Source organism: Rhododendron vialii, chromosome 13a (assembly GCF_030253575.1).
Source record: "Rhododendron vialii isolate Sample 1 chromosome 13a, ASM3025357v1".
In the NCBI taxonomy this organism is placed as follows: domain Eukaryota; kingdom Viridiplantae; phylum Streptophyta; class Magnoliopsida; order Ericales; family Ericaceae; genus Rhododendron; species Rhododendron vialii.
The window spans coordinates 17213647-17285735 of record NC_080569.1 but is presented as its reverse complement, the minus strand read 5'-3'; the positions used below and the strand labels follow the sequence as shown (position 1 = coordinate 17285735).

Below are 72089 nucleotides of genomic sequence, written 5' to 3'. Positions count from 1 at the left end.
ATCAAATGGCGCAGTATTTTTAAAAATTTATGAGATGCATAGTGCTACTAGGTGCTCAGATCATGTCCCTTCTTCATCCTGGGCTCGGGGACACCAAAATTTGACTTTTATTCTCAAAATTCATCCAAATATGCTCAAAAACTATGCACGGGGCCAAAACCAGGAGGTTTGGGCCGAAATGGGTCAAAACGAGACCACACAAAGCAAAACGGGGTGAACCGGAGCCCGAGCCAAGGCCAGCCCGGCCTTATCCCAGAGCTGGGCCTGGCTCTGGTGCTCCTATGGGCAGCATTAAAAACTAAGGGGGCACGGCCCCTTGCTCATTTGTATCATTTCCAAGTTGCTCTCCACACTGAAAACACCTCTTTTTCAACCCTTTCAACTTCAATCCTTAGAATGAACCCCGATCACGGCCTGTATTACAACTTTGTTGCCGAAGCAAAGGAAAGTCCCGATGATTTAGCTCTTCTTCATCAATTCAATCAAAGGGGATTCAACCATGGAAAAGTTCTAAAATATACTCATTTGCATCTCTCCAAGGATGTCTACACCAAAACTGTATGTAATCCATCTTTAAACCATGTAAACTTCATGTAGGGAGGTATTTCCGAACAGGTACAAATAATGCCTAAACACGTGGTGTGTGAGAGCATGGTTTGAAAGAAGACAGAACAGTCGCCATGCAAAAAGATGTTCGGCGATAAGGACCAGTGATATGAGAAGTCATTGGTCCAGGAAGGTTGTACAGGGTCTTGGTCCAGTAAACATGAGAAGTTAGTGGACCAAAAGACTAATAAAAGAACAGTGACATGTAAAGTCACTGGTCCAAGTAGCTTATTTGGCAATGAGAAAGCCAAACAGGAGGAGAGCTCCTGAGAAGACATTGATCCAAGTAAATTGATAAGAGACCAATTGCATGTGAAGTGACTGGTCTAAGCGGTCTGTTCGGCAATGAGGTAGCCGAATAAACAAAGAACTCTAATCAAGTGTTGGAACAGAAGGAACGTTCTGGAAGGGTCCAGAAACAGTAGTATTCCGTTAAGCAATGAGATCCCGAGAATGTGGAATTTGGGGAAGATACCCAATGGGAATGGGATGTTCGGCCAGTTATGGAAAAGAGTTCTAAAAAAGGACTAAGGTAATGAACTGATAATGGAACAAGAATCCTAGATATCCTGGGTTTCCTATACGAGATAGGAATCCTAAAGCAACAGGGATGCTTGGGCAGCAAGCATCTAAGAATCTATAAATACGAGGTAAACCTAGAGGTAAAAGGTACGGAATACACTGCATTCATATTGTTTTCCTACTGATAAGTAGAGTTTTTTTGCTAGTACGTGATGTTAACTTAGGCATCGGAGGGCCTTTGCCACGAGAGGCAAATGTGCGCTCACCCCTTGTCTGTTTTGCAGATTAGGGTTCCGAGGCGAATTAGGGTTCTGGAGAAAAGGTACAAGTAGCCATTGCAATCTAGTGCTGTTCTAAGCACCAATTGTTTTCATCCCCCTACACTTCACAATTCCCATCATTTAAGTAATTGCTTGTGCTTGTGCAAGATCAAACTCAAACCAATTTCCATTAAGTACATGCATAAACATTCTTTTTCCTTCCTCTTGGGGTATGGCCCTTGTAGGCTGTATATTTGGTTAATCTTTTTGTCTATTTCAAGCTGATTTACCAAAAAAAAAAAATGCATAAACAAAGTGTGCACACCAAATGTTTGACAAAAGGCCCGAATGAGAAATTTAGACTAGAATGATCCCAATGCTTATATATGGCATAATTTTATGACTTGCTCATAATTCTAGGATGCATTTTAGACATATTCATGCTCAATTGAACAAGAAACAACAAAAAATTCATGCTTAGGAAAGCTTATGAACACATGCACACAAGGTGTTTGATGAAACGCCACAACGACAACTGCGAACTAGGATGTGATCAATCCTTCCATACAATGAAAATATATGACTCTATCATGCTTCTAAGACGTTCTCCTAACAAAGTGATGCCATATACGACAAAATTTTTGCAATTTCTCCATGCCAAGACACACATTGGAAATGTATGCCAAACAAGTACAATTTTTTTTTAAAAAAAAAAAAAACTACTCATGTAACCATGGGCTTGAATGAATCTGAATGACTCGGCTATGATACTAAAGTGCTCAATTCGACATACGAACATGAAAACAAGCAAGCTTCTCACTTAGAAAAACTTATGAATGCGTGAACACAAAATATTTTGACAGTGAAAACTTCAAGCTAGAATGCACAAAACAATGCATGACAAATCCTCTTTTTTTTTCCTTTTTGACCAAACTAATTATGCACAACATTCATAAATGAGCACTAGAACAAGAAAAGAATGAACTAGGCAGAATGTAAATCATTCTTACCTCGCCCACTTAATTGTTGCTTCCTCGGTTGTTAGCTTTCTATGGTGCAGTCTCATACAGGAAAATTCAAAGGGCATGGTGCCGGTGAAAACGAATGTGCACGTGGCCGGCTTTGGTCACTTCATGCAAATCCTTCCAAGCTTCTGTTGCAAAACATCGGTTATTATGGGCCTAGCTGAGCGATGGTGGGACACAACCAACACATTCCATCCTCCATTAGGAGAAATGAAAATGACACCACAAGATTTCTCCATGATCACCGGCTTGAAGATTGGTGGCCGACCCCTCTTGTTTTCCCATTAATTGCACGACACCGAGATAGAATTGCGGGACTCTTCGGTCCTAAATTCATGCAATACGACCAGAACAGACCTGTGATTTCTTGTTCATATCTGCGGGTTGCTTACAAAGGAAACAAGGACCTATCGGGTGAAAATGTGAATTACATGACTCGAGCCTTCATCCTTTACTTTCTCGGGTCAAGCCTCCTTGCGAATTCCGATGGTACCGTCAATCTGGGTTTGCTAGAAAGCTTGGCAGACATTAAAGAAATCCATAATTTTAACTGAGGCGAGAGTGCTTTGGGTGCGCTCTATGGCAACATGGGGGAACTTTCTAGGACGATGGTGACAAGCATCGTAGGATTCTACTGGGCTTGGGAGGTAAGTACTTGGACATAACTTGCTTTCTTTCCTTCTCTTGTTCATTCTGTCTTTATCCTTTGCTCATCTTGGTCTTTAAAAATTTGCAGATGTGGTGCTTCAGCTACTTTCCATCATTCGCTCCAAAAGGCGAGCTCTGCTTTGGACCTTTTTCCAAAGGGTCAGCACTACAAACACGGTCAAATCAAGAGACAGGTAGCTTTTGACAGTGTGTTGGAGGTTAGGGAGGCATTGAGTGCCCTCACTGCCCATGAGGTATCAACTTCTCACTCTTTTCAACTTTGAACTTTCATTGGCATGTCTTTCCTTTCAAATGACTTGCTTTAACGACAGGTGAGATGGCAACCATGGCAAGGATCTGTATTTCCGCCGGAATGCAACGGTGCGCGGATATTGACTAGGCGGAGGGTCCCACTGCCTATGAATGGTATTTGGAAGAGAGGGTGACCAAACAATCATTAGGGTGGCATGAACCAGGGGTACCGCTTGCCCTTCCTTTGCTGATGAGATATGCTGACCAGTTTGACTCCAATGAGCTAATGGATGAAGGTATGCGTGGGTATGATGCGCGGGATTTCGTTTAGCAAGGAAATTATGAAACTTTCATCTGTGACACTGATGCCACCGTTCCCCTTTGGAGTGCTCCCTTCAGAAGAAGAGTTTATTCAACCCTATTCGGGAATAGCACCACCTGTGTATGGCCAGGAAATGACCTATGATGTGCCTGATGGTATCAAGCTGATTGACTCTCACGGCGCCCCTTGGTTTTCACCACTTGCCCTTGCTTGCGAATGCAGAAGTTACACTCCCCCCGAGGACTGATTCGGTATGCTTTGTTTCGCTTTCTCTTGTCACTTTACTTCCTTTCTTAGTTTTGCACTAATGCGACCATGCAGGTGCCCCGAGCTGAGGCCCAAAAGTATGTCAATGGTGTGAATGCAGTGAGAGCATTTGTGAGGAGATTCGCCACTTCAATGGTCAGCTGCTGTAAGTGTCATGCAGCTAATGATGTGGTGAGCTTTTCAAGCCCCGACTTTCCCTTATGCTCTTGCTTTGCGTTTGGTCATTTGACGTGCACATTTGTTCCAGCAGGTTAGTTTAGGACAAACCCGCCATGTGGCGAGGGGTGCAAGACCTGAAGGAGGCGCTCAGCCTCAAGTTGATGCTCGTCCATCTAGGCGGCAACTTTATCCTTACCTAGGAGGTTCCAACATTTTCTCCTGCAAGTGAGATGGAACAAGAAGTTGGGTCGTCGCAAGGATGACACTCTTACTCTAGGTATGATGCCTGGGGACCTAGTAGTAGCGCTAGACCTAATGCTGCGGAGCGCGACACTGTGCCTCTAAGACACCCGTCTTGCCTCGCTTGAGCTCTTCAATGAGAGAGAGGTAGTGACTTGTACTTTGTGCTATGCATTTCTCTCCTTTAAGACTTCCTCACCTATTATGTATGGGCAGACAACTAGTTGTACTTGTAAAACTCTGTTGCTTGCTTGCTTTATCAGTTTAGGAATGCTGTGGAATTATGAAAATGTTAGCAAAAGATCTCGAAGCTTTCATTGATTTTAGCCTAGTAGAAGTCGCACAACTTGACTCAAAATAAAGAACATTATAATGGGGACTCAAAAAATGAATAAAGACTCAAAAAGGTTAACATTCCACCAAATCTGAAACTAAGATTGCCTTCCAAAAGCCTTCTATGAATGCCAATTCTCCACGATTTGGTGGTGTTAACCCATACTACGACTCAATTGGGGAATGAGAGACTCAAAAGACATGAAAAGAATAAAGAAAATACGCTTGTTTTTCTTGTTTGCTCATTTCATTGCGCCTTAGGATAGTAGATGTTCCTTATTTCCTTCATGCCCCTAGCTTATCATTGTCTCAGAGTAAATTGGCAGCTATGCCCCTAGCGTTGAACTTCGAGTGATAAGAACTTCTTTTTGCAAATCTAGATTATCTCTCAACCATGCTCTTTAATTGCTCAAATTGTTATCATGCTCTAAAAACACAAGGAAATACTTGCTAACTCTCACTTAAACTAGAAAGCTTTCCGGATAAATCCTTCATCGATTCCAATGACCTAGAAACTTTACTCCTTAACTAGCCCTCAGGCAAAGGCTTCGCAAGGGATATGCCCCTAGTGTCTCCAATCAATCAAATGCCCCTTGTGTATGGATTGCTTCAAAGATGCCCCTAGTGTGGACGAACTAAATGAGTTACTGAATTTAGAATGGCCGGATCCCATGGTGGGATTGCCTACGTATCTCAAGAAGAGAATCAGGCCGTAACATAGTTCGGCTTGGGTTCTCTTGGGTATTTTACTCACATTTTTTGTTTTTGTTTTGTTTTTTTTCTTTTTGTCCTCTGAATTTTAGCTAGACTGCCATTGCAGGTTTTCAATCAAGTGAGCACTTTTCTTTCTTTCAACCCTAAGTTTTGCCGAGGCTGCCCTTTCGGGTTTTCTACCTAGCGGGCTTCTCTCAGGGGTAATACTTGTCAAACTGTCCAAGTCAGTTAACTCAACAAACTCATTTCCGTCCAAATCCATTGGATGTGTAGCTCATGCACTTAAGATCTTCCTTATAACATAAAAGCTTGCCCAATGGGGCCGAAATTTCTCTCTGGGATCAGATACTAACCCTTTAATTTCTTTCCAAAACCATGCCTCCTTCTTTCAGGTTTTGAGGTCGTACCTTCTTGTTGAATGCCCTAGCAATTCTCCTTTGATAAACTTGAGTATGGTATAAGGCTTAGAGCTGCTTCTCGTCCATTAATGCCAACTCCTCGTACCTTTCTTTATAGAGCACTCTCTGCTCCAACATGATCCGCATCAAGAGAACTTTTGGGTTATGTTCTACAGGATCCTCTTGATATTCTTATTTGCTACTTCCACTGCTCTATTAAATTGAGGCCTATATGTGATGGGTAATCCAATACTTTTCAACAACTCGAGCATTTCCTTCTTAAAGTGCGAGCCATGGTTTGAGACAACCTCATGTGAGACACCGCATCCGCAGGATAATGTTAGTGAAATTGCTCCTGATCGAGGCATCGCGGTTGACACTGTCGTAGGACCTGTGGTACAGGTTATTCTCACAGAGAACGAACTGCACCGCAAACCTTTGAATGGTCCTTTTCGTTTGCTCCTTCCGGATATCCGCCCTCATCGATAAAGTTCTTAATATTTGTGTACCAAGGTAATCCATCATACTTCTCCTTTGATTTTCAATAACCAGTCAGGCCTAATCCTATGGAGCTTCTGCTTTACAAACTTAGTTTCAAGGTAGAAAGGCGTATGGTGTTGGGCTATCTCAAGATCTATTCTACGCATGTTTTCTTCATTAGAGCAAGCAAATATGTCTTTGTATTCTTTTAGCAATTCTACCAATTCTTTGCATTCTTCGAGTGATAGGGGAAAGCTAATCTGATCTAACTTAGGGTCCTTCTCATCACCTAATTTTACAATGATCATCTCATCTACTATGGGCTTAGCTTGCCTTTCTTTCTCTAATTCAATCATTTCCCTAAGGGCTTCAGGAAGTTCTTCTTCATATTCAACAAGATTATCAAGATCCATACAACTTATCTGAGGCACAATGATATAAGCAAACTCAGCATTTATTTTTATTAATATTTGAAAGAAAGTGGGACTATACTGGGATCAATTCAAAATAAAAAACGGGATGCGGGCCTAACTAATGACCCGATCCAAACAGACTCTGCTAACTCTGACTCAACACTGGACTGACACAACTCACTGCTGGACCGACTCAACTCACTGCTGCTATTGCAACTACTACTACTACTACTACTGGACTCAGAGTCAGAGTTAGATGACTTGGACGACTCGACTTCTACTAGAGCTTTCTCGAAATTCCAGCTAATAAGTATTCCAACAGCATTCCTGATTGAACTTGAAAAACTTTATCTCAAAATCTTGGCTTGTCAGCATCATCTACTGAGCTCTCAAAACTGGTGAACAGAAATCTCATGGCAGTTTTATCTGTCAAGTCTACCCAATCTTCTGGTCAGGTCAGGAGGGGTAGTAGGTATCATCTGGGGTTTAGAACTGTTGTAGGCAATTGATAGCTTTGATGGCAACGAGGGTGCAAACAACAAGTTGTTCAAGCATGTGGCTTACTGGTACTGGGTGGGTATATGGAGCAATATAGATAAAGGTGAAATCAAGGCCAAGGGATTTTATGGTATGGTAAAGCAAGGGATACTCAGACTCTACTTTGGACTGGGCACTCAGCAGCTCTCTAAATTCCTTCTCAGCTTGGATAAAGCAAGATCTAGCTAAGCAATAATTAAACAGCAACTAAACTAAATAATAAAGAAAATAAAAACGAACGACATACCTTGACTCCACGAGACCAAGCGGACCACCCTCAGCAACTGAGCGGAAATAGGAACTAGAGTGCCCGTAGAGGAGTAACCTTGATGCAAGATGCCTTCGGCAGCCTAGTGGCGTAGAGAAACTGTGCTGGAATACTAGCCAAGAGACCTTGGCTTGCTCTCAAGCAAAATGATTTTTGAACGACTTGAAACTTATGGAGGTAAGGGGTTTTATAAGGGTGAATTCGCGAAGGAAAAACGCTAGGTTTTCGATGTGGGACTGTGAAAAATATTGAAAACACGAAGTTTGAGGCGGCAAAACACAAAACGATGCCGAACTGACTCACAAAGGCCGGCCTGGCCTTGGGGGAGAGTCGGCCCAGCCTTGGCCCATGTTTATGGGCTCGTACAGGCCTTCCTCAGTCCAGGCTTTGTTTAGGTTCGTTCCGATGTGTTTCCGGCTAATTTTTGGGTCAAAAACATCTATGATTTGGTCTAAAAATAGGACTTTTATGGGCTAAGAATGAATGGTTTTATGGATTGAAAACATTTTCAAAAGAATATTTTAAAATGGAACGCAACACGATTGAAAAGAAAGTTTGGGACTTGATAAAAATATTTTGAAAGAAACAACGAAAGGCTATCTTCGAACATCAATGCGTCAAGATCACTTCTCTAGGACAATCATAATCGAAAGTAACATTCTCATTATTGGGCGGTCGCTTGGCGGGAGGCCTAAGCGTTATGGACTACCAAAATGGGGTGTCTACTCTAATGTTCGGCGCCGACTGGATCAAATTTTAACGCTCAAAAGTTCAAGTACTTCAAAAACAAACTTAAAAAATCTCAAGCTTCGGGGGAAGGAGTAGACGACGAGGTTGGCTGTGGCTTTTCCGCAGGCAGAGGCTCGGAAGTGGCACCAACAGTAGTTTCTTTATTTCTTCTTTTCTTCTTTTCTGCGCTGCTTCGGTTGCAGCAAGGGGTGGCACGTCAATGGAAGCTCTTTTTTCGTCTTCGGCACCGACCCCTACATCATCAAGACCCTTGATGAAGCGAGCTTGAAGCTCTCTATGTGCTGCTGAGCCTTAATCTCTACCTTGGCCTCCTGAATCTGATTCACATTGTCTTCCTCAACCTGTCGCTACCCGTCTTTGCATGGCCCCTTTAGCTTCGCCTCCATTTCTCCCTCCACCTCTTTCCTTTCGTCAGCTTTCCTCTTGGCTCTGGCCTGCTCGATCTGTAGCACCCTGCAATTTTGTGATCAACTCGTCTTGAGTTGTCACCCTAATTTCCAGCTTTTGGCATTGCATCCGATTCTTGCAAGCTCTTCTTATACTCGTCGGCCCAATTTTGGTGGTGCTCAACCGACTGCCGCAACAGCTTCATCGTTTTGTCGTGATCGCTCAGGTAACGTTGAATGCTCATGATCGACTGGGTGGCCTGGGCATAATGCAAGTAGAAAAGTTTATGAACAGAAAAACAAGTAAGCATAAAATAAACGAGCAACAGCTGTGGTAGATAAGCTTACCCTTCCCGACTGGTAATAGTAGTCGTTCAGCACTGTCTTCAGCGTTTAGGGACGTTGTATGTCATTCGGTAGGGCCAGCCCTGAGTGCAGGGTAAAGGCGATTGAAGGATCTGCTTGTAGGCTGTCAGAAGCCAGGATTTGCTTCTTGTCCCGCGTGATGAAGTTCAGGATCCAGTGAGTTCTCGAGACGGAGGTCTGTTTCTCTTTGGACAGGTCACCCGTCTCTCTTGACACTTTCGCAGTCGTCTTGGCCCTTTTGCCAGCCTGTGCATCTTATGGGGAGGACGGGGCTGTTAGCGTTCTCTTTGATGAAGCTAGATGGGGGGGGGGGGAAGGAAGTTTGGGGCTCGGCACCAATCCCGATGTCCCGGACTGCTGCTTCTTTAGCGGCTCTGCTTGTTCTTTCTCCTTCTTCTCCTACAGCATGGCTTTCGCACTTCGACGAGGCATGTTGTCGTCGAGTGTGAAGGGCTCTTCTTTGGTCGATTCACGTACTAACCCTCGGAACGGCTTGTCCGAACTTGGACGCAAATCTTTAGGAAGGTCATCAAGCGAAGCCTGTGGGGCCTGAGCCTATTTCTTTGCTGCTCCTTCTCCTTCTGCTGGGTAGGATGTCTTCCTTCGGATAAAGCCCTTGTATGTCGTTGTATACTCAAGGAGCGTGGGTGCGTCCCTCTTTGCTTCGGGGATAGTCAAGAGAGCTTTGGCAAGTCCTGCACCTTTCGCCTTTTTCAACCAGTCCTTATTGAGCTTGGTGGTGTCTGTCGCCCAATGAAAGAGAATGTCAGAAAACAAGACAAACACATGCTAGTAGCGTCAAAAAATAAACATAGCAAGTAATGAAAGAAAGAACATGTCTACTCTTACTCAATTCTCCCCTATGCTTCGGCACCTCAAATCTCCCATACTCGAATGGGCCATACATAAAATTGCCCCGAATCTCAACATAATCTGCGGCCCACTTTTTCGAATCGTACATCCCCTTGGCCAAGAGCTTCATTTTTCCCTTCCGAACGCATATGAAGTACTGAGAAAACTTGAGAGTCCGGGACATCATGTAATTTTCAAATAGGTGAAAGGCCTCTAATTTGAACATCTTTACCTCAGCAAGTTTGATTACCGAATGGATAAGCCTGTAGATGTTTACGCTCAATTGGCACGGGGTTAGTTTGAACGCATGAAGAATCTCCCTCAGAATCTTGTGCATTGGGAACCGAAGCCCACCCTCGGTGATTGCCATCAGGGGTACAGTGATGTGATCGTCACTGAATTGGATTCGGTTGCCCTCAATTGGGGAGATAGAGACGTCGTCGGGGATTTGGTAGGACTCTCGGAATAGGGCAATGTCCTTCTGGTCCACAAAGCACTCCCAGTAAGGGCAGGGTTCTCTTCCCGAGCGGTCCGGGATCTTGTCAGGATCCATTGGTGTTATTTTATTCTTCTTCTTCTTTTGAGGCTGAGCGAATGACCAGGATCTAGCCCCTGTCTCTTCATAGCCTCGGCTCGATGACGCGGCGAGCATTTCCTCATCGGTTACTTCCCTTTCGGTTACTTCATCATTGGCCTCATCTTCGGCCTCACCGACGTCTTCACCGTCTTCGCCCTCGTTCAGGTCTTCGACCTCCTTCTCCGAAGACTCGTCGTTAATATCTATAATGTTCAGATCGGGATCGATTGAGCGAAGGGGCACAGCCTAGGCAGGGAAGTCAATCCCCTCAATGCCTTCGAATATGTCAAATTGAGGAATACTCCTTCCACCGGTTCGGTAATGCCAAGCGAAGTACCGAATGGTGTCAAAAACCTCTGGATTCGATCTTCCGAAGGACGACAAAGCTCATTGCTCAGAAATAACCCTCATTGAAGAAGAAGAGGATGACTCCATACCTAAAACAAAGGTGCAAGGGATAAGACCGTTAGTGAGTTGCATGGTCAAAAATCCTAAGGTGCCTACGTTCGATGTTTTTATCGTTACTGATATTGTACTGATGAAGCGGTTTTTGGTCACCTCCGGAAAAGGGGTACCTCAGCCGTCCATCTAGTCCTTCAGCGGATGAAACGGCTTCCTGCATGCTCGATTAACGACCTGCAATACAAAACAGAAAAGCTATAGGCACCGGCGTGGCTGTCGCCATCACCCCTCCGATGCCTAAGTCAGTCGATTTGCTTTAGAAGAGAGTATGGACTGAGTATGAGTTCTGTATTTTTTGCATCACGTACCTTTGTGAGGTGGAGATGTGATCTTTATATAGGCATTTTGGGAGGAATCCCTTGAGACCGGGACTCTTAAGTCTCATCCGCTCGTGGTGGGTATAGATAGGTGTTGGAGTGTCCTCCTTACCTTAGGAATCTCCTGATTCTTATCAGGTTTGAGGAGTCCCTTCACCTTTGGACTTTTGTACCTGCTTATCAGGTTAAGAGTCCTTACGGTGCTGGGACCTCTTGGGCTTATCCGCACACGACGGAAATAGGTTGGAGTGTCCTCCTTACCTAGGACTTCTTAGGTCCTTACCAGGTTTGAGGAGTCCCTTCACCTTTGGACTCTTGTACCTGCTAATCAGGTTAAGAGTCCTTATGGTGCTGGGACCTCTTGGGCTTATCCGCACATGACGGAAATAGGTTGGTGATGGAGTGTCCTCCTCACCTTAGGACTCCCCTGATCCTTATCAGGTTTGAGGAGTCCCTTCACCTTTGGACTCTGCGATTATTATCCAGATCGAGAGTTCTTATGGTGGATGAATCTCTATGTTTATCCTCTGAGGCTCGTGGCCTAATCTCTTCGGATGAGATAAAGTCCTGCCTGTTCTATGAGTCCCATAGACTGTACGAACTTCTGCCGTGGAGTGTTTTATAAGTCTCTGGCTGTAGGATTGTCATATTTACCGAGCTCACCTGGTGAGCTAAGCTCTGTATTCTTCTATGAGCTGTGCTCGTGAGCTTGCCTTCGTCCTTGGACTGGTTAATAGAGGCTAGTTCTTATAGGCTAGATTCCATGTTCTTGGGACTCTAGCTCGAGCCCTTAAGGCTATGCTCACGAGCTCTTTGGTTTGGGCTGACCTTGGGATGACCTTTGCCGTTAGGCTGGTCCACTGAGCTCAGTTCTTCAAGCTAAGCTCCATGTCACTAGGTCCCCTACATGGCCCTTCATATTGTGCTAGGCTTCTTGGTTTGGGCTGACCTTAGGAGGTTATTTCCTACTTATCAGCTACTCCCCTGTTTCAGAGTAAGAACATAAGTGAAGATTTGGAAACACTATTTGCTTTGGAATCGACGACCATGCCGGCCTATCCTATGTATCATGTGTGATTTTCATCAGGTTGCGATGTACATAGCCATTGCTTGTTTCAGGGGAATTTTGTGGACCCTTAGTCCTATGATCACGTTGTCGTGTTTGACCTCATTGAACAGCTTTGCTGGCCGGCCTTGCTGAATAGCAAACCGATGAGAATGTTCAGGGGAATGAACAGAGCGCACCCTTTTACTTTGATCTACACGCATCTATAGTAGTTGTTTTAACCTTGGGGGTATCTGCCTTTAGCATTGCTAAGCAGCAATGCTTGTGGCAGAGCAAAGAAAAATATTTTTTTTTGATGTTTGAGGGAGATAAGCTTTAGTAAAGCCTGCTCTTGCTCTAGAGCTTTACATTAGCTCTGTCCTTTGCTAGTTCCCTTAGGAATACCTTGGAATAGCTCAGATGTGAGGGTACTAATTTATTTTAGGTACTCCCCCAATCCTTTGAGCGTGGAGTTGTTGAAAAACAACCTGGTACTTGTGAGTTTGTGTCCTCTTAGGACTAATCTTGTGTTGATATTTTGCCTTAGAGTTTGGCACCTCAATAGCTTTTCGGCCGAGTGGGCTTGTAGGCCACTTCCCTCGGACTTGCTTTTCAAAGCTTTTCGAGCTTTGGCCGAGTGGGCCTGTTGGCCACGTCCCTTGGACTTTTAACCTCTTGGGACTCTTTAATGCTTTTTAATAAGCAATGGTGCGAGCGGCTTTGTGGGCAGCGTGCCCTTGGAATTTCCGGATTCCAAAATGCAAGGGCCCAGATCGAGGGAGCGCGAGCGGGGAAGCAAGCGCTCGCAAAATACAGAGTCGCCACTCGGGTTTGAAGGTCCGCCACCCAAGGAACCGTATTTCGAAGCACTTGCCGCGCTGATTGATTTGAAAAAGTTTAAGGAACCAGTCCGTCATAACCATATCTGGGTTCGGGAGCCAGGTTACGAGAGGAAGGGTTTTATGGCACCCCTCTCGCCCAATCCGGAGATCGGTCTCTACTTAGACATTTGCGAAAGATGTTTGTTTGCGATTTTGTTTTATTAATCAATTTTTAGCCAATTAGGGCGGGGAACAATTAATCGGGGATTAATACTATAACACGTTTGTAAGATGTAGTAGATATATCATGGATGGATGAGATAACAAAATTAAAAAAAATGGAATAAAGTTCAAAATATTGATCAAACATCAAGACCGTGCTGTGCATGATTTTGGCGCGAGCAAACAGCCAACTTGCATGCATGAATCAATCTGCATGCAAGACAACCATCGCGCGACAAACCCATACACTCGCGCAAGTATTGGTGCCTCACCCACAGTTTGAATTTTATTCCCTTCTGGGCTCTGGAAGGACCAGTGCACACCCAGGTGCAAACCAAGCAGTTTATATGTACTTAAAAGTAAATAATATTACAACAGACATTAATGATTTAGAAATACAACCCCTAAACAGTGGGGGTGACTAAACAGAGGCCAAAGCCAAACTGCCCATGCAAGGGCAATCTCTGGAAATCAGCCAACTATCGCACGACAGAGTGAGACACTCGCGCGATTGTTCTGACTGGACTTCCAGGAACTGCTCTGCATGCTTGGGGCTCTAAGACACATTCAAGAGTATCCCAAGGGCATTCTACACCAAGTGTAATTGAAAGCTAAGCTAAACTATGATTATTATTATTTTTTTTGTATGCAAAGTAGTGAGCTAAAACTTAAAGAAGGCTTGAAAGTAACTATGAACATGACGAGAAACTTAAAGACCAGCATCCCTTCCCCACGTGGTCCAATCTCGTGCAGACAGAATTGTCGTGCGAGTGCACGGGACCATCGCGCGAGGGAGTTGTTGGCCACGGCTCTTGAAACCCTGCTAGCTTTTGGGCCAGAACTGGTATTGATTACCAGCCTTGACCCTGCCAGCCCCCCTCAAGGGTCTAAACAATAAACAGAAAGGTATTATACCTTTGCTTGAGTGTCTTGAGAATGGCTTGAATGAGGTGGTGTGATTTGGAAATGAGTGTGTAGGAGTGATTTGGAATGGAAGGAGTGCTTAGGCCTATATCTCCTTCTCTTACTTTGGCAATTTTTTGGTAACCCTTTGAGATGAACCATGGGGGGGGGGTGTGTGCTTATAAAAGGAAAAAGATGGTTGGTGGCCTCACAAGGCAATGCAACCAGCCAACAAGGCTGGCTGCAATTACTTGGTGGAGAAGTGGGGTGCCAAACGTGATGGGAGAGTGGTGGAGAGGTGCTGCAAAGGGAGCCCCCAAGAACGCTGTTCAGTCGACGAAATGGGGTTACATAGGCCTGTAGCCCCCTGATCACCACGCAATTCAGCCGGACAGAGGTGAAAATGATAGGTGTTGACCATCGCGCGAGGGACTGGATGCATCGCGCGAGTGTCAAACTAACCCCGCGAGGGTCAAAAGTCAAAACTTTGACTTTGACCACCACCTGGCAAATGAAGCATCGCGCGAGTGACCCAATTCATCGCGCGACTGTCAAACCTAAGGTCCAGGTTTGGATTCAAGGGTTTCAGGGCTAAGGATGGGTTCCACACACGCCAAACTCAAGCCATTACATGTTCTCAAGACTGTTTTCGACCAGATTCATCATCGGGGAAACAAGAAATCGGAAAACGAAGTAAAACGATTGGGAAATCAAATTGGGGTGTCTACAGGCTTATGGGCCACTTTTTGAATATTATAGTCTGGAGCTCTTTGAGCTCTGACTCTTCAAGGCTCATTTGATAAGCCCTCGAACAGCGAGCGCCTCAGGATTGCTGAGTGTCAATGCTTGGCTTAGTGTGATTATTCTACGCCTTAGCATGAAGTTTGCTCATGCCTTAGCATGGGACTTGGAATCGTACCTCATGCTTTTAGCATGAGGTTTGCTCACGCCTTATGCCTTTAGCATAAGGTTTGCTCACGCCTTAGCATGAGACTTGGAATAGCACCCTATGCCTTTAGCACAAGGTTTGCTCACGCCTTATGCCTTTAGCATAAGGTTTGCTCACGCCTTAGCATGAGACTTGGAATAGCACCCTATGCTTTTAGCACGAGGTTTGCTCACGCCTTATGCCTTTAGCATAAGGTTTGCTCACGCCTTAGCATGAGACTTGGAATAGCACCCTATGCCTTTAGCACGAGGTTTGCTCACACCTTATGCCTTTAGCATAAGGTTTGCTCACGCCTTAGCATGAGACTTGGAATAGCACCTTATGCCTTTAGCATGAGGTTTGCTCACGCCTTAGCATGAGACTTGGAACAACACCTCATGCCTTTAGTATGAGGTTTGCTCATGCTTTATGCCTTTAGCATAAGGTTTGCTCACGCCTTAGCATGAGACTTGGAATAGCACCTTATGCCTTTAGCATGAGGTTTGCTCACGCCTTAGCATGAGACTTGGAACAACACCTCATGCCTTTAGCATGAGGTTTGCTCATGCCTTAGCATGAGGTTTATTTCGAAGCTCATCTCATGCCTTTAGCTTGAGACCTGGAACAACATCTCATGCCTTTAGCACGAGGTTTCCAATAGTCTTCATTTTTCAGGGTGTCCTTAGCTGGCCCATGATCTTTTAGATTTATCGGGTCAATGGCTGAGTCCAGGTCTTCATGTACTGAGCAGCTGTGCGCTTTAGCTGACTCAGCACCTTTTCGAGATTTTATTTCAACTCGGGTTTGTTAGTCCACTAGGCATCCTTGGCTGGCCTTAGAGGTATCGAGTTAATAATTGAACTCGGGTTTATTAGTCCAGAGCTCTTTTGGTCTGGGCTAAGGAGGCTTGTAGGCTACACTTTCAGGTTTTTAGCCTGAGCTCCGTAAGCTCAGGCCCTTCAGCGCCTACGTTGGGGCTGGATCAAGCGGACGTGTCAACACTTTTGAAATTATATGTCGGTCTGAGCTCTGTGAGCTTTGACTCTTTGATAATCAATATGTTGCATAGCTTTAGCTACGTTCTTGAGCTTGGAAATATTTCCTGAGCTCCTTTTATTGCATAGTTGTGCTACGTCGTTTGAGCTTGGAAATTTTTCCTGAGCTTCTTTTATTGTATAGTCTCAGCTACATCTTTTGAGCTTGAAACTTTTTCTTGAGCTCCTTTCATTGCATAGTTGTGCTACGCAAAGCTGATACATCTTAGCTCTTGTCAGAGCTGTTAGGTTCAAGCGATGTGAGGTTTTCTAAGTTGGCTGGCTTTTAAGAGTTTAGGTTTTTCATATCTGTCCCCTCGCAGGGTCAACTTTTCTGGGAAGGAGATCCTCTGTTCAGAGGTTTCTCAATCTGACCAAGGTACTATGATACTTGGCCATTATCATCCCCTCTTGCTTTAGGACTTTTAATTCTGTTAGAATTAGGTCCTTGCTTAGCATCTGGGTTATCATGTTTATCCCATAGGACTCTTTAAGCATATCCCGTGGGATCTTTTCTTTGAATTGACTTGTTAAGTCCTTACATACGTATATCGAGCTGGCTCTCTTGTGATCGAGCTTATTTTAATGTGCTGAGCTGCACCATGGTGCTTGCTATGCTTGTCCCTTGAGATGAGTTGGTCTGGTTTATACTCAGCTTCAGGTATTCTCCTATTTCTTTAGAACTGGTTAGGTCAGGAAAAGGGAAACACTTGAGAGGGTGATTACTTTCCGTGCTTTTATCTGACACATCGAATGCGAGCAACATGGGTCATTTTTTGGGCATGTAGCCTCATTGTAACTATTGGTTGTAACCTTGGGCAACCCTGTCCCTTAGGACTGTCTTTACTTGAACTTTTTGTGTTGAGTTGAACATGATGATCTGCTTAGCCTAACTAAGCTGTGCTCAAGGAGACCATGTCCCTTAGGACTTTTAGTTGAGCTCTTCTGTCATGTGTTATTGTGTTGGCTGAGCTTATCTCTTAAGATCAGCTAGTCTTAAATCTTTATCCCTTGGGATTGTTGATGGGTTAGGTTCTGTTGTCCAATTGGGGTACTCGTATTGAGGTACTCTCCTGAGTTATCCCTTAGGATATTTTATATTTGTCACCTCCCGTAGGAGGTGTTTCAGCCACCTTAGACGATCAAGATCCTTTGTTGGAGTAACTTGGTGGTCCACATAGCTGGGTTGATGATGGTGCCATGTCAATCCTCGAAGATGATTAGACGATGTTGCCTTTCATGCTCAGCTCTCTGAATGAGTCTGAGCTCTTATCTGTGTATTTCCTTAGAAATTTTCTTGTTTCCGTAGAAGTGAGTTACTCATTCACTGCTATTGTCATGACAAATTTGCACTTGCTTTATTTTGAATAAGATATGATTTATCAACTATGTTCTTCTGAGCAGACCTTGGTTGCTCAATGCTGAACTTTTTGCTTTGGCTAATTTTGGGGCCTTGAGCTGTGACCGAGCAGGCTTGCTGGTCATTTTTGGGCCTTGAGCTGTGACCAAGTAGGCTTGCTAGTCATGTTTAAATTTCTAACACTTATGTTGCTTTTGACTTTTGGTTGAGGTACGCGGGCCGTGCCCAATTTTTTTCAGGATTTAATTCCCTTGGGACTAGGCTTTATCCATTGGTTGTTCAAGCTCCGTAAGCTTTTCATGGCTGGGTAAGCTTTGTCAGTTGAGCTCAGGCTTGCTTCCAAAGCTCTTTAAGTTTTTTTGTGCTAGCCATGCTTCCTACTCCCCCAAGTGTTAAGGTGTTGGAAAAATAGCTTAACACTTGTAGATTGTGTAATTGTTTCATGTGGGCCATTGGCCCTATGACTGGTTGCCCCTTTTACCATCGCCTCTTAAGGACTGTCGTCGTTCAGTGCGCGTTTGGATTTGCTGTGGCGTTAGAGCGAGGAGCTGTAGAGAGCCGTGGCCCGTTTTTGCTTTGTCGAGCATGGGGAGTGCTATGTATTTGATCTTTGAAGACTATGCTATGTCTGTGAACTTGAAAATTTTCCTAAGCTTATTTTATTGCATAGCTATGCTACGTTTGTGAGCTTGGAAATTTTCCTAAGCTTCTTTTAGTGCATAGTTGTGCTACGTCTGTGAGCTTGCTTTCTTTTAATGCATAGTTGTTCTACGTCTGTGAGTTTGAAAATTTTCCTAAGCTTCTTTTAGTGCATAGCTGTGCTACGTCTGCGAGCTTGGAAATTTTCCTAAGCTTATTTTATTGCATAGCTGTGCTACGTCTGTGAGCTTGGAAATTTTCCTAAGCTTCTTTTATTGCATAGCTGTGGTACATCTGTGAGCTGGGGAAATTTCGTGTGCACGCTTCCCCTTAGTGTAACAAAGGAAGCTTGGCACACGATCATTTGGTATTGCCTGAAGAGGTATTAGAGATTTGTACGTCTCTTAATGATCCACTGGGTTCGTGGAACCATTGAACATCGCCATCTGCAGCATCTCGAACTCCCTTGGGAGCGGAGGCCTTATTATTTTGGCTGTGAAGGGAGAGTCAGTGACTCGAATTAACTTTTCCACGGTAGTGGTAGCTTTCCCTTTAACTTGTTTAATCAGCCCCTCGATTTGGGTTTACCTCCATAGAAGGGCTTCTTGGGAGAGATTTTTGATTTCTCTTAATGCAACTCGATCGCCTCTTTTCGGGATCGGTATTAGCGTTCCTTTTTTGTTCTTTAAGTGGACTGACGAATCAGCTTTGTCTTCAGCTCCGACCTGATCCTCTTTGAGGCATATTAAGTCCTTGTAGGATTGTATCTCGTAGATTCCGGAATACCTCTTTGTGGAATATTGAGTCCTGCCTTAGCTAGGAATCCTTATGCATCCCTGATAACGTATATCAGGGATGTTTCGTGCTTATCTTGTTTGATAGCATCCTTTATCCCTTAGGATTTGGGTCTTTCCTTATCCCGTTGGAATATCTTTACTGGAATAAGTATATTCTTTGGATATTAAGAATATTATCCTTCCCTTTATAGCTATGGATCAGAGCTGATCCTTGGACTTTATGACAGCTTCGTCTAATGAGTAAAGCTGGCATACTCTGACTTTTGCTTCAGATGAGATGACACAGAGAGGTCCAGGTAAGGTTGGTTTCTACTCCCCAGGTCTGTGATTCTTGTAGTGCTGACCTCCTTAGGTCTACCATACTTATCATGGACTTTCGTCCAAATTGGTGAGTTATTTGTTTAACTCCCCATTCATTCGTGTCGCGTCCATTAACCCTTGGGTTAAAACTTCCACTCGATCTTGCAAGGGTTCGATTACTCCTTGCATAAATATGAGCTTATTTCAGGCGGCGAATGACGCTAAATTGAGTCACTGTGGTGAGGTATCCTTCATCTGAACTTCTGAAGGAGATGGATTGTGACTCTTTGAAAGTGACTGAGTATCACTTTCTAAAGCCGTTAATCGAGTATTCAGTGTGGAAACCGTTCACCGTGAAGGGTTGAGAATGATTTTCGTTTCCCACAGACGACGCCAGTTGATGAAGCGGTTTTTGGTCACCTCCGGAAGAGGGGTACCTCAACCGTCCATCTAGTCCTTCAGCGGATGAAACAGCTTCCTGCATGCTCGATTAACGACCTGCAATACAAAACAGAAAAGCTATGGGCACCAGCATGGCTGTCGCCATCACCCCTCCGATGCCTAAGTCAGTCGATCTGCTTTAGAAGAGAGTATGGACTGAGTATGAGTTCTGTATTTTTTGCATTGCGTACCTTTGTGAGGTGGAGATGTGATCTTTATATAGGCATTTTGGGAGGAATCCCTTGAGACCGGGACTCTTAATTCTCATCCGCTCGTGGCGGGTATAGATAGGTGTTGGAGTGTCCTCCTTACCTTAGGAATCCCCTGATTCTTATCGGGTTTGAGGAGTCCCTTCACCTTTGGACTCTTGTACCTGCTTATCAGGTTAAGAGTCCTTACGGTGCTGGGACCTCTTAGGCTTATCCGCACATGACAGAAATAGGTTGGAGTGTCCTACTTACCTAGGACTTCTTAGGTCCTTACCAGGTTTGAGGAGTCCCTTCACCTTTGGACTCTTGTACCTGCTTATCAGGTTAAGAGTCCTTACGGTGCTGTGACCTCTTGGGCTTATCCGCACATGACGAAAATAGGTTGGTGATGGAGTGTCCTTCTCACCTTAGGACTCCCCTGATCCTTATCAGGTTTGAGTAGTCCCTTCACCTTTGGACTCTACGATTATTATCCAGATCGAGAGTCCTTATGGTGGATGAATCTCTATGTTTATCCTCTAAGGCTCGTGGCCTAATCTCTTCGGATGAGATAAAGTCCTGCCTGTTCTATGAGTCCCATAGACTGTACGAACTTCTGCCGTGGAGTGTTTTATAAGTCTCTGAATGTAGGTTTGTCATATTTACCGAGCTCATCTGGTGAGTTGAGCTCTGTATTCTTCTATGAGATGTACTCGTGAGCTTGCCTTCGTCCTTGGACTGGTTAATAGAGGCTAGTTCTTATAGGCTAGATTCCATGTTCTTGGGACTCTAGCTCGAGCCCTTAAGGCTGTGCTCACGAGTTCTTTGGTTTGGGCTGACCTTGGGATGACCTTTGCCCTTAGGCTAGTCCACTGACAAACCTCTTATTGTGCTTGGCCCTTCATATTGTGCTTGGCTTCCTGGTCTGGGCTGACCTTAGGAGGTTATTTCCTACTTATCATGTACTATCAAAAAACCAACAATTAAACTTCTACCTACCCACCGCAACCCCAAGTACCACCATCAAACTGCAATATACAACCAAACCAACCGGCCAAACGCAAATCCCCAACAAACTAAACAACCAAGTAACCAGCCATATACACGAACACCAATCTGCAAAAAACACAAATGCTACGAGCATAATTCTTGGCGTAATAACCGTTTTCCTGGTCGCTCTTCAAATGACAGCCGACATAGATTAGTCATCCAAAGACCAGTGCATGGGTGTGATAAGAAAAAAAGAAAAACAAGGACCACCCAAGAACCTCCTTACGAACTTATTCTTGACGACAAAGCTGCTGGCCGGATCACCCTAAACAACAACTGACACAGATCGGTCCGCCATTGCCAAAATCCCAAGCTGTCGACACACAAACAACACAAAAGTTAACCTGGAGACTCAAACAGCCACTACAAGATCTCTCACGGAAAATCGATGTGGGAAACTGTGACTTGGATCTAGAGTCCCAATGACCACAAAGCCAAAGAGATCTCCAATGCCCACATTGTCGGAGAGAAACCGCAGACCTGGGCGAACCTCTTGACGGAAGAACACAAAGAACGGAGTGGCTATTTAGGTCTCGTCGTCGATTGGAGAAACAGGAGCCACTGTCATCGATCGAAAACACTTCTGCCGCTTCATAGAGGAAGCTAGCTGATCGAGGCCACGAGCCCATTCACGTCACAGATTGTAAATGCATTAGAGTCCAAATACTAGCGAGGATTATATTATAACATTATTGGTTTATTTCATAATACTATGAAGAATAGTTTAAAGAGCCCTTTTTGTTTGAACGTATTGTTGTCTATCTACTGATAAGCAAAATAAAATAGGCCTGGCTTAATAATCCTGGAGGATTGTTCTCTTGTCTCTATTCAAGTTTTGTTCACATTTTGCATCATTTTGTGAATGCATTCTTCTAAACTTATTTATTCGATCAGAACTTCTTTCGGTATTTTTTATTTTTCATGACTTTTTGCTTAGTTTTTGTCATAATTTTTTGGATTAATAATTTGTCTCAACAAGATGAATCGGAAAAAAGTATAACAATATTGATCGATGTTAGAAAAAATTCATATAAGACGACACTTTATAAACGAAAAAAAGACCAATATATGTTTGATCCTTTTTCGTCTTTAGTAAACTCTCTTTTTTGTTTTTGGAAATAATTTTTTTACTTTTCAAACAACCCTTGTCGAAACGAATAATTAATCCAAATAATATAACGTAAAATTCAAAAAAGACAAATAAAACACACAAAACAAAGAAAAAATAAGTTTACAAGAATCCACCCACGCGCGCATTCTTGTAAACTTATTTCGATATTCTTTACTTTTCATAACTCTTTGCTTAGCTTTTCGTCATAATTTTTAGGGTTAATCATTCGTTTTGACCAGATGAATTGGAAAAGTATGAAAATATAGACCGATGTTAAAAAAAGTTCATATAAGACGGCACATTAGACAAAAAGACAGTTATTTGATATTTTTTTAGTCTTTTTGTGAACTTTGTTTTTAGTTTTGGTCACAATTTTTCTCTCTTTAGACTCCTCTTGTCGAGACGGATGATTAATTCAAAAAATATAACACAAATCTAACAAAAAAAAAAAAAGACGAACAAAATACACAAAACAAAGAAAAAATACGTTTACAAAAACCCATTCCATTTTCAATTGTCTATGTCTCTCAATGTAGCCGACCCCAAATATTAGGACATAAGGCTTGGTTTGGTTATGTCTTTCAATATATATTGTTAAAAGTATGCAATATCAATCTTGTTTGATAGATCTCAATTAATTTTATAAGGCAATAATTTTAAAAACATAAAATATGATATGCGTTGAGAGATATAGGCCATTGAAAGTGGCATGCCAAACTGTAGTTGACACTTTAAAAGAGACAGATGGGATAGTTAGTCTTGACAAGAGGAATCAGAAAAATAAATAATATGAACCAAATGTATTTTTCGAGTCTTTATTCAAATTTTGTTCACATTTTGCATCATTTGTTTGTAGTATTTAGTCTTGACAAGATGAATCAAAACAATAAAAAAAATATGAACCAAAAGAAAAATATTTGAATAAAGATAAAAATAATTCAGAAAACTCTTTTTGTTTTGGATTATTTTCGTCTTCGTGAACTTCTCTAAGATTTCAATTATAATTTTTTACTTTTTATATCCCTGCAGTCTAAACAAATCAATAATCCAAAACCAACAGTGTTACTTGCACATACTTTTGTGCACATATCATGCACATACATTTTTGTGGGGCCCATATCGAGGTCCCACAAAATGATCCGAACAGCTCATCTTTTTTAAAATATTTTTTGGAGGGTTTCTGTAAAAAATCAGCTCCAACAGATATCGGTAAGAGCTTTTTCAGAAATCGTAGAGCAAAACAGAATGATTCGCCCTACAATTTCTGAGAAAAGCACTTACCGATATCCGTTGGAGTTGATTTTTTACGGGAATCCTCCAAAAAATATTTTTTAAAAAATGAGCAATTTGGATCATTTTGTGGGACCCCGATATGAGCCCCACAAAAATGTATGTGCATAATATGTGCACAAAAATCTATGCGGAAATCATTACTGTAAACTTATTTGGCTGCTATTAATTTATTTACTTTATTCTTGTGAATGTTTTCAAATAAAAATAAAAGCAGCAAGCAGCATATCAACATAATTATATCAAAATACATAAATAATTAATAAATAAAACACACCCAGGAATTAACCCAGTGGTTCGGGGGATAATAAGACTTTAAAAGTACTCCTCAACGTTTGAGGTTCGATTTTCTACAAATCTGGAGTTCGATTATTCGAGAGATGCACGTAATGTAGCTCCTGCACAAAACCATACGAAAATACTCGCGAGAAATGTGAGTCTGGTCAATAGGGGTGTCAAACGGGTCGGGCCAACACGGCACGACACAGTTAAATGTGGCACGGCACGGGCACGGGCACGACACGGCACGGTTTTAGTGGGCACGCGAACTGGCACAGGCCACAGAAGTGGGCAGGCACGGCACGGACACGGCACGAAAGTTGGCCTGGCACGGCACGACACGACACGGTAGTTGAATGGGCACGGCACGGCACGGCACGACACGGTTCTAATCGGGCACGGGCCCGACACGGTAGTTGAATGGGCACGACACGACATGGTTTTGGCTGGGCACGACACAACACGGTTCTAGCCGGGCACAACACAAGGCACGGGAAAAAAGTTATTAATTTGACTTGTGACTCATGAATATAATGTGATTAAATGACAATAATTTTAATTACAAAACAAGGCATTTTAGTTTCATAATTTATAAAAAATAAGCTTTTAAATTGGAACAACTAAAAATAAATAAGGAAAAAACTAATTTTCGAGAAAAAAAACCTCCATGTAACTTGGGTTTGAAGCACGGCCCGTTTGACACCTCTAAATGGGCACGACACGATTAAAAACGGCAATCAAGTAAAACGGACACGTCACGAAGCACGACACGATAAAAAAATGGGCCAACATGGCACGACACGATTTAAGTAAATGGGCTCAGCCAGCACGATTGAAAATGGCACTACAAGATTAAAAAACGGGCCAGCACGGCACGACACGATTTAAGTAAATGGGCCCAGCCCAGCACGACATGATTGAAAAACGGCACGACAAGACACGATTAAAAAATGGATCGGCACAGCACGACATGATTTAAGTAAATGGGCCCGACCCGGCACGACAAGATTGAAAAACAGCACAGCACGACACGACACGATTTAAGTAAATGGGCACGGCACGACACGACACGATTGAAAATAGCACGGCACGGCACGACACGATTTAAGTAAACGGGCACGGCACGGCACGACACGAAGCACGGTTGGCACGGAAGTTGAATGGCACGGCACGTTACGACACGCACATTTGACACCTCTACTGGTCAATCACTTTAGCGTGTGAGCAAAATCATCATTTTAGCGTTAATTTGTCAAGCACCCCCCTCCGTTACGAGCTTGTATAACTTTAATGCCCAACAATTGGAAAACAAGCTAAGCGGCCCCCCTTGACTTTAAGACTTTATCGCTAAAACCCCCTTTATTTGACTTTGCATCTGGACTTGGAGCAATAAACTACCACAAAACTTACACTAAAATATTGAACATGCCCTTCTCCATTAAGAAACACTCCCAAAGTATTCATGGCCTTTGCTATTTCTTCTTTTTGTTGTTTCAGTAAAACAATTATTTTCTCATCATAGTTTTTCAAAAGTAGTGCGTTCGATTCACTAAATCACACAATTAGAAGATTGAGCTCTCTTTTTTTTTTATTGTATATTACGAAAAAAACAATGTTTGAAGATGAACATATATGCGAGTGGGAATTAATATTTTGTTCACTCGTCTAGAAAATGTGTGAATATTATTCACCTCGTGTGGATCCTACATCAATGATTAAAGTCATTTATTTTATTGTGCTTCACCAAATGACACGCATCTTCGTTCAAAATTGTAGTTCAATAATTGAATGATTTTGAAATACTTTTCAATTGAGGTTTTTTTTTTGCCAAAACAATTAAAACCATGCCCTAAAATTAACCACTTTCGTGATCAGATAAAGATCTCTTTCAACCCAACAGAAGTGAGCGAAGTTCATCCATGTTTAAAATAGATGAATAGATGCTTTGCTTTCAGACTTGTAAATTCATAAATCAATAAGAACACAACCAAAGGCAATATCAGTTTATCAAACAATTGAGAGAGAGAGAGAGAGAGAGAGAGAGAGAGAGAGAGAGAGAGAGAGAGAGAGAGAGAGAGAGAGAGATCAGTTTATAAAATAATAAAGATATAACCCCCACCTGTGCTCTTTGTTAGTCTGTTGTAATTTGATGATTGTTGTTATTTCTATTGATGATTGAAAGGGAACTCAGTGAAGGCGGCATGACTAATTACCTAGAATTACATAATGCACCATGACTATAATGGTGATGATCTTTTCGAAGAAGTGGATGAGAGCATACATGTCTTGCTCAACCTTCGCCATTATCAATGCCAACTCTACCTCGAGCCCCTATCAAAACCACACTGGAAATCGTCCTCTTTCACATTTTAGTTCTTTTATGCTTCTTTCCTATTTTAGAAATCAACGCAATCCAAATAAAAAATAATAAGGAATGCAGTCATCATGGCCATCTTTATCACCACTTGAGTAGCCATCACTTGAAGATATAAATAATGTTGTGCACCAATCGTTCAATATAGGGATTTCAATTCTAAAACTCGGCCCTCACATTAGAGAAAATAAAGGTGGCATGGTTATGGTTTATGGTGGACAAGAGTTTTGGGAGAAGGGCTTTGAATTAAGCCCTAGCAAAACATATATTTCAATGTGAACCACTGAACTTACATAAGAGTTTCAACCTGCCATTTTGGAAAAACTCCATGAAAGGCGATCAAGATCAATTTCCGAACGCCATCATGAGGAGCGACGTTTGGTCCATTCTAAGGATCATCACGGAGCGATCAGCAGGGAACGTCATATAAGGCACGATAATACAATAGTCTTATATGATCAGTACACAGGTTTGCCGACCGTGTATCAACCCATCGACAAAGATGCCGTTCCCCGCAACGAACACCCACCGGGCTCTAGAGGAGAAGCCCCGGGACCCTCGGAAGAAAGACATCATTGACACCGGGGGGAAAAGCGAACGTCCACGGCATCGTCACCAAGAGCGTAGGAGGATTTTCGAACCAGGTGTTTCCATAGTACCTCCTGTCGTTCGGCTGAATCCCACTCCTGAAGATAATTCGAAGCTCGGAAAGGAGAAGGCTTCCCCGTTCATTGACTCAATTCAACAGGAAAGGCCACCCAGCGATTCACCATGCCGAAACTAAAGCGTTATGAAGCAAAGGAGGACGCAGTCGCGTTCGTTTGCTGCTTTCGGCAAACCATGAGCTTGCACAATTTCTCCGACGTGCTCATGTGTAAGATTTTTCCCCTTATGCTGAGTGAGCCAATCATGCTCTGGTACAATCAGTTGAAGCCCAAGTCAATCACGTGCTTCAACGAATTAGAATTGGAATTCACGAAACGATTTGTAACAAGTAACGTCAAGCCAAAGACATTGTCCATGCTTGTAAACATGAAGAGGGCGGCGGGAGAAACCTTGCGGCTTTACACGGAACGATATTGGGAGGTGTACAACCTGATCCCCGACTGTGACCAAGGTTTTGTGGCCGAGTCATTCATGAATGGGTTGGACCCTTCTTCGGCTATGTTTCGTGATCTCTCACGAAACCCACCGAAGACCATGGGAGAGCTAATAACGATTATCGAAAAAGACTGCGTGCACGAGGAGGCAGTTGCCAAGCAAAAAGTTTCGAAAATATCCGAATCTTCTAAAATGTCTCCAGCTGCCAAGAAATAGGTGGCCAACATAAGGGAAAACCAAACTTCTAGGAGCATGCAAAGCAATAAGAATGAGCAGCAGTCGCTGCGGCAAGACAAGCGGGAGCCACGACCTGATGAGTATGTTGCCGAACATACCGCATTCATGGTTCCGATTTACAAACTCTTAAACGTTATCGGCAAATTACCATTTTTTGTTTGGCCCACGGGGTTCTTAGGAACCGCAAGGAGTGGCCCTGGGATGTGTACCTTTCATAAGGAGCGGGGACACTACACTACTTAGTGTCGGCCGTTCAAAAAATATCTGGAGGAACTTACCACTGCCGGGCATCTCAATCCGTGGATCGATACCAGGAAAAACCCGTTGCCTCCTCCCCCACCGCTCATCGGAAACCTTGTGAGCGTCATTCAAGACCTCGTATCCGAAGAGAGAATTCCCGAGCTACAATCCGAGATCGATAGAGCTGTCACCGCTCTCTCGATTTGTAATATTGGTGGTTCGGCTAAACACAAATGGGAGGATCCGAACTGTAATGGGCCCATAACCTTTACATCCGAAGATTTGAAAGGAGTCCAACTTCCTCACACGGACGCTCTCGTTGTTACCCTAGCAATAGACAAATCTACCGTCCAGCGAGTGTTGATTGATCAAGGAAGTTTGGCAGACGTAATGTTTTTCTCGACCTTCAAAAGCCTCGGTCTCCTTCCCACGCAGCTCCGAGTGGCATCAACTCCCCTAGTGAGCTTCACTGGTGCTCCGGTTTGGCCACTTGGCTTGGTAACCTTAGCCGTGCGAGCAGGTTCCCGAGTCGTTGACGTCGAATTCGTGGTGGTAAGCTCGCCGAGCCCCTATAACGTCATCCTCGGACGGGCTTGGCTTCATGGGATGCAGGCTGTCGCTTCCACTTTTCACCAAGTTATGAAATTCGTAGGGTGGAATGGACAACGGGAAACCCTCCGAGGAAATCAAGTGCAATCAAAAAAATGCTACATCAGTACTGTTACCAACAACAAAGCTTGCTTGGAGGTGCAGTGTGTTGAGACGGCTGACGTCCCAGTACTTGACGATGTGGGATTGCCCGCCGAGCAGAGGTCAATGGAGGAACTTGTCAAAATGCCAATCACTGAAGATGGAGGGCGATACTTCCTAATCGGCAGCTCTTTGAGCGAGACCAAGCGGTGGGAACTGTTTGACTTTCTTATGAGAAATATCAAAGTATTTGCTTGGACTCTGCCGGAAATGCCAGGCGTGGACCCCTCGTTTGCATCTCATTCGCTGAACGTTGACCCGAACAGGAAGTCGGTGGTGCAAAAGGTTCGACGTTCGGCGGTGACACATGTAGAAGCAGTAATGACGGAGGTAGATCAACTGTTGGTAGCTGGAGCAATTCAAGAGGTTTATATCCGACTTGGCTCGCCAATCCTGTCGTAGTGCTAAAGAAAAATGGGAAACTAAGGGTTTGCGTCGATTACACGAACCTCAAAGATGCGTGCCCGATGGATCGTTTCCCGCTTCCTCGGATAGAACAACTAGTGGATGCTACAGCAGGATGTGAGCGGCTCAGCTTCATGGATGCGTATCGGGGCTGCCATCAGATTGCTCTGGCGGAGGAAGACCAAGAAAAGACTGTTTCATATCTCCTCGGGGAACCTATTGTTATAAGGTTGTTCCATTTGGCTTAAAGAATGATAGGGCTACTTTTCAGCGCACCATAACCAGGATGTTCCCCGGGATTCTCGGGCGCATATTGGAGGCCTAGATCGACTATTTCGTATGTAAAAGTAAATTCGCTTGGGACCACCTTCGGGATTTGGGCGAAGGTTTTGCCGTTCTAAAACGACTAAAACTACGCCTCGACGCGGAAAAATATGCGTTCGGAGTCAGTTCCGGCAAGTTCCTTGGTTACATGGTGAGCCGCCGAGGAATTGAAGCCGACCCAATCCAGCTTACGGCCGTGCAAAATCTCCGAGCTCCAACCACAGTCAAGGAAGTACAACGTCTTACTGGAATGGTGGCCGCCTTGAATCGTTTCATTCGACGCTCGGAAGATCTTTGCCGTCCATTCTTCCAAGCCATCAAGACAAGTCGACGACGGTTTGTGTGGACTGAAGAGTGTGTAGAGGCTCTGCAGTCCTTGAAAGAGTACCTTTCCCACGCCCCGCTCCTTGTCAAACTGTTGCCCGAGGAAGACCTGTATCTGTATCTTGCAGTTTCAGACCATGCCACAAGTTCCGTTCTCGTTCGGAAAGAAGGGATGGTCCATCAACTGATCTTTTATTCCAGCAAGACAATGACGGATTCTCAGACGAGGTACTTGCCTAGGGAGAAGTTAGCATTAGCTCTTGTTTCAGCAAAAACGAGCCTTTTGCCTTACTTCCAATGCCATAGGATTGTGGTCCTCACTGAATTTCCTCTCAAAGCTGTTCTTCGAAAGACGGACTCTTCCAACCGCATATTGAAGTTTTCCCAAGATTTGGCGAATTTCGATATCCAGTTTGAGCCTTGGACAGCAATTAAGGGATAGGCTTTGGTCGATTTCTTTGCCGAGCTCATACCTGGATTGCATGACGAAGCTAACAACTTAGTTGTTGCTGTGGAAGAAGCTCGGGTTGCCGAAGAAGAAGTTATGGAAGACCAACGCGCACCTATCGGCTAGCCCTTACGTGCTCGGTATACTATGGGTGTCAAAAAACCCAAAAGGGAATGGAAGCTCTTCTCGGGTGACGCGTGGCGCATGACGGTCGATGGAGACTCAAATATCAATGAAGCAGGGGTAGGCTTCGTGCTCGTCTCCCCGAACAGAACGGTGCACGAAAATGTCATTTCCATTGGGTATCCGGCGACGAACAACGAAGCAGAATATGAAGCCCTCATTGCCGGTTTACGACTCGCCCTTCTGCTTGACGCGGATTTGGTCCACATTTTTTGTGACTCTCAGCTAATTGTTGGCCACCTAAACGACGATTATCATGCTAAAAACCAACGCATGAATGCCTATGTTAGCCATGTGCTGGCCCTGTTCAAACGATTTGGCCGAGTTGAAGTGGAGTGGATCTCCCGGGAGCACAATGCGCATGCCGACGCCCTCGCTGGATTAGCTTCGGTCTACAAGACTTCAGGCCATTGCACCATCGTGTTTGGTGAAGTAGAATCTCCTAGTTTCGAGCCTACTTTCCGACAGGTGGCGGCTATCATGTTCGGTTCAAGCCAGATGGACCCCGTAATCGCGTATTTAAAGGATCGAGTCCTTCCGACCGATAGAAGAGAGGCCCACAAGATCCGTTGCTGCGCAGCAAATTACTTCTTGGATCCGAGCAATAACCTATACCGAAGAGCCTTCACTGGGCCCGATCTACGCGTCGTTCACGAAGATCAAGTGCAAAGCGTTTTGGACGAGCTTCATTCTGGAAGCTGTGGTGCACACTCGGGAGGACGCACTATGGCCCAACGGGTGCTGACGCAAGGTTACTGGTGGCCAAAGATGGTCAAACAGTCGGAAGATTACGTGAAACGCTGTGTTCGGTGTCAGCAGCAAGCTTCTCTCATCCACCAGCCTGCCTTTCCTCTAAAAATGATCACTAGTACGTGGCCGTTCGCGGTCTGGGCATTTGATATGGTCAGCAAAATGTCGAAGGCACCTGGAGGATTTGAGTACTTGCTCACGGCTACCGACTTGTTCACCAAATGGGTGGAGGCTTCCCCATTGGTCAAGACCACGACAGGAGATGTTGAGTGTTTTTTTTGGAAGCACATCATTTCTTGGTTCGGCGTGCCATATGCCATCCTTTCCGATAACGGCTCTCAATTTGTTGCTGCTGCCATCAAGGTCTTCTATCAAAAATGCCACATCACTATTCATAATTCATCTGTGGCGTATCCTCAGGGGAATGGACAAGCCGAAGCTTCAAATAAGACTATCACTCGGGGGCTCAAGCGTCGTTTAGATCACAAGCTTGGCAAGTGGGTGGAAGAACTCCCGCACGTTTTATGGGCCTACCGTACTACTCCTCGGCGATCCACTGGCCGCACCCCATTCTCCATGGCTTATGGTATGGAGGCCGTACTCCCCTTATCCACACTGATTCCTACGGTCCGCACGGAAAACTTTAATCTCGTGGATAATAATGCCCTCGTCGGTGCCGAGCTAGATTTTGCCGAAGAATTACGGGACAATGCTAACCTTCGGCATGCAGTGTATCAGCAGGAAGTCGCTCAGGGATATAACAAGAATGTCCGGGCTCGGCCTTTCAACGTTGGGGATTTGGTTCTCCGAATGGTTACCGAGGCGGCAAAACTCACCAAGCTCAAAAGATCCCTATGAAGGTCCCTACCGGGTAACAGCAAAAATTGGCCATGGCGTTTATAAACTTGCAGAGACGGATGGAACGCCAATCACCAACCCGTGGAATGCCCAAAAACTTAGGAAATTCCACGGATAGCTTCCCTGCCGTTCCTTTTTTTTCACTTTTGCATTTTTCTCGTTTTTTATCGCTTTTAACAGGATGTAGCTTTTTGGGCATGTTGTGAATAACATTGATTTTACTTTCCTCTTGTTCTTTTCAGCATCACTTTAGTTGGGCATTCCACCTAGCCCGGGTTCTCGTCTCTGAGGCCCGGCGTTTATATCCCATATGCCTTCGTTTGTGCTAATACTCCGTTTGTTCGGGCGAAATTCTCGTAGCCCACGATGATATGCTAGTTCGGGCAAAATTCTCGTAGCCCACGATGATATGCTAGTTCGTAGCCCACGATGATATGCTAGTTTGGGCGAAATTCTCGTAGCCCACGATGATATGCTAGTTTGGGCGAAATTCTCGTAGCCCACGATGATATGTTTGTTCGGACGAAATTCTCGTAGCCATTGATAATTAGTTTGCTCGGGTGCACCTCTCGTAGCCCGTCTTTTCCTTCGGTTCGGCCACTCGCACTTTCGGTATCCACGAATGATGATTTTCTTGTGTACCCATTTGTTTGCCTTACTGGATTATCATTTTTACACTATGACCATCCACTAAGACTGGGGGCTTATACTTGGGTACACATACACATGTATTCAAACCGAACAAAAAGGCTTGGCAAATTTTTCAGTTTTGGGTTATCTGAGTTCCTTCACAATAAAGACATATATAGAAAGGAGTTAAAATGAGTAAAGAGACTTGCAAATTTTTTATAAAGGTCATAAAAGTCATCAGTTACCGAGGCATGGCGGTAGTAAACCGTTCGGCGCCATCCTCAAACCTATTTTAATTACATCCATTGATTCGGCAAAACCCCAATTGTTTGGTGCCGACCATTTCAAAAAAAAAAATGAAAGCCGTCCAAAACCAAAACAAATTAAATTCAACTTGTTGCAGGAGCATCTGAAGGGGTTGGTACGGTAGTAGAGTCGGCAGCATCAACTGTTGTCTCTTCTGCTTCAGCTTCGGCAGGGGCGAGGGGAGGCACTTCCACCAAAGTCCTCCTTTCGTCGTCAGGCTCAACCCCTGCGTCGTCGAAACCCCTGTTGTACCAAAGCATGAAGCTTTCTTTGTGCTGACCCTCCTTTATCTCAGCCTGAACTTCAAGAATTTGATCCGCTACGTCTTCCTCGGCTTGGGCGTACCCCTTGTCATACCCCTTATTATACTGCTCCTGCAGCTCCTTCTCCATCTCATTCTTCATCTCCTCCTGTCCCAGAGCTCTTCCCTCTGTTAGGCCCTCGTCTTTTCCTTCGGCCCTGGTACGCTCAGCCGAGTCCTGGAGCCCTTTGATCAGATCATTCAGATTTGAAATCTGAACTTCCTGGCCTTGGCGCACAAGCTCGGATTGCTCCAAGCTCTTATTGTAGTCCTCGGCAACGCTTTTGTTATGCTCAACCGATTGCTTCAGTAGTTTGGACTTCTTGTCATGCTCGGTGAGAAAACACTGGGCACTCATGATGGACTGAGTGGCCTGCAGTCAAACCAAAATGAAATTTATCCTAGGAAACTAAGGCGAGCGTACAAGAAATCATTGCAAGTATGAGAAATCTATTTACTCTTCCAACATGAAAGTAATACTCGTTTAAGGCTGCTTTCAGAGACGGGGGGCTTTGTATGTCCCTCTGTAAGGCAAGCTCGGAGTGGAGAGTGAAAGCCAGGGAGGGGTCCTCCTTCAGGCTGTCTGATTTTAGGACTTGTTTCTTATTCGGGGTGATGAAGTTAGGTACCCACGGGGTGTCGAGGTCCGAGGATAGCTCCATCCTTTCTTTCTCTCCCTCCCCCTGCATCCCTTTCGGCAGCTCCACCTCATGGCTCTTCCCCTTCGGAGTTGTTTTAGTCTTTTTGCTCGCAAGCGGATCTTTCGGGGAAGAAGGGGCGGTCAAAGGGCGTTTTTTAGAAAGTGGGGGAAGTGGGGTCTTCTTGCTTGGTATGGAGCCCGAAGCACTGGGAGCTCCAGCCTTTTTAAGCTCGGCCTTTTCCCTCTCCTTTTCCTCCAATTTCTTTTGGAGAACGGCTTTAATACTCCTGGGAGGCATTTCTTCAGGCTCTTTAAAAGGTTCTTCTTCGGTGGGTAAGCGGATTGTTCCTCGGAGAGGCTTATCTGAGCTCGGAAGAAGTTCCTCTGGAATATCCTCTGAGCCAACTTCGGAAGCTTGCACCCGTTCGTCGGTCACTTTTTGTCAGATGCGACCCCCGTACGTAGCTTCGTACTTAAGAATTGTTTGGGCGTCCCTTTCCTCCCTCGGAATAGTAAGGAGGGAATTAGCTAGACCGCAATCTCTTGCCGCCCTTAAGAGAATTTTGTTGAGCTTGGTAGTATCTGCCAAAGAAAAACACAGCAAAAACAATAGTTATATGAGTATAATAAGAACAGAATGAGACGAGACAAAAAGAACGTACGAGTTAATATAGCACCAAAATGATGAAAATAACAGTTCTTACTCGGAGACCCCCTTCGTGTAGCGATTTCGAACTGTCCGTACTCTAGTTCAGGGAATTGGAAATTTCCCCGAACCTCAACGTAATCGGAGGCCCATTTCTCCGAGTCGTACATACCCTCGGGAATGATCTTTTCCATCTTCCTTCGGGAGCACAGGTAGTATCAGGAATATCTAACATTTCGCGACACCATATAATTTTCAAAGAAGTGGTAGGCTTCGAGTCTGAACATCTTCACCTTGGCTAGTTTGATTGCCGAGTGAATAATACGGTAAGAATTGACACTCAACTGGCACGGAGTGAGATTGAAGCGGTGAAGGATCTCTTTAAGGACTCTATGCATTGGGAACCGTAGACCCCCTTCCGTGATCGCCATCAAGGGTACAGTGATGTGTTCGTCACTATACCTTATTCGGGGGCCTTGGACTGGTGTAATGACTACGTCGTCAGGTATGTCGTAAACCGCTCAGAAAAGGTTCATGCTCCTCTCGTCTTGAAAGCATTCCCAATAAGGGCAGGGATCCCTTACCGTTCGGTCGGGAATTACATCGGGATCCAGCTGAACAATTTTTCTCTTTACCCTTGGAGCTTGAGACGAAGACTCTCCGACGACGCCGGTTTCCTCGTTCGTTCGGCTTGACGAAGCAATAGGCGTTTCTCTTTCGGATTCAGCCTCGTCTGTTTCCTCAGTGTCTTCTTCCTCTTCCACTTAGTCGTGTGGAAGTTCTTTGTTAGACGATTCCTCGTCTATATCTATGATATTGGGGTCTGGCCCCATTGTTCGGAGGGGAATTACCCTGGCAGGATAATAAATCCCTTCGACTCCTTCGGGAACCCCTCCGCTCGACCCGGTTCGATAACTTCGGGCCAAGTCTCTCGACTAATTGAGAATCAACCCTACCGAAGTCCAACGCTCCAGTATCCACCGACTGATAAGACTCACCCGACGAGGTTGATTTCGAGGACTCCATACCTAAAAACAAACAAGTGCATGGGATAAGACCGTTAGCGATTTGCATGGCCAGGAATCTAAGTGCCTATGTTCGGTGTTTTATGTTATTCCGAGTGATCACTAGTTTACTCAGTTACTTCCCGAACGACCACCCGTCGGCAGAGATTCCGAAGAAAGGATTCCTTACCACTTGGGGAAGTGATCGAAAACCCTACGTGTCTCCAATGATGAAACCAGTGGTTAAAAGCTTAACATATATTTCTCAAAGCTTTTTCGTAATATAATTATCAAGCTTCTTAATGAGTATTCCTTTGGAAAACTCATGCTTAGAGGTACCCTCGTGTTCGGAAGAACACGAGTTGAAGATGAACGTGCGTTCGGAAGAACACATAAACATGTAGGAGATCAGGCAACTGTTTTAGTCGAAGGGAAAAAGAAAAGAGAAAACCAACTTTAAGGGGCTAGAGGCATTCAAAAATAAACAAAATGCATCGAAAAGTGTCAAAAATCGAGAAATACCTGAAAATCGAGAAAAATTTGTGATCAAATCCTTCAAATCTGTAGATTTCTGGCGATTTTCGGTCTTGAAAGTCGCTTGAACAGGGAAAACGATTGAAGATGGGGAGAAAATGTGATTTTCTCTCTCCATCCCCCGCCCTTTTATACTAAGTGCGGAATTCGAAGCGGTATCGAACCCCACCCGTTGGATTGAAGCGGGAGATTGATGTGTCGTTCGATAGCTGACACGTGTCACGCCAAGAAACGTGCTGTACTGCCACCCAATAAGATCATGACGCGTGGCATTTTTCCAAACGGCAGTTACAGATGCATTAAATACAGATCAAAGGAACATACATTGAAGTTCAGGTGAGTTTCTCCGTTCGGTTTGCTTTAGCTATTCAACGAGCCGCGGTTTCTTCGGAGAGAAGCTTATGTTCGGCCGTTTCATTCTACTCCTCCTTCATTTTCGAACAAATGGGGAAGAAGTAGAGGGGCTATTGTAGTAGGCCGAAATATCCGAGGGGTAAAAGAGTCCTGATGGGTCGTGCTTGCCTGAGCTCACCACGTAGTTGTCTCAGTTCATCTGTGGATTTACACATCAATTGGCATGATACGGTGACCGTTTTCCGAAGGATAAGAAGGTCCTCGTAAGCTTCGCAGAACGTGGAATTATCCGAGCGTATTAAGATTTGATCTTCTTCGGTAAGCTGTTCAGCGCTCGTTGGGACCACTTTGTTCGGATAAAGCTCCTATTGTTCGGTGGACAATGTGTTCGTTCGAATTGGTTTCATTCATTCGGGAATAAGTTTGTCCGGACACCGCTTTAGTTGAACCTTCTAAAAGCTTCCAATGATATGTGGGTTGTTATCTCTAATAACTGAGATGACATCTCTGTATGATATGACTTCTCTGACACTGACAAACGCGGCTCTGCAACCTTCAGAGAAGTGACGTCTAGTAAATGCACTGACATGTGACGTCATCCGAACGTGGCACATCACGTGGGTTGCAAAAAACAGCCTGTGCAGCACTCAATATCTTTGGCTATAAATATAGGACCACTTCCTACAGTAAAGGGGTCCAGAACATAAAATCTATGTTTTGCTCTCTTCTCTCTCACCAGCAAAAACAATTCTTCTTCTTCCTCCTCCACCATACTAACTTGACCATCGGAGCTTCTTCCCGGAGATACAGCCCCCTCTGGCTTTGCAAGTACGAAAGATTGCTTCAACATTCCCACAGACTATAGAAAAAGGCTCAAGAAGGAAAGACACGGTGAAATTAGCCCCCCACAGGCAACATCATCTAATATTTGTTAGTTGAACTTCTTTGATAAGTTTTGGCAGATACTAAGGATATTTTTGGATGCCACTCATTCCATCAATGGAGTTAGATTTGTTTAGGTTTTTTAATACTTAGGGATGGCAATATCGACCGAACTGATGGATACCCGAACCGTAACCGGTGTTTTTTCCCGAATCATAACTGAATTTTTTTCCGTGGATATGGGTATGGTTGAATCCTTGGATAGCCAAATGGGTATCGGTTCGGGTTATGGTTTAATTGTTACCCAAATCGAACCCTTAAAATTACAAAAAAATACCCTAAATGTGTGTGTATATACGTATATATTCCACTAATATGAGAAGAAAATGACCAGATTTTGATTGAACACTCTGTAGTTTGAGTCTTTGAGAGAGAGAGAGAGAGAGAGAGAGAGAGAGAGAGAGAGGAGGAGGAGGAGGAGGAGGAGGAGGAGGAGGAAAGAGAGAGAGGGCTTGTTCAGAGCTGCATTTAAGACACCAATACTGCCAAGAAGCTCCTAATTTAGAGAGATTATTGGGGCATTTAAGAGAGAACGATAGTGCATTAGTCTAGTTTTCCACATCGAAACTATTGAAAGAAGCAAACCTTCTTTGCTTTACATTAGAGAAAAAAACAAGTATCTCTACGTGTCAACGATTTAGTTAAGAGCCTCAAGGCATGAGTTTTAATCAAAGTTGTCAATACCCTACTGGCCAACGTATTGTTTTCACTATTTGAATGGTATGGTACCGATATCGGTTTGTATCTCGATACCATTCTGAATTTACCAAAATTAATATTTTAAATATAATCAAAATATATACAACTGTCTATTGAATAGCCTTGAAACGAGTTTCAAGAGCTGAAACAATCAAACAATTGTAAAATACTACTAATCATCCTCATTACCCTAACCAACAATAAATCAATTGATTCAAAACAGTTAAAAAAAACCCATATGTCCGAAACGGTAAAAAGAAAGCTTTGCAACCCATCGGGGGGAGGCGGGTGGGGTGGGTTTCTTGAAGCAGACTTTTGGTTTTTCATTTTCCCCCATTTTTTCCCAGCTTAAGAAACACCTTCAAAGGATTCAATCCTTCAGGGCAATTGTGATTTTTAATCGTTTAGACCAAGAGAAAATCACATATAAGTCCATAAGTTTCTTTAATTAATTAGTTTAGAGATCACAACTTATGTCATGGGAAAAAAAATAGTGTGTAACACTGTACTGCCGGAACACCGGAAATGATCGAAACATCTCGGTTTTATCCAGTATGTCCGGTATTGTTCGGATTAGGCCGGTATTCCAAGCGGTACGGATCTCCTAGCTGTGCGTTCCATTCAAGGGCCGGTACGGAACGAAACGGATTTAAGAACTTTGGTTTTAACATACTGTTGGTGGTTATCGAACCTCGTTAAGAACGAATATGGGACAACTTGTTATATCCCTGTAGGTGTTGGGGCGGATTTGGGTAGGTTATTTTTTCGGATATTAGGTATGGATATCCCAATATTCGTGCCATTGCCATTACTATTAATAGTTCAAGGGGTGCAAATAGTTTGCGGGATTTTCAATAATAAAGAGCTCATAGTTAAGAAAAAATATTTGGTGGTCTTGGAATATCGTCACGTTATGTCTCAACACTTTTATTTAGTGCATATTTTTGTCAAGCTCAATACTAAGTATATGAATCCCGCAAAAATGTGTGTAAATGAAATGTTGGGAACGGGGGAAGCTGCTGTGCAGCTTCGTGCTGCACAGCGTGCTGTGCACCCGTCGGCGACACCTTGCCGGCATCGGTCCGGCGATCGGAGACGTTCACCGCGTAGAGCTCGTCGAGTTCTACGCGCGTGCCAAAAATCAGCTCGATCAAATATCGTTAAGTGCCTCATCCAAACGCATATAACTTGAAAAAAAAAAATCCGAATGTATACAAAACACTGGATCAAAACCAGTGGATCCATTTTTTTCAAGTTATATGCGTTTGGATGAGGCACTTAACGATATTTGATCGAGTTGATTTTTGGCACGCGCGTAGAACTCGACGAGCTCTACGCGGTGAACGTCTCCGATCGCCGGATCGATGCCGGCAAGGTGTCGCCGACGGGTGCACAGCACGCTGTGCAGCACGAAGCTGCACAGCAGCTTCCCCCGTTCCGAAATGTTGGGGTATCACATGATAGACTCCAAGACCACCAAATAATTACTCCATAGTTAAAGCGGTGTAAGAGAAATTAACCCTTTATTTTTTTTATATGGTACATTAAAAAAGACTTTTCTGATGCCACATCCACGGCGTATGATGATCTCTCTCTCTCTCTCCCTGGTGTAGGAGGGTGACACCATTTGGTGCGTAATCAAAACCCAACAAAGAAGCGTGACACCAGTGCAAGCGTCACCTAAACGACTTCACCTGCTATGATGATTCATGCCCCCACCACTCTCTCCCCTTCCCTCTCTAACAAACCGACAATCGCTCTCTCTCTCTCTCCACTTACCCTATCGAGATTCTATATTTCTATCCATCCAACAAAACAACGAAGCTTCCTCTTTAGACTTCTGGGACTCGTACTGTGTGGCTTCACCACTGCATATTCCTCGAAAATAATCCTTTGATATTGTCTCGCTCTTAAAATTGGATCTTTCTTGTTCTGATATAGTAACTGTCCAGATTTTTTTGGTTGGTTCTTGGCTAGAATTCGTCTGGGTTTTCTGCGTTAAGCTCAATATGGCTACCAGTTCAAGTGAGATCTAATTGATTACCCTTCTGTCTTGAGATTGTTTATTTAGGATCTGTTCTTGAGTTTGTGTGTTTTCCAGCACTTATCTGGGATTTTTTTCACCATGTCTTTTATTATATGCATCTTGAAAAGTTGTTTATATGGTCTTTCTTGAGGAATCGATCAGTAATTGCCATGGTCTTCGGATCTCCGAAAGAAGACTTCTTGCCCTTGAGTCAACTCTTTATAATGAATAAAAGTGCTATTCATTATATTGCTTGAATTCCTGATTTTTGGAGACTAATTCCGTATCTAGGTTGTTTCGTAAATTCGTTGTGGATTCCATGGTTGTATCCTACCAGTAATTGCGTGACCATTACCTGCAGTATAGAGGGTGTGACTTTTCCAAATGGAGAATCTGTAAGCGAGGCTCATTTACAAGTTTAAGTGATTTGTTTGTATTGATCTGATCGGTATAAATCAAATTTGGTCTCAAGGGGAGGTTTTAAGTTCTGAAAAGTTGATTAATGGCTAATTCTGCTGAACCATCTTCGTCGATAAGCTTTACTTCAACTTCTCAAGTATCAAACGGATCCATTAGCTACAATATATCGCCCTCTGGTGCTGAGACGGGGTCCAGTCTCGAGATCATCAGTTTAAGCAAGCTAAGCTGTAATTTAGAACAGCTTTTGATTGATTCCAGTTGCGACTATAGCGATGCTGAGATTATTGTTGAGAGCGTACCAGTTGGAGTTCACAGATGTATTTTGGCAGCTCGAAGTAAATTTTTCCACGAGCTTTTCAAGAAAGAAAAGGGGGCATCTGAGAAGGAAGGGAGTAAGCCAAAGTATAGCATGAGCGATTTGTTGCCTTATGGTAGTGTGGGTTATGAGGCCTTCCTTATTTTCTTGAGCTACCTGTATACCGGAAAGCTTAAGCCTTTCCCTCCTGAGGTTTCCACATGTGTTGATAACGAATGTGCCCATGATGCATGCAGACCTGCTATTGATTTTTCTGTGGAATTGATGTATGCGTCTTCAGTTTTTCAGGTTCCTGAGCTGGCTTCACTTTCTCAGGTCAGTACTTACTCTGGCGGCATTGCAACAGTAAAATTCATTACCATTCACTTACCACTTTGTATAAAAAAAAGACATGTTTTGTTTTTAGCATGTTCCAAACTTGCAATGCTTTAATTTATTTGGAAGAAAATGCTTTTATTGATCGGGAAAGGGTATATCACCTTCAAAATGCAAACCAATATTGGAATAATTTATTATTGTGTCATTTTGCGGCTTATTGCGGGGAGGGAGGGTGCTGGTAAATATGCGAAACCACCAATTCTTTCATGCCAATTTACCCTGCATCAAGAGAACTGTATTATGGGGAGTAATCTTAAATCCTTAAATTATACTAGCAATTACAGTTCACACACACAAAAAATAAGTATAGCAACTAGAATCAAATGGCATTTTAGATACAAATATACAATGATACATTGACTCTGGAATTTAGTTAGGCAACGAGCTCTTACACACTGATACTGACAAAGGCTACAAAGTCTCTGTAGTGATATATCATAAACAGTATAGTCTCCAGAGGGATTTGATTGCTGGTCATATAGTTCTTTTTTTGGCCCTTGCCGTGCAAAATCCAAGTTATTTTTGACACTGTGGTTGGTTGTTTTTGAAGTGTTAATGTGATACCATAAGTTGTAATCCAGAAATGCCAAACAGTTTAGGTTGAATTGCTCTTTGCTGTGATTGTAATTCAGTACTGTACAGTCAATTGGGTTGCCTTTTAATTTAAAAAGGAAAAGGAAATAAACAAGGGAATATTAATTAGCCTTATTAATCTTGAGATCAATTCAGTTTCATGAATGTAAGATCCAAAAAATAAGAATGACTCTCAAAAAACACAGACGTAGTAGAATGTAATCTCTTTTCGTGTGTCTGAATCATTTTTTCTCTTTCAAAAGAGAGGATTGAGCACTAGTATTCAGCATTTCATGTTTTCCTCATCTCCTTTTCTTCTATTCTTAAGTTTTTTATGCAAATTAAAATTATTTACTTGCTAAACCATGATTTCAGCGGCGTCTTCTCAATTTTGTTGGCAAAGCACTTGTGGAAGATGTCATTCCGATTCTTGTAGTTGCCTTTCATTGTCAATCCACTCAGCTTGTCACTCAATGTGTCGATAGAGTCGCAAGATCAGATCTTGACACCATCTGTCTTGAGAAAGAGCTCCCTTTTGAAGTTTCAGAGAATATTAAATTGCTCCGCCTCAACTCTCAGGCGGATGACAAAAATGAAATGCGGCCTCCAGACCCATTACATGAAAAGAGAGTAAGAAGAATACACAAGGCATTAGACTCGGATGATGTTGAACTCGTGAAACTCCTACTTAGCGAATCCAATATCACCTTAGATGAAGCCTATGCTCTTCATTACGCTGCTGCCTACTGTGATCCAAAGGTAGTGTCTGAGGTGCTTGGTTTAGGTCTTGCCAATGTCAATCTTCTAAATGCTAGAGGTTATACAGTGCTTCATGTTGCTGCCACACGTAAGGAGCCGTCAATTATAGTGTCACTTCTCAACAAAGGAGCTCATGCGTCAGAAATGACATCGGATGGGCGGAGTGCTGTTAGCATTTGCCGAAGGCAAACAAGGCCTAAGGATTACCATGCGAAAAAGGAGCAGGGGCAGGAAACTAACAAGGACCGGATATGCATTGATGTTTTGGAGAGAGAGATGTGGAGGAATCCAATGGCTGCAGAAGTGTCAATGTCTTCCCCTACAATCGCTGATGATTTGCACATGAAGCTGTTATACCTAGAAAATAGAGGTAATAAAAATGTTCTGGTATGGTGCTATATAACTTTTTCTTGGCTGCTTACCTTTGCAGGCTATCTTGCGACGGAGTTTCAGGAAATCATTGTGGGATCTTTAGTTGTTTCTTCTTAGTGATATTTGTAATCCTCCTGTTACTTCTTGTGAGATCGAAAGTGGTATTTTGTTTACCCATCATTTATTGGGCCTTCCAGTTTCTTCTTTTCTTCTCTTTTATTCTCAGGGAATGGCTTTTCGAGTTCTCTTCTCAGCTTGAATGCTTTCCTTTGATCTCCTTTTCTACTAAAGTGAGGTTAACTTTTGAATCCTATTTTGATAAAATTTATTGGGTGTGTTAAGATTTCCTCCCATGTAACGAATAAAATATGGGATGTGAATCGTGACTTTAGCTTACTAATAACGAAGCAAGTAATTAAATTGCTGTAACATCAGATAAGCATGATCAGGCCAAGAAATTCTTTGTTTGCTTCTCGCAGATCAGTATAGGTGCATAACTATACTGTACATTTTACGGTATGATTTATCTTTCTTGCAATAGGTGCATCCTTGATTTTTTTTCTCTAGTTTTGGGAATTTTCATGGTCAAGGTTTTTCCCAGGCATGAGAGTGTTACTATTGTGCAAGAGATATAGGATTTCCTTGAGAAAAAGGTAATGACATATCAGAATGGTGGTAGTTATAGGGATCTGATGCTGTCCTGTTTCTTTATATTTCTTGGTGTACACTACATTTTATCCACGAATTCTATTCAATGAAATTCCTTAACAAAAATGTCCAAATTGATGTTGCTCATTGACTTCCTGTCCTTGTAGAAAAGAAAGCCCTCCAATTGTTTTGCATGTCATTTGGATGCGATGTCGTAACGGAATTCGTTCATATATGGAGACAATATGTGCCAACTCATGGCGTGGGAAATCTTGATCACGGATGCAGATCCGATGAATAATATCTGGGAGATTTCTTTTTCTTTCCTTTTGACTAGACATTGAAAAAGGAAATCTGTGATGGAGGAAAATAAAAATTACAATGAGCAACCTATTACTTGAAACGTACTATACCTTGGCGACCTTCAATGGTAGTATGGGCAGGCAACTTTCCAAAATGGTAAATGCAGAATATTTTTTAAAACATGGTTCTTGCTTAATGTTGTTGTTTGCATGATATTGCTGAAAGATAAGATAGTGTTGCCTGCACTGTTTAAAGATACTATTCACTTGATTTTGTCAAAAATAGTACTTGCATCTTTTTAAAGACGAGTTTATATTGGTTTTATAAACTCGTGTGCATGTCTTGATTTGCAGAATCATGGTTTCATCGTGATTCTAAAAGATAGTAATTCGTCACTAATAATTCTTATTATATTGTGCTGAAGAAAAAATTCAAACAGAAGCAAAGCATTTGCTAAAGAACTGCATATGCAATATATCGTAGCTTGTTTCCTTATTGTTAATCATAAGAATCTGATTAGTGATATGCTCACTGTTTCCGGGGACATTTACCTCCTGAAGTGGCCTTTGATTTCTGCAGGTACATTTGTATACAACATAAGAGTTAAGACTAATACCCAATCATGTTTGCTTGCTCTCCCATCCCATTTTGACTGCATCTATCATGAATTCCAATACTTTTGTGGACCAGTGCTTGATTATTGCTGTTGTGTATTTTTGTATGCGAGTAGTTGCATTTGCACGATTGTTCTTCCCTACTGAAGCCAAGCTAGCCATGGATATTGCACATGCTGAGACAACATCTCCATATGCTGGTCGTCTGGCATCAAGAGGTTCAAGTGGGAACTTGAGGGAGGTTGATTTGAACGAGACGCCCATAATGCGGCAGAAAAGGCTGCAATCAAGAGTGGAAGCTCTTTCAAAAACAGGTATTTTTCCAAGATTTCGATTCAGCTTCTTTAGCTGTTACCCCTTTCAGGATTATTATTCTGGTCTATCCCCATTCACAATTCTGGTCATATCCCTCAAAATAAAAAATGAACTTCAAGTGGTCAATTTCTGCAAGTGATTTTAACAGTAGCAAGTTGTGGTTCCTTAGCTATCTAAAGCTAGGTAATTTGGAATGAGTTGATATGAAGTATGTTCTATGTTTTTCACAATGCATCTTGATTCACCTCAGATGTGGCAATTTATTAGCAGTAGTGAATGACCATAAAAGTATGTTGACACAGATTCTGCATGTTTGTGTGTATGCCTTGTAAGATGTGAAGTAGCCAGTTTTTATCTTCATTAAAATAAGACTTGGTAGACGCGGGAGCTAGTGCATGGGAAACGTTGTACAATGAAATTTGGAAGAGCAAATGCTTCTTGGAGCCCTGAACCAAGACACACAATGGGGTTGGTCCATGGGTTTTCCTTCTTTTTGCTGCATTCGCTAAAATGGGTGAAGGGAGGAGGGGCAATCATTTAAGAAGTCATTTACGTTCCTCATTTTCACTCTTTCTCTCAGTTAACCTTTCTGATTTTCATGGCGGCAGTGGAGATGGGTCGACGATATTTCCCTCATTGCTCACAAGTTTTGGATAAGTTCATGGAGGATGACCTACCTGATTTGTTAGATAAGGGGACTCCAGAGGAACAGAGAATCAAGAGGACACGTTTCTTGGAGCTCAAGGAAGATGTTCAGAAGGCATTTAACAAGGACAAGGCAGAGCTTCACCGCTCTGGTTTGTCTTCTTCAGCGTCCTCTTCTTCTATGAAAAACGGTGCTCAGCACAAAATTAGGAGATTGACATGATAAGTTACAAACGTCTTTAAATAAGCTTATCACAGTGTATACACAGTTTTGAAGAAAGTTATAGTGAGAACCCTTTGTATATCGGCTCTCTGCTTGTATAATATTTTTGAGGTGAAGAAAATTGCTTCTTCAACCAATCTTGCATAATTAAGTTTGTAATGCAATTATTAGAAAAAGAATAATAGTGCTTCCATATAAGGTTTTATCAGGGTAGTGTTGGTTTTAACATTCTGACTACTATTTGATAGTGTTGGTTTTAACATTCTGACTACTATTTGCTTTGGGTCTCAAACAACACCCACACCAGCCAACCCCCCCCCCCCCCCCCCCCGCTCTGTCTCTGTCTCTGTCTCTGTATGTGCACGCGGTTCCTAATAAATTCTCTCTCCAATTATTTTTGTCATTTATGTATCTATCCTCTATTTATTACCCCCAAGTCTCCCTTATAATTCAAACCAAACAGAGTGATCTGAATTGAGCGAAACAACCAAAACAAGAACAAAACAACAAAATATAACCCTTCAATCTGTAAATCAAAGCTACCCATTGGCAATGGCAAGCTCTATATACAACCAGCGACCATCCAAAAAACCGGAACTCCGTCTCCAGCAAGACAACCAGCGACCTAGAGATCATGAAACACAAACCTCCGACGGCCATGAATGACGACCTAGATCGCGAAACACAAACCTCCGGTGACCACAAAGGATGAACCACTGGCAACTAGGCATTGGAGACGATTGAGGAGGGGCGGTGGAAGAGGAATTGTGGGGGTGAGATTGTTGGTGGCTGATGGCTAGGGGAGGAGGAGAATGGGAAGTGATGGAGAGAGAAGAGACTCTTAAATCTAAGATGGAGAGGAGGACACCTATCATGGTAAAGCCCTTCCCTCCTGCCAAGGCATTAGGGTGGTGAAAACCCCTGGGAAGGGAGGAGAAGGAAGAAGTAGTTGGGGTGGTTAGGGTTTTTTTTTTTTTTTTTTCCGGAGGGTTTGTTTTAGGAGAAGGGGGGGCTCTAGTTTTGAGAGAGAAAATGCTCAATTGTTTGTCCTTCTGTAGTTTTTTTATTAGTCTTTTTTGTAGGTAGCACCTTTTTTTAACATTCACCAAGGATCATATCTAGCTACCACAAAAATCACTCTTCAGTTAACTAAATACAATTTTGATGCTAACTTTTGAAGTACAAGTTGGAGATGCTCTTAGAGTGCACATGCATGAAATCATATTTATTTTTAGTTCGTTTAATTTACAAATGTCAAATAGGCCAGAAGCCTCCGTTTCTCCAAAATGGAGAATGGATACACTCCAACCCATGTCTTGGAGGGGAAGTTATAGATGTGAAAATGGAGTGTATGGATTGAAGTTGATATAAGTAGTAGAATACTCCAAACTTAATTTGTAAGTAAAATACATAGTTTTAAATCTCCAAAATATAGAATGAGTGGGAGTAGGGTTGGAGATGCTCTGAAGGAAGAGGAATCATGAATTGAGAACTACATCATGTAGGCTCCATTTGTTTCTATGTAAAATATTTTTTTAGAAAAAAAAATTTCAAACTTTTATTTCTCGGTGTTTGGTTGGCACCTGAAAAATATTTTTCAAAAATCGACAAAATAGTGTAGAGAGAGAGGGGGCTTAAACGGTGAAGAGATTTGAGAATATTGGAATTGAACGTGGATCAGGATTGACAATTGAGGAAATTGAGCAGTGAGAATTGCAGTAAGAGGCAACAGGTTCATTTCGAAAAATAACTTATAAAAGATTTAAGGGTAAGTCATTTTCATCCAATTAATGAAAATGTTACAAATCGTAATACTGAAAGGTTATAAATTCTAGAACAAAAGTTACGAAACACACTAAAATTTTATAAATGAACCATAAAATAGATGCATATGGTATATACCCTTTTAAATGATGCGTATCGTAGACTTTCCCTCGTTCAATTAGTCCTTTGCCAGAAAATTGGGATTGCTTTGTTTATTCCCTAGTGGCAGACAATATTTGACCGAATGTGGGTGTGGGCCGGAAAAGAAAAAGGGCCCCTTGTGCTGCCTGGAAGCAACTACACTCGTTCCCATTTGGATTTCGTTCTCTCTAACAATCCCAGGGTTGACAAGAAGCACCCTTGTCCTTGATTATAAGATTCTAAATCCCACTATAAGATAAGATTAAGCTGAAATTTTAAGGACATTGACAACCACTTTGCTTGGACTTTGGTTAAGCAAGCAAATTCTGTGCTTTGTGACCTCACGTACTGGTGGTCAAATTCCATTCTCATATCATATGGTCCAGTGACTCCAGTCAATAGGCAAATTAAAGTGAATTCTTGACTATATACTTAAATTTTTTGGGGCCAGTAATCCTCCCTATAAGACGTGGCCACTTTGAATGATTGTCGATTGCAGGTATGTGTTCTTGATGGGCAAATGAAAATTTTGAAATGCCTCAAGTGACACTAGTTAAAAGAGAGAGATGCTGCTGTAATTTGATCATAATCGTGAGAATTCTTATCTTGGTATAATATACCGTAGACAAACAAAATGGAAAATCCCCAACCTTTTGACTATATAAAAACATCTTTTCAATAAGTACTGAGAAATTGGTGCTTCTTTAAGAAGTTACAAGAAAGAAGTTTACAAAAACAATCAATTGAGCGAGTTTTTCTTCCTTTTCCGGAACACAAGTCCAAAAGAAAAAGAATTGAAAGAACTGCAAGCAAACAGGCAAAGTTTGGAGAGTTCTATTTCCAAAGTACCAAAAAAATATAAAAAAAAGGTTGGGAGCGTTCAATGGTAAAGATGTGCATTATCATTGTTGCTAATACATGTGGCCAAAAAATGTGATTGACAGGTACTTTTTTGTAGTAACTTAATACATGATAAAGCAAAAAGATGCCAAAAAAAAAAAGAAAAGAAAGAAAGAGGAAGCAGCAGCAAAGCTGGAACGAACCCTACATCAACAAACACATCTCCAGCAACCTAAGGCAAGAAGCTACCAATTACACTGGTCACAACTCACAAGTACTCCAACTACTACAAATAGCAACAACTAAAAAAAAGAACAAGAAAAGAAAAACGTAAGACCAGTCAAACAAGACCAAACAAACCTACATCAGTTCACACCCATTCCTCCATCCTCTTGAGAACTAATTAGTAGAATGTTTGCAGGCACAATGTCCATCCCAGTCCAAGAAGATGAGCCAATTATCATAGTTTCTCTCAACCCTCCTCCAACAGATTATTATAGCTCTGATGTGTCCCTCAACTAATCCTTGGTAAGATATAATGCTAGATTTTAGCACTTGCGTGTACAAATTCATTGCATCAGAGCTATGGCTCATGCGAAAGACAGAAAAATTTTCTACCATGGTACCTATAAGTCAAGTTTCCAGTACTAGGTCCAATGAGAAACAACTATTTGATGGAGTACCTCACACATAAAAGAAAATTCATAACACTTTGCATTCCATAATTTTTTTTTTTTTTTATAACCAAATGTCTGGGCAAGCTTGGACGTACCTTGACTAATTCCAAAGCCATAAAGTTAACGACAAGGCAAAACTCCCGTGGCCCCAAGGTACATTCCATAAAATAACCAGTTAAACAGAACCTCAAATTTTCAAAGCACCAAACAAAATTAGTTCCAGAAATCAAATATTCACATAGAATTTCAGAGAATGCCGTAGATATATAAGAACTGCAGAGTTAAGCAGCAGTTGAACAACAGCAGCAGTTGCGACACAACATACAAAATCAGCTTCACCTCAACTGAACCACAAGATGACTCTAATAACCCTTTGACAAAACCAATTAGAAGTACGAGTAGAACAGAGTATACCACCATAAGCAAAAAAAATTGACACATCCGAAAGGGAACTGATATTTTCATTCCAAAAAATTTGTTAAAATAAAAAAAGAGACGGAAATCCACCTAATCTCAAAGGCACTGATTTTTTCAAACTCTCCCACTTGGTGGGCCCTTCCGGATCTCTTTCTATGAAATCTCTAAAAAATCGTGCCTCTGAACACGCAAGGACCGTGATCAAGGACAAAGTAGGTTTGGCTGTGCCTCTCTCCCTCAACCATGCATACATGGAAAACCTAAGATTGATTCTGCCCAAATCATAACCCAAGTATGAAGGAAATACCTCAATTGATTCCAATGAGTAACCCAAACAATTTCTCAAACAATCAATCTTCTTTTCGAGTACGTCTTTGCTCTGGTTTAGAACAGATGGAGCATGTTTGATCATATTTGCTACAACATTGGGGTCCAAGCCAGCTTGCACCGGACAATCAAATCTCTCCTGTAATTGATCACCTCTGCCACGGAACTTCTCCAGAGCTTTTGTCATCTCGTCTGAGTTTTCCCCGTAACCTAACTTGAGCAAGAACGTAGTCTTCTCCACAAACCTACTTTGGTTTCCAGACCATAGTTGTTCAATGCTGACAACATCTCATTTGGCAACCAAACTGAGAAACGTTAAAGGGTCTTCCTTTATCATAAGACAAAGGCTCTGTTTGATAACAGTGATAGATGGTTGAAATTCATAAAGAGATGGAATTAGGATTGAGATTAGTAATGATAATTGATTGGTAAGGAGATGAGATTGGTGATGAGTATGTTTGTTTGACATGAGATTAAATAATAGGATTATTAATATCATGTTTGTTTCACTTGAGATAAGATTAGATTGATAGTATACATTTTTGTTTTTACCCTTCACATGGGATATGATTGGTAAGGAGATGAAATTGGTGAAAGTTATTTTCGTATTTGTGCTTTGATAAGGATGGAATTGGATTGTTAATACCAAGTGGGAGAGGCCATTCTCAATCTTCCTTAATACCCACATTGCTAGTCCTAAAGACTAATAATCCCAACCTATTTTGGGTTACCAAACACAGAATTAATAATTTCTTGGGATTGGTAATCCAATTCCAACCCCTGGAGGTTTATCAAAGCGTCTCTCTCAACTTCCAATTTTGTCAAAATAGTTCTGGTTCGATTCAGAGAGACCGCACCCAGAACTCGAATGTTATTAGCTACAATAGTTGCAGTGCCTTCAGCTTCCATTCCTATCTCATACAGAAAACAGTCAAAACACACTGCTCGGCAAACATTCTTGGCACGCTTAGCGGACAGAATTTGAGGGTTCTGCAAGAAGAAAGAGTAAATTTCACTCATCTTAAGATCCAATTTGAGCAACCCTCCAACCAAAATATAGATTCTTTTCCCGAAACTTTCCAAAAGCAAACCAGGATTCGTTTTAAACAAACTCCCCATCTGTGTCTGACTATAACCCACTTCACCAAGAAAAACCATTGTCTCAAGCATTCTATTCCAATTGTAAGCGCTTTTGCAAGACAAGTACCCTCCAATCCAATCATTTCCAAATCCCCATGCTTTCAACTTTTCAAGAACGCCAATAAGTTCCTTGTTAACATTACCGACCAAAAGCAACTTTTCAAGAACACCAATAAGTTCCTTGTTAACAAGTTCTTTTTTTTTTGCTCGGCAAGTTCCTTGTTAACATTACCCACCAAAAGCGAAGGGCAACAACTAACCAGCTTCATAACCGCGGATTTGCTCAAGCCTAGTTCTTCATAAGCCCTAAGTTTCAAATCCAATATCCCATACTCATACCTCAATACCCCAATTGCTTCCTTGTATATCCTACCAATCTTACTCCGAGGAACCCCACAACTGCAAAGGACGTGAAAGTTATCAAGCAGGACTTGATCGTCGTTCAAAAACATCAAGCTCTGGGGAAGGAGGGATACGACCTCGGACGGGGTCAAACCCAAGCTCTCCAAAAAGGGTTCGAATTCATTAAAGGGATTGTATTTGAGGAACCTGGTCAAAGCCCTAGATACATCTTGCTCATTCTCAACCATGGAAAGCAAGCGCTCAAGGAAGTATGGCGAGTTCTTGTTAACGTGTTCCGCATCTGTGCAGTGGAACCCTTGAGTACAATGCAAGTATTCGAAAAGAGCATCTTGCCCCTCTGACCTAGCAACTCGAGAAATCCGGTTGGTAAGTTGTGTTGACTCTACAACGAGAGCTGCTGCTACACTCCCCCCCCCCCCCGACACACACACCCCCCGGCCCCACCTTCTTTTTCCCAATTTACCCCCCCCCCCCCCCCCCCCCCCCCCCCCCCCACCCCCCCCCCCCCTCCCCCCCCCCTCTCTCTCTCTCTCTCTCTCTCTCTTCCTTTTCTTTTTTTCCACTTTCTGTTTTTTTTTTTTCTTCTTTTTTTCCCTTTTCTTTTCCAACTTTTTTTTCATTTTCTTTCTTTCCGGTTTGAATTTTTTTTTCTTTTTAATAATAGGTTCAAGTCTAATTCTAGGCTTTGTAAAGTAATTGAAAGAAAAAAAGTGTTTCAATTGATCATGTTTATTCCACTGTTTTCTTTTTCTTTTTTTTGTCCTTTATAGATTAAAAAATATAGTTACGAAAATAAGTGTTTCAATTTTCAATCCGTTTGAACTGGTGCAAAGTTGTTATTTTTCTGATCATTTCATCCTAAATGGTCATAATAAATTTTTGGCTCCAAGGGTTTTCAATGGACACCCTAAGAGAGTCTTAAAACTAAATAATGAGTCTTAGGGAGTTTGTTGAAAAGTCTTAAACCAAAAAATTCATTATGACCATTTAAAATAAAATAATAAAAAAACGATATTTGCTCTGATTTAATTGAATTGAGAATTAAAGCATTTAATTCTTGAATTATATTTTTAAATATACAAATGGTGTATTTATAGAAATTAAATAAATAAGATATAAGTAATTAAATAAAAAAATAAATTAAAAAGTATGGGGGACCCGGGGGCTCTGCTGCCCCCATTGACATAGTAGCCCCTAAAACGTTTCCATTTTAGTTATAAAAAATAGAAACCATCCATTTGCAATCCTATGGAGTATAAACGTGATTTGAAGCAACATACTACTGAATCAGTTAAGAGGATCTATGCTAAATAATGGTTAACAAATTTATAAAATTGTACTATAGTTAAAAAAAAGTAATCCTGAATATAATATTTGTATTATGGATTAGTATGTCGTTTGCAAAATACATTTCGTAATTAGTTCCCGAACACTAATTGTAATCTTAATGAATTTTTTGCTTTACGACCTTTCAACGAGCAACCTAAGACTCATTATTTAGTTTCAGGACTCTCTTAGGGTGTTCATTAAAAGGCCTTGGAGCCAAAAATTTATTACGACCATCTAGGATGAAATGATCAGAAAAATAACATCTTTGCACTGGTTCAAACGGATTAAAAATTGAAACACTTATTTTCGTAATTATATTTTTTAATCTATAAAGGACAAAAAAAGAAAAAAAAAACAGTGGGATAAACATGATCAATTGAAACACTTTTTTTCTCTCAATTACTTTACAAAGCCTAGAATTAGACTTGAACCTATTATTAAAAAGAAAAAAAAATTCAAACCGGAAAGAAATAAAATGAAAAAAAAAACTGGAAAAGAAAAAAAAAAAAAAAAGGAAGAAAAGAAGCAGAAAGTGGAAAAAAAGAAAAGGGAGAGACAGAGAGAGAGAGAGAGAGAGAGAGAGAGAGAGGGAGAGGGGGGCGGGAGAGAGAGAGAGAGAGAGAGAGAGAGAGAGAGAGAGAGAGGGGGGGCGGGGGTAAACTGGGAAAGGGAGGTGGGGCCGGGGGGGGTGTGTCAGGGGGGGGAGTAGCAATTTACCTCTACAACAGAGATTTTGGTATTATGGGTGGGCATGGAACTGCCAAAGCACCTAATCCTCAAAGGTACTAAATTAGGGTTCTGCATAATACTGGGTTTCAAAGGGAAAACATCACAAGAGAGAATCAAGTGGCTGAGTTTGCAAATCAATTCAGATGCACAGACATAAGATTCCGTTTTACGGATTCTGCATATCAACATCGAAAAATTACTGACAACGCAAATGTGAGTTTTCGACACTAAAGCTCAAAATTCGATCATGGGTTTGTCATATATCGTATCAAGGTAGATGAGTTGAAATAAAAAAACCCAGAAATGTTCTCAGGTTGAGTATTGGGTTGACACGTACGGACACACAACCAGAAACACAACCGCTGACGTTGTCAAAAAAGGACGTCTTTTGATTAAAAAAAAGAGAGGCAGGCATGCAGGTTGCGAACAGCTGAACCCTTTCCCCTTCTCGTCAGTGCCAGCCCCGACATTTGGGTTGCCTAAGCCCGATCTTCCGCTTGGTTGCCCACTCGAAAATTCTAATCGCAAAGAAGATTTGAAGGAAACCACGCAAGAAAAAATGCGTTTGGGCTCATTCCGGGTCTCACAAAAATCTAGAAAAATATCCAAAAAATATTGAATATTATTTTATGGGGCCCTGTAAAAAATCGGCTCCAAAGGATATCGATCGGTAAGTATTACTTTTGGATTCGTTGGGGCGAAACTACTCAATTCGCCTATATGAATTCAAAAGTAACACTTACTGATGTCTGTTGGAGCTGATTTTTTACAGGGCTCCATAAAATAATATTAAAAAATTTATGGATATTTTTCTAGATTTTTGTGGGACCTAGAATGGGCCCAAACGAGTTTTTTCTTATGAGGTTGTCTGCAAATCTTTATTGCGAATAACAGGGCTCGTTGCCCACTAGTGTTAAATATTAAAAAAAGACATACAAGCAACAAAAAAAAAGAACAAAAACAAGATTATATTGTCCATTTAGCTTGAATTACATCATCCGTCCCTTCTCGTTTTGGCTATAGCATCCCTTTTCTTTTTTTCTTCTTATCTGATAGCCCTCCTAATTTTCTCTCTTAATAATTTGCCCTCCTAATCTTTTACCCTCCTAATTTTCTCAAGTATCATAATTTTTTAAAGTAGGTGGAAACCATACATATTTATTTTTTTTTAAAAATTTGTACAAAATTTTTTGGATGATGCCCCTAAATATATTTTTTGCTGGATTTCTATTTTTTTTATATACATACAAATTTTTTTTTTTTTGTGTTGCCCCTTGCCGGGGGGTTGCCCGAGCCGGCCGGCTTGCGGGGCTTACCCCCTGTCCGGCCCTGCTTCTCGTTTCCTCCCCATTGACGCTCAAAATTTTCAGAGAAGAACGGGGAGGGTGCGACGATTGCCACCACCACCACCAACGACGATGCCGCTTCCCACCTCCACCGGTGACACGCTTCCCCACTCCACCACCAGAACCCAACCCCAGCGCTTCCCACCGTCGGCGACCGCCACAACCACCGGCTTCTAGGTAGTCCGACGTTGTTCGAAGGTCTCTCTCTCTCCCCCCCCCCTCTCTCTCTCTCTCTCTCTCTCTCTCTGAACTAATTCGAAAATTAGGGTTTTGATTTTTTGCTAATCATGGGCTTTGATAATGGAGGAAATTTCTGTCATTCTGTGTGGTTATTTATAGATGATTACCATGCTTTGTTCATATACATACATGAAAATGAATGACTTTTTTTCCAGTTGGGAATTCATGCTTTCATGAATTGAGTTATTTTGGGGTTTTGGAATCAGTTGGGTTTAAGCACCCTAATTAGGGCTTTTCTTTGTTGTTTTTTCCTATTGGAACTGAAATTTGTGATTAGAAGCAATAGAAATTAATATTAAGAGTTGATTTTGATAACTAGGTCACTATAATTGAGTGTTCAAGTGCTGTTACATGTTGAACATGAACTAAGCACTGAAAAGTATAGCTTAGGTGCAGGAAATATTGTTTCATGCTGAAACTGTCCAGAAGTGCAGTATTTTGATGGTTATATGCTGGAAATTGACTTTAATTTGCTGGAACTAAGCTCTAAGTGCAGGAAATTGGCCCTAATTGCTGGAATTAGATCCTAAGATGTCAAAACTGAGTTCCAGGTGCAAAAGAAAATGGGGTTTGTAGCAATGATAATGGTCTCTATTTTATTGTATGGATAATGCATTAGTTTTGTTATTGGATGTCAGATTAAATGTTGGGTTACGTAGAGCATTTGGTAATGCTGTTAGAGTAAGTGACTTGTGAAATGGTTCATGTGTCCAAATGGTTCATGTGTCCCTGAAATGGTTAACTCATGAGTCCTGATGATGCCCTAACCTTTGAGACTGCAATACTGCATCTTTGTTAGATTTTCATTATCCTTTACTTAATAGATAAATAGTACTATATTAAGGAAGTAGTGGACTTAATAGATAGTTACTAGAACCCTACAGGCTGCCTTTGAAGCTTATACTTTTTCTCCTAGATTCTCCTTTGTGAAGGAATTTCATTGTATATGCTACAATTAGTTATTACACCTTGAACATGTGCACTTCTATGCCGAAAGCTGATTAGAAAAAGCTAAATCATTCTTAAGTGCTGAAAGTCGAACTAATATGTTGAATTCTGTGCTTAGATGGTAGAAATTATGTTTTTTTTGTCTATCAAAGATTGGGATGCTGTTAACCTCTAAAGAGTGGAAATAAATAGGTGAAATTTTACGCGATTTTCTATGTTGTTTAGGTGCATAAACTTGTGTCTGGGGGCTGAAAAACTCGACGACAGAAGTATTTAAACTTATAGTATTAAGTTGGTCGCATAATGCTCAACTTTGTAATGTTATTCTTTTCATTACTGTAGATTTGTTCTGTTCGTCGGTGGAGTTCAAGTGGAGTAAAAATATGGCGCGGACAATGGAGAGAGCCATCTATTAAATCTAGAGGATGGGAAAATGTAACGCCCCCAATTTTGGGCACGTTAAAAAGACATTTTTATTGATAAAACCAAATGGAGTCTGGCTCGTTATTAAAACAAAACTCCCACAATAGTTCAATATTTACACAAATGAAAGGGGTTCTAGGGTTCCTAACTACAGCTCCACTTGCTCCTCCATCCTAGCCAGCTCTTCAGCTCCAAAAGCCTCCAAGGTGTACTGTTCGTCTTGAATATCTACAAAGTCTGACACATTATACCAGCGTCGCCACCGATATAATATGTCAGGGTCACCAAAGGTAACACCATGAGCTACAAAAGATCAGCGAAACAATCCCATACCCGCTAACCCATAACTTACAAACAACAGGTTATACAATCATCGATTTCCACATGATACATGTATACACAGCTAACGATGACACATCCATATTCGTTAATCAACTATCGTTGGTGTCCAAGATTCTTCGGGTTTCTCCTACGCAACTCATCGTAGACCGTGTCAACATTTTCACATACAAATCAACCTTTCAAAATCATCTGTTTAACTCACACAATTGCTTTGGCTCTGTACCGCAGATAACCAAGCTACACACCCAACCTCGGTTCCGCCGCGTCGGTCTCCCGAGTATCCTCACAATGGTTCCGCCGCGCCGGGTTCCCATTGGCACACAATTGCATTGGCTCCGTACCGCGGATAACCAAGCCACAATTCAAAACCCTTGGTTCCGCCGCTCCGGGTTCCCAAGTATCCCACAATGGTTCCGCCGCTCCGGGTTTCCATTTGGGGTTTTCGAAAAACTAGACCCTCGGTTCCGCAGCTCCGGGTTCCCGAGTATCCCCACAATGATTCCGCCGCTCCGGGTTCTCATTGGATTTTTCACAAATCTTACTTTTACACACGCACACAACTCACATAATGCCACCCAAAACCGGTCATTATGTAGTTTCAAAAATATTTCCTTCCTCGGAAAACATTTCTTTTCATTAATCACACCCTAGGTGTCATGTTTCTACTTTCTCGATTCTTGTGTCTCGTTACATGCAAAGATCCGCGGTAGGACAAAAATAAGCATGAATCATTATAACAAGATCATCCAATTCTATATTACTTATCACGCTTAATCACCACTTATAGCATAACGCCACATGTACGGACGCCCTTGGAGTGTATCACTTATGCTTATTCAAAGCACAACGCCACATGTACGGACGCCCTTGGAGTGAAATCACTTATGCTTTATCACACCACAAGTAATACAAGCAATTCATATATGCATGCTCATAATCATCTTAAAGATCAAAATACAAATACTTCTAAACAAACGATAAGTTCTATCTTTCGAATCCGTTAAGGATAATCTACCTATACTTAGGGAAGTGAGTAGAGGTATTCTACATATACTTAGAACTAGTAGATAGGGAGAATCTACCGTTCTTCTTGGCGGTAGTGACGACTATGGAAAGTACGTCGGCGGTCGGACGGAGTAACTTCCTACGGTATGCCTTCGGGAGCTTCGAAAGAGAATGGTTTCTCTCGAAACTTCTTCTTGACTAACACTACTCTACTTTATGGATTGAAGGGTGGTCGGGGTGGCGGTTTAGTGGCGGCTTTGGATGAGTTTCTTGAAGAACTCAAGAACACTCAAGAACAAAGTAAGAACAAAAGAAAGAACAAAGAAATTCTAGAGAGAAGTTGGAGCAAGGTGAGAAGGTGTGAGTTCAATGCTTGGAGTGGCCTTCTATTTATAGGCAAGCTCTCCCTCTCTCTCCTTCATGGCCGGCCCCCCTCTCTCTCTATATCTCCCATGGATTTGCTCCATAACTCAATCTTTCACTTGTCAAGTTTGATTGAAAGCTTGATGGGTTAGGGTATTAGGCTTGCATGGCTAAGATTTGTACCAAAGATTGGATTATGGAAGATTTGTTGGAAGGAAAGGAGACAATGGTACAAGATTTGGTTTTAAACAAATCATAGAAGTACAATGGAGAGTTAGGTTTGGTTAGGAAAAAGATTCACCCAAGGATTTGAAAGAATAAGGAAGATCAAGGATGGTACAACAAAATCTCTCTCTCTCTCTCTCTCTCTCTCTCTCTCTCTCTCTCTCTCTCTCTCTCTCTCGGCCCTCTCCTCTCTCTCTCCCTCTCTTGCAAAAGTACACATATATATATACTTATGTACTACAATGCAAGAATACAAATAAAATATAGCTACTTTTGTACAAAAGATCAAAGTAGTCTTGAAGATCAAGATTTTCTCAAAATCCAATAACTATTAAACAAATCCTAATTTAGACACATGTCCCATTAAATAAATAAACTAGTGTACTAATGTACTCTAGGAAGATCAACTCCCCACTAAATTAATCCAATTGGGTACAAAACCCCAATATAAAATAATAAAAGAGTACTTTTAAGAATCTTATGCCTTAAATGCTACTAAGGCTAATAAGTACTTTCATAATAAAATATTGGTACATCATCCCATGGGTTTTTAGAAAAGACTAGTTTATTAAAACCCTTGTACTTGGTTGAAAGATAAAACCTTTTACCCAATGGATAATAAATCTCCTAACTTTTATTATCCAATGGACAATAGTAACTAGGAAACTTTTATATTAAAATAATCAAAAGTTGTCCTTTAAAGCATGTGACAAAAGCCCTATATTTAAATATAAGTGTGGTACCAAGTACCCCAATTAAATAATAGGCTAGGATTCTCCCCATTAGATTATAATAGAGTACAAGTACTAGTTTAATAAATAAAGTACTTTGGAAATCTAGGGTTTAGATATACCCCAATAGTTTAATGCATAAAAGTACATGGGAATCCAAATCTTGATTATTTAAATAAAACCTCGTACCTTGTTAGAAGATTAGAGCTATTACCCAATGGATAATAGTTTCCCTAGTGGGTAAAGACCAATGGATAAAAGAAGTACAAGTACTTTTATACTTAAAATAAGATTTTGAAAAGACTTCATGTCCTTTTAGTCAAATATTATAATGAAAAGCTTATTGTCCAATGGACAAAAATTACCCTAACAATATGGACCAATAGATAAAGGCAAAGGTTCATCTAGCAACTATGTGAGTTTGGTTGCTTGGTTCCTCCAAGTAGTCGGTCAGAAACTAACTAAATTGGTCAGGTAGGGTTTCTAGTCGAGACCAAAATCTAACTACGACGAGAATTAACAAGAAATCATATAGCCACTCAAAGAGAAAATAAGTAATTCAAATAAAATTTAAATATTTAACGAAATTTTTATTGACCAAAATTCAGGGGCGTTACAGAAAAGAAATCATTTGATCATGTAACTGTAAAGGATAGCTCAGCTGCTGCGAAAGTTAGCTATGGGACCAATAGCTTTGCAAAGACTAGTGGAGACTCAAAAAGGCAGTGAAAGAAATTGAAGCTATTCAAGTGAATCAAATGCTAAGAAAAATCATCCGATCAAAACTGCTACTATCCCAACAAGAGGGAGTGCACAAAGCAGTTCTACCACTCCAAAATCAAGTTCCCCTTGGTGTATGGAGCGTCTAGCCAAGAAGAGATGTTAGTGACACTTGGGATTTTTCTTTTTCTTTTTCATTTTGCTTGTAATATAGCTTAGGGTAGACGATGATGATGATGTTCGGCTCATGCTTCTTTTGTAAAACATTATGTCCATATCATGTCCTGTGTCCATATCGTGTCATGTGACTTGATTGCTTTGTGATGACCTTTCATGAGGTATATGGTTTGGAAATTTCTGCTTCAAGTCGACTTTCTTTAATGAGACGCATTCTACTTTTGTTCATAAAATTGTGCCACTTTAGTTGTTATTGACGATGAGTTATTCTTTTTTATTAATGGAAATGAAAAAAATTCGGCATAGTCTCCCCTGTTTTTTGGTCCTAGCCCAACGACTCGCGTTTCATTCAGTACAACAATAACAACAACATAAACATGAGGTTACGCACAAGCCCACCCCGGGCATTTCTCATTCTAAATTGCCATTCACAAGCCACATTCATAGCCAAAATCCATTGCCAAATTATCCATTCCCAGCAAAAACCATAAAACACCTTTGATTCACTTCAATATCTTCAATTTCTTTGTTGGCTGCAAGCACTAGCAGTTCTTTCTCCTCGAGCCCTTTCGGTGGTCCCAGACTGCAATGATATGAGCTATGCTTCGCCAATGCATCTCTGAATTTCTTGATCTGCAAAATCACCACCATATCAACAATGCTTCACAAAGCTCATATATTGGAACAGATTTGTGAAAGACAAATAATTGCTTTCGTGGGTGTAGTCTTGGGAAAAATTTGACATGTTTCCATTGCTTTATGACCTAGCCCGATGCCTCACGTCTCAAATTAAGAACGACAATTCAATAAAACTTACAACAACATTCCAAGCCCACGCCGAGCCATTCTCATCACAACATTTGCGAAACATAATATCAAGTAAATGAACCAAGCAATGTCATATAAGTTGTTTTTGTTACATTATAAAGTCATACGAAAGCCCAATTGGTTACGGAGTAGTAACAACAACTTAGGTTACAAGAGGTGGGTAATACTCAAGCCAAGTACAAGAGGTGACTATTTTAATAACTATGAAAGTTGCAGCTGAGATGTGCATTCTAATGTGTAAATGGGCATAAGTGAGGCCTAAGTATACGAAGGTTTTTCATTGTTCCTTCCTTCCTAGAGAAGTTAGTAAAGTAACTGGAATTGAAAGAAACCTTAAAACCAAGAAAATGACCTCTGTCTTTAGCTAGGATTTCATCCCCAACTTTCATCAGGCCTCCTAAAACTTTTTAGCAGGCTGCAGAATGCTCTCTTACCTGCAACCAAAAACTATTTGTTCCAGCATCTTTTTTTTTATAGTTAATTGTTCTAGTTTTAAGAGACATAATGATATATAGGGGGCTCTAACACCTCCAAAGAATTAGGAAACGTTTGCCCAAATGAGCATTGTTGAGATCCAAGTGGCGACAATTGTGCAAATCAGAAACAATCATACAAACGACTATTGATTAAAAATCACCCAAAAATCAGCTCCACTCCTTTACCCAAACCCATATCAATTTGAGTTTTACTCAACTTTTTCACCAATTCAAGGGAGAACCAAATTTCAGACGGCTCGGTGGTACGCAGTGGTGGTCGACGGTGGTGGTGGATTTTCACTATGAATTCTGGGTTATTTGTCCAAAATATAGTGGTCGATGGTGGCGGAGTTTCAGCATGAAATCTAGGTTTCTAGTGTCATCGTGGTGGGTTTTCAGCATGAGATCTGGGTTTTCTTCCCTAAAAATGAGTTGTTTTCATATTCTCAAAGTTCTGCATCATTGTATTGTTGTCAATCCCATCAAAAACATCTCTTTCCATGTACACAACCAAAATAGAAATCAAAACCCCAAAGCCCTTTTTTTCAAGAACACGACATTATCTATAAATTCAGTAGGTTTACACAAACATAGAAACGAAAAGTCTAATAATACCTTTGAGGGAGGTGAGGGATTCGTCCGACGTTAGTTACTCCGGAATCTGGCAATTGGAGTGGGCGAGATGGCTAGAGGGATTCCTTCGCTAGGTTTCTTTCACAACAAGTGTGTTTGAGAGAGAGAGGCCGTCGGGGTACCCAGAATCCGGTGGTGGTGAAGGTCGCCTATGATGCACTGGGCGCCGGTGGTGGTGCTTGTGGGAGCCCCTCTCTCGTCTATATTTTGAATTTTTGATCGTGAAAAGGAAAAGGGGGAAGGGAAAGGTGTGCTTGAGGAATTTTTTTTTAATAGAAAAACGACGTCGTTTTTTGATGACGTTAGGGTTTGTGTTCCTGGTTGTGTGTCCATACATTGTGTGGCTAGCATTTTTGTGGGTTTTATAGTGAACTCTCTCACCCTTCTCTTTCTCGAATGATAACAGGGGAAAACCAAGAGCATCTCAACTCTTTACTCAAATCTTGACTCAAAATTAAACTTAAGTAAAAATCATCCAAAATCCTCCTCCACTACTTACCCAAACCTATACCAACCCAAATTTGGTTAAGAGTTAAACTCTTACTCAAAATTTTGAAGGCAAATTTCATACCTTTAAATTTAAAATATTGCCATTAATGAAGTTTTTACTCAAATTTATGCATATTTGTGCTTGGGTTTGAGTTTATCCATTAGAACGCACAATACCAAATAAAATTTTTACTTAAATTTGGGTAAAAATCTGAGTAAGGAGTAGAGATGTTCTAAGCATCTACGAAGCAGTAGCTAAGCGTTTATTGGCAGCGAGCGATTGCCTACAAAACCCTAGAAGAAGGGTATGAAGTCAAACGGAGTTTTTGCTCTATCTGTTCACGTTTTCAAAACATATTGGACAAATGACTATTTTCTGAAATGTTTTGTGAAAATAGTATATCACGGGTTATCAAAATGCATGATATTAATCGCGTACGCATGAAATGTGTTATACAGAGCTTGCGTAACAACAAAATCCATACAAACAAGTAACACAAATTGAAAATGCATTTTTATAAAAAAAAAGAAAAAGAAAAGAAGACATAACGCATCTTTACGTAAAAAAACATAACCCTACCCTTCCCTTCCCTTGGTGTGGAATAAATGCGCATGATTTTGTGGGGTCCATTTATAATTCTACAAAAATGATTCAAATTGCAAGGTATTTTTACAATATTTTTTACAGGTTATTGTAAAAAATTAGCTCAATACGATATTCGTAAAAGCTATTTTTTTTTTTTTGAGGGGGGGGGGGGGGGGGGGGGGGGGGGGTGGGGGGGGTAAATTGTAAGAGCTCAAACACTGAAAAAAAACCTTATGTTTATCAAATTAAGCTAATTTTTTTTACAAGAACTCATAAAAAAAATATTGCAAGAATACCTTGCAGTCTGAATCATTTTTGTGGAACCTTTAATGGAACGCAAAATCAAAAATATCATTGTCCATTTAATGGGTACCAAACAAGTAGTTTACTTTTTCATATTTTTTTTTTATTTTTGCAGGACCCATTACGGGTGCCAAAAAGATGATTCAAACCGCAAGTTATTCTTAAAATATTTTTTATGAATTCATGTAAAAAAAACTAGCTCAATCTGATATAGGTAAGGGCTGTTGTAGCATTTGTAGGATATTTTAGAATTCTTAAAATAACCATTTATCAATATCGGATTGAGCTAATTTTTTACAACAATCCATAAAAAAATATTGTAAGAATACCTTGCGGTTTAAATAATCTTTGTGGGATCCAAAATGGATAGACCCAAAATGGATCCCACAAAATCATGTCTATTTATTCGGCACGAAGGGAATGAAAGGGTTAGAGTTTTTTACCTAGCTTTATTACGCATTTTGAAAATGCGTTGTCTTTTTTTTTTTTAAATGCATTTTCACAATGTGTTATTTGCTTGCATGGATTTTGCTGCCACACAAACTCCGTAAAACGCATTCTGTGTGTGTGCGATTGACATCACGCATTTTGGTAATGCACAATGGACTGTTTTTACAAAATGTTTCAAAATATGGACATTTGTCAAATATGTTTGAAAACATGGACAGATCGACCAAAAACTCGGTTTAATCGTGTGGAGAGTTAAGAAGGGTTTTATGGTGGAGAAAATCTTTTTCACAGTTGATCCGTTAATGGTCTTTTTGTAGCAACCCGTAGACACCCCAATCTGGGTTTCCAAATTAGTTTACTTTAAGTTTTTGATTCACCGATGATGAAACGAATCAAGAACACCCCGAGAATGTCGAGTGGTTGAACTTTGAGTGTTTGACACCCTTTTTGAACCTAACTAAAACCCTACTGTCATGCGTTGGTTCAATGAGAGAGAGACTTAGAGGCCAAGTCTACCAGCCATGTATTGGCTGGTTAAAGTCCTCTTTCACTCTCCTTCTCTCTATATAAACTCCCCATACACACAAAAGAAAAGGGTTACCACTTTGTTCATCACTTTCTTGCAAAAGAAGGCTATCAAGAAGTAACACCAAGGCAAGATTAAACCATATTCAACTAACTTGTGACTTGTTCTTCACATAACAACTCACAACCACCATTCAAACCCCATCTTTCAAGCCTCAAATCTTAAGTTCAACCACCATTCAAACCTAAAAATCAAAGGTATAACACTTACTGCATTCTGTTCTGATCCCTGAGGAGGGTTGGTAGGGCCAAGGCTGGTAATCAATACTAGTTCTGGCCCTACAGATGGCAAGGTTTCAAAAACCATATTAACAAGGGACCTACGCGCTGGCCCATAGCACGCGCGCGCCACTGACTTGCTGTGCGCGCAGATCTTGCGTGGGAATAGTGGCATTGTTCTTTTGTGTTATTAATCGTATATACATCACCTTGAGCATGTCTAATACCTAGTTTATTGCTTTCTATGCTAAAACTGCTAGTTGTCTTTCAATATTCATTTTTGTTTTAATGGCATACCCCTGAGATTTTTCTGGACATGCAAAACCAAACACTGAAAGGATACTCAAATTGGCGCGCGCTAGTGGCTTACCTACGCTCGCTGGTTTGTCCTTGACCAGTGAGTGGCCTTTGCATGGGTAATTTGTCTTTAAGCCACTGTTTATCCCCACACTGTTTATGAGGTGTGTTATTCATTTTATTTGGCTTTTCGCCCATTCAATCGTCTGTAACTGTATATTAATATGTCATTAAAATTGTGTGGTTTATCCTAGGTGTGCACTGGTCCTTCCAAAGCCCAAAGGGATGAAGGTAAGAACTGTGGGCTTAAACTCATTTGTGCTCGCTAGCTTGGGATTGATGCGAGCAGGTGTGCTTTACATGTATTGAGTGGATCAGTGCATGTAGGTTTCTTCCTGAGCACGTTACTCCAGAATAGTGACCTTCAAATCTATTTAAATCCCACAGTATCTGCTTTTGTTTTATTCTAACTATTTTTCAAGCATGCCATCTATCACATCCTACAAACATGTTACAGTTTTAATCCCCTTTAAACTGTTCCCTTGCCCTAAACGGTTAAGACTTGATTAATGAAATGGAATCGCAAATGTTTTGCAAATGCCCAAGTAAAAGCTGATCTCCGGATTGGGTGAAAGGGGTGCTTTAAAAACCTTTCCCTCTCGTAACCTGGCTCCCAAACCTAAGATATTCTGGTGACGACGAACCGGAAACAAGCATTTTTTCAAATCAAATACAGAGTTACATTTCAAGTTCGGTTCCTTGGGTGACGGACCTTCAAACCCAAGTGGCGACTCTGAATTGAGCGTTTCGCCTCACTTTAAATAGGGCACACCCATTTATCCTACGATTTTTGGAGTGTGTGCCCACAGTGGCGACCTACTAGGGACTTTCCATATTAGTTTATGCTTATAGTTTAATACACTTGAGAACAATTCTTCAAAAATTTGTCAAAAAAGTGAGTTTCGCACTGCCAAAGAATGGAATGGTGATTAAATAGGACCCTCGTGTCCGACCATTCCGACCTGGGACTTTTTACGATTGTTCACTAGTGTAGTTTTCTCAAAGTATTGATTAATAAAGAGAGCCACATTTTAAAAGGCATTTGCGAAAATTGCGATTGTAGGGGGGTATTCCCGAACAGACATAATTATTTTCGAACACGCGGTACTTAGGAGCACGTGGTAGATAAAGCAGGTTATGCTACGGATAAAGGCGGTGATCGGCGATATAGACCAGTGACATGTGAAGTCATTGGTCCAGATGGACTGTTCGGCAATGAGGTGGTTAAACAGGGAAAGAACTATTGGGAAAGCAGCCTCAAGTGCGAAAGTGGAAGGAACACTCTAAAAGGTTCTAGAACAGTGGTATCCCATAGGGAATGAGATCCCGAAAAAGTAGGATCTAGGAAAGATACCTAACGGGAATGGGATGTTCGGCCAGTTATGGAAAAGAGTCTTAAAAGGACTAAGGTAATGAACTGATAAGGGAACGAGAATCCAAGATATCCTGAGTTTCATATACGAGATAGGAATCCTAGGGCAACACGAATGCTTGGGCAGCAAGCATACGAACATGTATAAATACAAGATAAACCTAGAGGTTAAAAGTACGTAATACATGGCATTCATATTGTTCTTCTACTGATAATTAGGGTTTTATTTGGTACGTGATACTAACTTAGGCATCAGAGGGCCTTTGCCACAAGAGGCAAAGGTGCGCTCACCCCCTGTCTGTTTTGCAGATTAGGGTTCCGGCGAAGGCATTAGGGTTTCGATCGAATAGCACGGGTAGTCGTTGCAGTACAGTGCTGTTCTAGGTACTATTCATTTTTCTCCACATACAATTGGCGCAGTCTGTGGGAAGCGATAGAGTTCTCTTTAAAAAACGACTATGGTGGAAGAAAATCCAACAACACTGCTTGATTCAAAGAATCTGCTAGATGGAGGAGGAGATAAATCTCCACCAAGGGCTCCGAGAAAGCCCGAAGGTAGACATGGGAGGACCACGAGTAAGGGCCACCCCCTTACTGTTCATAACAACTCCAAGAGTAGGGAGGGAAGGACGGCCACAGGGTTCACGAGAAGGAGTAAATCCCACCGAAGGGAAGAGTCGGTTGCACACTCAAAAAGTGTGCACTACAGCGAAGATGTCCTTGACAAGAAGAGGCAAGAAATCAAAGAGTATGCTCGTCTAATCAAGAAACGAGAGCATGAGATCCAGGAGTTGGAACGGATCCGGGAACACCCAGAGGACTCTGGATTGTCACAAAGAAACTCCAGGGAAAATAGGTATGCTATGGTGAAACACAAAAAGGCTTATTCACGAGGAAGAAAGAGCAGGAGCAGAAGTCCCACCCCAAGGCGATATAGAGCTTCTCCACGAAAAGGGAAGAGCCAAACACCACAGTGGCGAAGGGCTTCTTCACGAAAAAGAAGGAGCAGAAGCCAAAGTCCCACCCCCGAGGAGGGGGAGATTAGGAAACACCATAGGGACAGGTACGAGAGACCTGATTCTGATTGGGAAAAGAATAGACCCAACAAGACAAAGGGACTAAAAGATGAAACCATGACTACCCGAGAAGCAGCACGGAAGGCGCTTAGCAATATTGTATCCTCCCCCTTTGCAAGAAAGTTACAAGAGGCAAGACTACCGAGCAGGGTGAAGCATGGAACGTTTATCCTTTATGAGACAAATGTAGATCCCGTGGCACATATACAACACTACCAGCAGACGATGTTTATGCACGACGGAGATGATGCCATTATGTGTAAGATGTTCCCGTCAAGTCTGGGGAAGGTGGCTCTATCTTGGTTCCATAAGTTGGGTCCACGCTCCATCTGAGGATTGAAGCAATTGGCAGAAGAATTCACTGCTCGGTTCTTAACAAGCAGAAGGGCTCCGAAGACTTTTGAGAGCCTCTCCGTTATGAAGCAAAAAGAGGACAAGTCGATCAGGGACTATGCGAAGAAGTACTGGGAGACTTTCAATGAGATTGAAAGTTGCAGTGAGGAATACGCAATAGCCACGTTCAAGACTGGGCTGCCTGTTCGGGGGGAGCTATGCAAGTCACTAAACATGAGCCCAGAAGGAACTTTGGCAAAATTAATGGAGCGAATTGAGCAACATTCCAGAAATGAGGATGACATACTCCGAGAAGATGGCAAGGCCGTCCCCGAACAGCCTAAGCTACCGGCAAAGAAAGTGGATAAAATAGAGCCCAAGACTTATGGGAAAAGGAAAGAATACAGGCAGGCTAAGAAAGAGCCATACAAGGAAAGGCAAGCACCTAACCCTAAGTCTTTCTTTTCAATAAATACAATTTGGAAAGAACCAATTTATAGGATTCTTTATCGAATAAAGAATCAGCCCTACTTCAAGTGGCCCCCAACCCTGGGAGGAAATAAAGATGCAAAGCGGGCTACGAATCAGCACTCCAGCTACCACAAGAACTGGGGCCACATGACTAAAGACTACGAGATGTTTAAGAGGCACCTTGATGATTTGCACTCCGTTTGATTTAACAATTTGAGAGTTACTCTTAACTCTCGGCACAGTTTCTAAAAATCTTTATCTCTATCTCTTTCCACTCATTACCACTCAAACTCTCAAAATAACTTTCTAAAATGTAAACCAAACAAAGCCTTGGTCTCTCGGGGCTACCTCAAAGAATTTATCCAGGAAGATCCCAAGGATAAAGAAAAAGCAATGGAGTTGGATTATGAACAAAATCTAAGGGGCATAATCCATATGATACATGGATTGGCCGAGCCTGATACGAAAAATGAGGTGAGATTACTCTAGAGGCAGATCAAACATGACCAACATGTGATGCGGTTGGGGAAGAAAAGAGGACGTGACGAAGAAGCATGCAACGAGGGCATAGTCTTCACAGATGAGGATCTGGGAGGAGTCCAGGTACCACACAACGATGCTTTGGTCATAACCCTACGAATTGGGGAATATGACATGGAAAGAATCCTGGTGGACTCAAAGAGCTGTATCGAGGTACTGTACTACGATGCATTTAAAAAGTTGGGGCTGACACAAGCAGATCTGGTGCAGTCAGTGACCCCTTTAGTCAAGTTCGGTGTAGGGGCAATTTGGCCATTAGGCAAGGTAACTCTGCTTGTTCGAGCAGGAACAGTGGTGCTGCGAACTGATTTCCTAGTTGTGGATGTTCCATCTTCCTATAACGCGATTATAGGGAGGACCTGATTGCATAAGATGAGGGTTTTTTCCTCTACTTACCACCAGATGGTGAAATTCCCAGGTTTTAATGGGATTGAGAAAATCAAGGGCAGTCAGAAGGTAGCATAACAATGCTTGATTTCCATCATCAAAAGAATCCCAAAGGCCCATCATATTCATATGGTAGAAGTACCAAATCAACCGAATATCGAGGATGTCGGAAGAAACCCAACAGAAAGAGTGGTTGAAAGCTTGAAGAAAATACTGATCAACGAGACCAATCCTGATAGGTATTTTCTAATTGGGGAATCGCTGCCAACAGAGGAAGAGGATTAGTTGGTAAGTTTCTTAAAAAAAGAACATGTTGATGTGTTTGCATGGGTACCAGAAGAGATGCCCGGAGTAGATGCGGATGTGATCTGCCACCACTTGAACGTTGATCCACAACATAAGCCAGTTATTCAGAAGAAGAGAAGGGCAGCTGTGCAACATGTTGATGCTATTATTGAAGAGGTAAATCGTTTGCTGGAAGCCAAAGCAATACGGGAGGTTTACTACTCAGAGTGGTTGTCCAACATTGTGGTTGTAAAAAAGAAGAATGGAAAGTGGCGTGTCTGTAAAGATTTCATAGACTTAAACAAGGCATGTCCAAAAGACAGTTTCCCTCTTCCAAGGATATACCAGTTGGTTGACACCACTGCGAGATACAAACGGATGAGTTTTCTCGATGCATATCGGGGATGTAACAACTCCGATTTTTCGTTCAATAAAAATCTCGTTGTTATTTGAAATTTTTTAATTTCTCTTAATTGCTCGTTGATTTTCTTATTTGATTCCTTGTTGTTTGTATTTAAGCAATCGAACGCCTTGTTATCATAATCCTCGACTAGAAACCCTAATCGCACTTTGAACCCTCAAGGATCATTTCTTGACTTTTAAGCCCTACTTAGCAAGCCTAGTTAGCTTCTAACCAGCTTGATGGAGTAACCAAACTAGGAAGTCACCTAGTTACTTATCCCTAACCAAAGATGGACCGTTTTGCCCATCTTGAACCTTTTGAACCCTAGACTAGAAATGGTTTAATTGTTTTCTTTTATTATTTTGATTTTATTCTTTATCCTTTGGACGATAAATGTTAGGGGAACTATTATCCATTGGATAAAAGAAACCCATTTCTTTATATTAAAAGGATTTGAAAGATTTGAACAAGTACTTTGATCTTTTAAAGAAATGACATTTGAAAAGTACTTTTGATTATTTTTTCTAATAAAAGTACCCAAGTAACTATGGACCATTGGACAATAACCATTAGGGTAATCTTTACCCATTGGACAAAAGCCTTTTCTTTATTTTATTTGGTAAGTACATATATATATATCACATGTGTATTTTCAAAAAGGACATGTAGTCTTTTCCAAAAAAACTTAGTTTAGTATTTAAAGTACCCGTACCTTATTATCCCTTGGATAATAACCGTTAGGGATTCTATTAACCATTGGGTAATAGGCTCATCTTTCAAACAAGGTACTTATCCCATTAAACTAATATTTTGTTAAGATTCCCGGGAGTACAAAAGTACATTATTTTATTAAATAAGTACGGTACCTTTTGTATTGGTTTAAAGGGTGAATCTTGACCCTTAAAGACTAAATTGCCCTTTTGTACAAAAGTACCTATTGTTTATTTGTATTCTTACATGTTTGTACATACTTATACATATATATATAGCTAGGACATGAGAGAGAGGAGAGAGGAGAGAAAGAGAGCCGTGAGAGAGGAGAGAGAGAGAGAGGCCGAGAGAGAGAAAGAGGGAGAGGGAGAGAGAGAGAAGGAAGAAAGAAGGAAGAAGAAGAAGGATGTGACTTGTACTTGGATATTCTTCATCTTTTCAAACTTGGAAGATGTATATCTTCCATATCTACCACCATTGTCCTCCTTTGTACCAATTCCAATTGTTTAAACCATGAATCTTGTACCCATGTCTCCCCCCTTTCCAACATATCTTCCAAAGATCAAATCCAAGGACCAAAGTAGCCATGCAAGCCTACCATTTAGCCATTGATCTTCCAACCAAGCCTTAACTTCACCCATCAAGCTTTCAATCAAGCTTGACAAGTGAAAGAAATCAAAGATGTAGAGAGAGAGAGAGATTCGGTTGAGAGAGGGAGAGGAGAAGCCCTTGCTTATAAATAGAAGCTCATTCCAAGCTTAAACTCACACCTTCAACCATTGCTCTCACTTCTCTCTAGAAATTCCAAAAGTTCTTGCTTTCAAAGTTCTAGTTTTCTAGTGTTCTTGAGTGTTCTTGAGAGAAACCACCAAACCACCTCCCAAAACCACCGTTAGATCTTTTTAAGTAGCTTAGTTAGTTAGAAAGTTGTTTCTAGGAAAAGAAAGTACAACTCTTTTCCTTTCGAAGCAAAACCGACGCCGTTACGCCGCCGAAATCCAAAACCGACAACCAAATCTTCTTAGCCGACTACTACCACCAAGAAGCAAGGTAGGATTCCTTGTCCCCTAACTCTACGTATATGTAGGATTTCCTTAACTTCCATCCCGGTAGAAATTCCTTATCCCTATTCCTAAGTATAATGTAGTTTTGTATCATAACCCTAAAATAAGTTCATTTGAAAGTAACTTGATCATTAAGATTATGTAGATGAGGTTATCTTCGTTTAAGAATGTATGAGATGCATGATGTTGTTATTATTCAAGCATGTTATGTGATCAAGAGTTGGATAATATTATTGTATTCATTTTGGAAATTTATAAATGCTTGTTTATGTGGAAAGTCCTACACCACGGAGTCTATGCATGATAAACGTGACACGAGAAACAAGATAGTAGAGACATGGCACCTAGGGTGTGTTAACAAAGATAAAAATGTGTATCCGAGGGAGGAAATATTTTGAAACTACATAATGACCGGTTTTGGGTGCATTATGTGAGTTGTGTGTGTGTATGCCAATGGGAACCCGGCGCGGCGGAACCGAGGTTGGGTGAGTTAAAAAGGAGTTTTTGGGTAAAAAGGAAAGAGAAGTAATAACATGGTCTACGATGAGTCTAAGTAACGAACACAACGTTAGTCAAGTAAGGAATGTGGATTTGAATAATTGTTGGACTAAATGCATGATTTAAGTGGAATTGTTGTTATTATGTTCTTACGTTCATAAGTTAAGGGTTAGAGGGTTTGGATAGTTCTATTGAGCTTTATGGCTCACGGTGTTGCCTTTTTGGTGACCCTGGCATATTATACCGGTGGCGACGCGGGTGTAATATGTCAGATCTCATAGATGAGCAGGGCGAGCTTTACACCTTGGAAGCCTTCGGAGCCGAGGAGCTAGCTGTGATGGAAGAACAAGCGGAGCTGTAGTTAGGAACCTTAGTTTCCTTCCGTTTGTAATAAAAGTACTCCTTTTCATGTTTTTGTTGTAATAAAAGAGCCAGACTCAGTTTTTATTTCAATAAAATGTTTTATTTAACGTACCCAAAATTCGGGGCGTTACAGGGGATATCATCAGATTGCCATGTTTGGGCCTGATCAGGAAAAGACTTCATTCATTACACCACGAGGACTATATTGT

General features: G+C 41.7%; 2 protein-coding genes and 1 pseudogene across 2 annotated transcripts; 2 read left to right on the top strand and 1 right to left on the bottom strand.

The window, feature by feature from the left end:
• Positions 1–26438: 26438 nt before the first annotated feature.
• LOC131313926 (uncharacterized) lies at positions 26439–27253 on the top strand. The gene is made up of 2 exons (XM_058342419.1): positions 26439–26580; positions 26685–27253. The coding sequence occupies exons 1-2, from the start codon at positions 26439–26441 to the stop codon at positions 27251–27253; spliced, it is 711 nt and encodes a 236-aa protein (XP_058198402.1).
• Positions 27254–39193: 11940 nt separating this feature from the next.
• LOC131312842 (BTB/POZ domain and ankyrin repeat-containing protein NPR1-like) lies at positions 39194–45432 on the top strand. Its single transcript, XM_058340839.1, has 4 exons — positions 39194–40689; positions 41701–42454; positions 44138–44335; positions 44945–45432. Exons 1-4 carry the CDS (start codon positions 40141–40143, stop codon positions 45202–45204), a joined length of 1761 nt encoding a protein of 586 aa, XP_058196822.1. The 5' UTR covers positions 39194–40140; the 3' UTR covers positions 45205–45432.
• A 2836-nt stretch (positions 45433–48268) lies between these two features.
• On the bottom strand, positions 48269–54282 carry LOC131313925 (transcription termination factor MTEF18, mitochondrial-like; annotated as a pseudogene).
• Positions 54283–72089: the final 17807 nt, after the last annotated feature.

Excerpts from the sequence above, each read along its gene's own strand:
- LOC131313926 (XM_058342419.1), top strand. The coding sequence starts at position 26,439 with ATGCCGTTCCCCGCAACGAACACCCACCGGGCTCTAGAGGAGAAGCCC. Across the intron at positions 26,581-26,684 it reads TAGGAGGATTTTCGAACCAG|GAAAGGCCACCCAGCGATTC; the intron begins GTGTTTCCATAG and ends TCAATTCAACAG.
- LOC131312842 (XM_058340839.1), top strand. The coding sequence starts at position 40,141 with ATGGCTAATTCTGCTGAACCATCTTCGTCGATAAGCTTTACTTCAACT. Across the intron at positions 40,690-41,700 it reads AGCTGGCTTCACTTTCTCAG|CGGCGTCTTCTCAATTTTGT; the intron begins GTCAGTACTTAC and ends CCATGATTTCAG. Across the intron at positions 42,455-44,137 it reads GTTATACCTAGAAAATAGAG|TTGCATTTGCACGATTGTTC; the intron begins GTAATAAAAATG and ends GTATGCGAGTAG.